Source organism: Myotis lucifugus, unplaced genomic scaffold (assembly GCF_000147115.1).
Source record: "Myotis lucifugus unplaced genomic scaffold, Myoluc2.0 scaffold_859, whole genome shotgun sequence".
Lineage (NCBI taxonomy): Eukaryota > Metazoa > Chordata > Mammalia > Chiroptera > Vespertilionidae > Myotis > Myotis lucifugus.
Genome location: NW_005871907.1, coordinates 29490 through 100419, shown reverse-complemented (window position 1 = coordinate 100419; position 70930 = coordinate 29490). Strand labels below are relative to the sequence as shown.

At 43.9% G+C, this 70930-nt stretch overlaps 3 protein-coding genes and 1 pseudogene across 9 annotated transcripts in view; 1 reads left to right on the top strand and 3 right to left on the bottom strand.

Annotated features, from left to right (window-relative positions):
• Window positions 1–10475: 10475 nt before the first annotated feature.
• On the bottom strand, window positions 10476–21544 carry LOC102429785 (leukocyte elastase inhibitor-like). 3 transcript variants are annotated; one of them, XM_014448549.2, is made up of 8 exons: window positions 21419–21439; window positions 20804–20877; window positions 20060–20234; window positions 17700–17837; window positions 17059–17176; window positions 13107–13249; window positions 12853–13020; window positions 10476–11411 (listed from the first exon to the last, which is right to left on the bottom strand). In XM_014448549.2, exons 3-8 carry the CDS (start codon window positions 20225–20227, stop codon window positions 11004–11006), a joined length of 1143 nt encoding a protein of 380 aa, XP_014304035.1. In that variant the 5' UTR covers window positions 20228–20234; window positions 20804–20877; window positions 21419–21439; the 3' UTR covers window positions 10476–11003. The 3 variants fall into 3 exon arrangements, with proteins under 3 accessions (XP_014304035.1, XP_006106648.1, XP_014304036.1); XM_006106586.3 differs by lacking the exon at window positions 20804–20877 and having other exon boundaries at window positions 21419–21544; XM_014448550.2 differs by lacking the exon at window positions 20804–20877 and having other exon boundaries at window positions 20060–20254; window positions 21419–21441.
• A 15815-nt stretch (window positions 21545–37359) lies between these two features.
• On the top strand, window positions 37360–38278 carry LOC102429476 (annotated as a pseudogene).
• A 2589-nt stretch (window positions 38279–40867) lies between these two features.
• LOC102429169 (leukocyte elastase inhibitor-like) lies at window positions 40868–51675 on the bottom strand. Of its 5 annotated transcripts, XM_014448551.2 has the most exons (8): window positions 51589–51674; window positions 51035–51108; window positions 50291–50465; window positions 48240–48377; window positions 47585–47702; window positions 43663–43805; window positions 43190–43357; window positions 40868–41371 (listed from the first exon to the last, which is right to left on the bottom strand). In XM_014448551.2, exons 3-8 carry the CDS (start codon window positions 50456–50458, stop codon window positions 40967–40969), a joined length of 1140 nt encoding a protein of 379 aa, XP_014304037.1. In that variant the 5' UTR covers window positions 50459–50465; window positions 51035–51108; window positions 51589–51674; the 3' UTR covers window positions 40868–40966. The 5 variants fall into 5 exon arrangements, with proteins under 5 accessions (XP_014304037.1, XP_014304038.1, XP_023603147.1 ...); XM_014448552.2 differs by lacking the exon at window positions 51035–51108 and having other exon boundaries at window positions 51589–51675; XM_023747379.1 differs by lacking the exon at window positions 51589–51674 and having other exon boundaries at window positions 51035–51170.
• A 14527-nt stretch (window positions 51676–66202) lies between these two features.
• The window catches only part of LOC102428568 (leukocyte elastase inhibitor-like), a 9185-nt gene continuing 4457 nt past the window's right edge, over window positions 66203–70930 (bottom strand). Inside the window, exons 5-7 of the mRNA XM_014448547.2 lie at window positions 68393–68535; window positions 68140–68307; window positions 66203–66723 (exon numbers count right to left, since the gene is read on the bottom strand). Coding sequence (XP_014304033.1) covers window positions 66316–66723; window positions 68140–68307; window positions 68393–68535 — 719 coding nt within the window. The 3' untranslated portion in view covers window positions 66203–66315. The remainder of the gene's footprint in view (window positions 66724–68139; window positions 68308–68392; window positions 68536–70930) is intronic.

Here is a 70930-nt window from a genome sequence, read left to right as displayed (position 1 = left end):
ATAAGCAGGGACCTGAGGCTGCGTGATGCTGGGCCGGGGCAGGAGAACTGAGGCTGCACCCCTGTCTTGTGGGGCTTGACAAGGGAACTCAAGCAGCAACCCCTACCCCAGCACTGGGCCAGGGGACCTCAGGCCGCACCCACAGCCTGTGGGGCTTGATGGGGAACATCAAGGCGAGCCCTCGACCCAGGCCCAGTCCAGAGGACCTCAGGCTGTGCCCACTGCCCGTGGGGCTTGATGGGGACCTCAAGGTATGCCTCCCACCCTGCCTGGGCTTGGGGACTTCAGGCTGTGCACTCCATCCTGGGCCAGGCGACCTGAGGCTATCCACCCTCCTGGTGGGGCTTCATAGGGGAACTCAAGGTGCACCCCCGGCCCTGGCACTGGGACAGGTGACCTGAGGCCTCACCCCCAACCCAGCAGGGCTTGACAGGGGTGGGCTGGCCGGGTCTGGATCTAGCCCAAATGTGGTGAGACCAGTGGGGTCTGGGTCATGCATGATTTCAAGGCTCATGTGGGTGGGCAGGGACTTGACTCTGATTCCCATAGCACACCCCAGACTCAGACAGGAGAAAGATTTTCATATACATTTTACTAATTTTCTTTCATCTCTGACACTTCTATTATAGAGAAAGGGCAAAGAGCAATATTAAAATATTTCCTCTAATTAATTCCCTTTTAATGTGCACGAATTTTGTGGACCAGGTCACTAGAATTTTTATATTTACTTCTAAAAGCTTACTGTTTTGCTTTCACAATTAAGTCTACTGTCCATCTGATTGGTTTAATGCAGAAATCAACTTTAACATTTTCCCATATGGTTCCCAAAGGTCCCAGAAAAATTTATTGAAAATTCCCTGCCTTCACTTCCAACTTTGGAGACCACATTTGTCAGAAATATGATGGCCATAGGATTTATTATTCAAATTGATTAGATTTTGAGAGTAAACAAGGGCATTGCTAATTATTGCAGTAGAACAAGAAACTTAAACAGGCTTTTGTGAGCAAACTGGGATGATGCTTATCATAAAGCAGGGTTCATATACCTGGGCTCTCTGTTTTGTTCCATTTCTAACCATCTTTGCACAAGAACCCAGTTTATCTTATTTCCACAGCTTTAGAATAAGTTGTTATTCTATTAAGTATGTCCTTTCATCTGATTCTTCACTATTGTCTTGGATATTCTTGGCCTTTTACCTTGTTATATAAGTACTAGTGGCCCCGTGCAGGAAATTTGTGCACATTAAAAGGGAATTAATTAGAGGAAATATTTTAATATTGCTCTTTGCCCTTTCTCTATAATAGAAGTGTCAGAGATGAAAGAAAATTAGCAAAATGTATATGAAAATTTCCCTCCTGTCAGAGTCTGGGGAACGCTGTGGGTCCTAGAGTCAAGTTCCTGTCCACCATCCGCACACACTTCAAAAACAGAAGAGACCCAGACTGGTGAGCCCCACCCCCATTGGATAAGACCCAGACTCAGCCACCCCACCCCCTTTCAAGCTACTCCAGGCTGAGAGCAAAACCTAAGGTCCCCCATCCTGGCACCAGGCAAGCCCCATCAGGTGGAGGGAACAGCCTCAGGTCCCCCGGCCTGGCACCAGGGCAGGGGGCACAGCCTAAGGTTGCCTGTCAAGCCCTCTCAAGCTGGGGGCATGGCCTGAGGTCCCCAGGCCTGGAACTGGGGTGGGTGTGGGGGGCACTGCCCGAGGTCCCCCCTCAAGCACCACGGGGCAGAGGGGGCGGCCTGATGTCCCTGTTGTTTGGTTGTGATGTTACAGCATCCCGGCTATTTTACATATTCCTCTATTATATAGATAGATTAGAATCACTTGCCATGTTTCACCAAATGAAAAAGAAAACCTGTTTTTTAATTGAAATTGCATTGATTATGTACATCAATTGACATTTCAATAATGAATCATGAGCATGGTATAACTTTCCATTTATTCAGAACTACTTTATTTTCTCTCAATAATGATTACAGTTTTCTGTATAGAATTTCTTAACATATTTTGATGAATTTATTCCTAGGCATTTGAACATTTTTTACATCATTATAAATGCTTTTTCAAACTTTGTAACTCATAGAAATAAAAATTAGCTGTGTAACTTGCACTTGTAACAAGCAACGCCTTACTTAACTCACTTTTAAGTTCTAATAATTTAGACTTTAGATGAAAATATTCATATAAATATTATAAGATTTGGTTTTACTTTCAAGCTTTTATATATTTGGTTTTTCTTGACTTACCATATCACATAGGTTCTTCATTCAATTTTGAGTAAGTGATGGCAACATACATTCTTATCTGGTCAAATTGCTAACTAATTTATCCTTTTATTTATAAATAATTTTGAGGGCTTACTATTAGGTGCATACAAATTTAGACTTGTTATATTTTCCTAGGGATCTGAATCTTTTACCATTTGAAGTGTCTGTCTTTATCACTAGAACAAAAAAAAACCTACTTTACTAATAATTATAGCTACATCTACTTTTATGGTTAGTATTTGCAACATAGATCTTTCCATTCTTTTTACCTAATTCTACTTTTTTATGTTATAGATATATTTTCTGTAGACACCATACAATATTTTCCAATCTATCCTAACCATTTTTGTCTTTTAACTGAAATATTTTAGTCATTTCACATTTATTTTTTAAGAATATCTTCATTGATTTCACAGAGTAAGGGAGAAGGAGAAGGAGAGAGCTAGAAACACCAATGATGAGAAAATCATTGATCAGCTGCCTCCTGCAGACCCCCTACTGGGGATCAAGCCCACAACTCAGGCAAGAGCCCTTGACTGGAATCTAACACAGGGCCTATAAGTCCACAGGCCAATACTCTATTCACTTAGCCAAACTAGATAAGGCTAGTCATTTCACATTAAATAATTACTGAAATATTTGGGATTTAATGTGACATTTTGCTATTTGTCATTCCTGTTCTATGTATCTTTTTTCTTTCCCCTTTTTGGATTGGTTGTGTAATTTTGTTTTTCTTTTCTTTTTTATTTTTGTTTATTATGGAAGTTATAAACCCTTTCACTATTTTTGTTTTGCTTACTTAGTATGAAATGCATCCTTGACTTATCAAAATCTACACTAATAAAAGAAAAAGATGCTAATTGACTGTACCTTCACTACACCCTAAGCCACACCCACCAGCCAATCAGAGCGACTCTATGCAAATTAACCCAACTAAGATGGCGGATGGCAGCCACAGAGCTGAAGCAAGTAGGGGGCTTGGTTGCCCAGGCGATGGAGGAAGCCTAGCTTCCCACCTGCCCTGAGCCGGCTATGGCCTCTGCTCATGGCAACAAAGTTTCAATTATAGAAGACAAATAAACCCCAGATACCTGCTTCCAGTGAGCCTCCACTGGGAGCTTGGGTGGCTGGGGGTTGTGGCCAGCCTGCAAACAGCCATCAACCCCTTACCCAGGCTGGCCACACCATCATGAATTGAGGGTCCCTGCTGGGGGGCTTAGCCAGCCTGAAAAAGGCACTCAGCCCCTCACCCAGACTGGCCAGGCACCCCAGCAGGACCCCCCACCCTGAAGGGGCTGTGGCCAGCCTGAAAACTGCCATCACCCCTCACCCAGGCTAGACAGGCACCGGAGCAGGGATCCCCACCCTGAAGGGGCTGTGGCCAGCTTGCAAACTGCCATCAACCACTCACCCAGACTGGCGAGGCACCCCAGCAGGACGCCCCCCCCCGACCTGAAGGTGTTGTGACACGTCTGAAAATGGCCCTCAGCCCCTCACCCAGGCTGGCCAGGCACCCCAACGGGGACCCCTACACTGAAGGGGCTGTGGCCAACCTGCAAACAGCCATCAGCCCCTCACCCAGGCTAGCCAGGTATTCCTATATAATAAAAGGGTAATATGCAAATTGACACTAACAGCAGAATGACTGTGAATGACTGGTCACTATGACACACACTGACCACCAGGGGCAGATGGTCAATGCAGGAGCTGCCCCTTGTTGGCCAGTGCACTCCCACAGGGGCAACTCAGCTCAGCCACAAACCAGCTGCCAACACAGTGGTGGTGGTGGGAGTCTCTGCTGCCTCCTCATCAGCGCTAAGGATGTCCGACAGCAGCTTAGGCCTGCTCCCCACTGGCAAGTGGACATCCCCTGAAGGCGCCCCTGCTGCCAGAGGAATATCTGACTGCCAGCTTAGGACCAATTCCACAGGGAGCAGATCTAAGCCAGCAGGTGGTCATCCCCCAAGGGGTTCCAGACTTTGAGAGCGTACAGGTCGGGCTGAGGGAACCCCCGAAGTGCACAAATTTTTGTGCCCTGGGCCTCTAGTCTATCTACACTAATAAAAGAGAAACATGGTAATTGGCGTACAACCGCTACCCTTCCCATTGGCTAATCAGCGTATCCTTATGCAAATTAACTGTCAGCCAAGATGGCGGCCGGCAGCCAGGCAGCTGGAAGCAAACAGGAGGCTTGCTTGCTGTGGACTCCAACGTTCCCCGCCTGCCTCTGAGCTTCAGTTGGAAACATAGTAACATTTATAGAAGATAAACAAAACTCCAGAAACCTCCTGTCAGTCAGCCGGGATCTCAGAGCTGGAGTCGCAACATTGTTTCAAATACAGAAAACAAAGGCCAGAAACCTGCTTTCAGCCGAGCCTCAGAGAGAAAGCCGGCTCTCAGCTCCAGTGACAGCCATAGAAGGTAAATAAATCCCAGAATAAAAAAAAAAAAGAAAAAAAGGAGAGGTTTGGAGCTTCAGTTGCCCGCCAGCCTGAAAACAGCCCTCAGCCCCTCACCCAGACTGGCCCGGCACCCCAGTGGGGACCCCCACCCTGATCCAGGACACCCTTCAGGGCAAACCAGCCGGCCCCCACCCTGAAGCAACAAGATGGCGGCTAATTTGCATACTGAAGGCAGGCGGCAGCAGGCAAGGCTGTCTGCGGTCTGGGACCCGGATCTGTGACCCTGCCAGGCGGGATCAGCCTAGCCTCAAGGCTTCCCGGCACTGGGATCAGCGTGACAAGGGGCAATGCCCAAACCCCCTGATTGCCCTGCGGCTCTGTGTGTGACAGGGGGCAGCGCCCCAACCCCCTGATCAGCCCTGCGGCTCTGTGTGTGACAGTGGCGGCACCCCAACCCCCCCACGGGCCCTGCTCTATGTGAGACGGGGTAGAGCCATACCTCCCCATCGGCCCTGCCCTGAGTGTGACAGGGTGTGGAGCCTCAACTACCCCCCCCCCACAGGCCCTGCTCTGTATGTGACAGGGGGCGGTGCCCCAGCTCCCCTATTGGCCCTACTCTGTGCGTGACAGGGGGGAGCTCCTCAACCCCCTGATTGGCCCTGCTCTGTGTGTGACAGGGGGCAGCTCCCCAATCCCCTGATCAGCCCTGCTCTGTGCATGACAGGGGGGAGCTCCCAAAACCCCTGATTGACCCTGCTCTGTGCATGACAAGGGGGAGCTCCCCAAACCCCTGATGGGCCCTGCTCTGTGTGTGACAGAGTACGGAGCCCCAAGCCCCGATGGTCCCTGCTCTGTGTGTGACAGGGGACAGTGCCCCAAGCCCCGATGGTCCCTGCTCTGTGTGTGACAGGGGACAGTGCCCCAACCCCCTGATCAGCCCTGCTCTGTGCATGGCAGGGGGCAGCGCCCCAACCCCCTGATCGGCCCTGCTCTGTGCGTGGCAGGGGGTGGCGCCGCAACTTCCCTATCGACCCTGCCTTGAGTGTGACAGAGGGCGGTGCCCAACCCCCCAATCGGCCCTACCCTGAGTGTGACTAGGGGTGGCATCACAACCTCCCCATCCGCCCTGCTCTGTGCATGACAGGGGGCGGCGCCCCAACTCCCCAATCGGCCCAGCTCTGAGCCCGACCAGGGGCTGCACCTAGGGATTGGGCCTGCCCTCTGCCACCCAGGAGCAGGCCTAAGCCAGCAGGTCATTATCTCCTGAGGGGTCCCAGACTGCGAGAGGGCACAGGATGGGCTGAGGGACCCCCTCTCCCCCCCGAGTGCACAAATTTTTGTGCACCGGGCCTCTAGTATATAAATAAAAGCTTAAGTGACCATTACTACTGGACAACTGCATGATCGGACCACTGGCCAGTAACTATGATGCGCACTGACCACCAGGGGGCAGACTGACCTGGTGGTCAGTTCACTCACACACCCAACCTTTTGTGGCTGGCCAACCTCCCACAGTCCCTCCCTGCTTCTGGTCCCAATTGGGACTGGGTGAGATGGCTCCAATTGGCCGGTAGGGACCCCACCCATGCATGAATTTATGCACTGGACATCTAGTCTAATATAATTGTACAGATATGTGATACCTACCTTTGGGATACGTTTTAAGAATCATGTTGTGCCCTATCCCGTTTGGCTCAGTGGATAGAGCATCAGCCTGTGGACTCTAGGGTCCCAGGTTCAATTCTGGTCAAGGTCATGTACCTTGGTTGCGGGCACATCCCCAGTGGGGAGTATGCAAGAGGCAGCTGATCGATGTTTCTCTCTCATCGAAGTTTCCAACTCTCTATCCCTCTCCCTTCCTCTCTGTAAAAAAAATCAATAAAATATATATTTTTTTAAAAAGAATCATGCTGTTAGGCAAGTTTGTTGTAGTGCAAACATCATAAAGTGCACTTACACAAACCTAGACAGTACAGCCTAATCTGGATTTCGGCAGTGTGGTACATCCTATTGTTTCTAAGATAAAACTCTGTACAGCATTTTATTTTAAATAACAGCATGAGATTAAGTCCAGCACAAGAGAAAATGATTCAATCAAGAAACACAATAAACACAAAATGTATGCGACTGCTGCCATTGTAACATTCCACACTGTTTCAAGCACATTGTTCTTTCATAAATAGAAAAAATTACCCAGTCTAAAATAATGATAAAAGTTATAATACAATAACTACACTTACTTCCATTATCAAATATCATGTACTGTGCATAATTGTATATCCTACACTTTTTTCTATGACTGGCAGTGCAGTAAGTTTGTTTATACCAGCGTCACCACAAACACATAAGTAATGCTTTGCACTCTAATGCTATGGTGTCTACAATCACCAGGCAATAGGAAATTTTCAGCTCCATTATGATCATGTGGGACCATCAAGATAGATGCACTCTGTTGTTGATCAAAATGTCATTAAGCAGCTAGTGACAGTAATTATACTTTTATTCTCTTCACGGAAAATGCAAGGACTCCAGAAATGTTACCTCTATTTTTCTTCCCAACATCTATGATATCCTTTATTTTAATTTTGTGTATGTTTGAAATTCTGCAGACATTATTACTATTGTTTTATATGGTCAATATTTATTTAAATTTATATTTAAATATTTTCTTGCTCTTATTCTTTTCCTATAACTCTTATGTTCCTTTTGCATAAATAATATTCTCTAGAATTTTTTTAAGTCTCTCTCAGTTTTTGTTTGACTGAATATATCTGAAGGAATATTTTTCCTGGGTATAGAATAATTCTGGATTGGCAGGAGTTTTGGGTGGTGTTTGTTCAGCATGTTAAATCAGTCTATAATCTCTGGTTCTCATAACTTCTGTTGATTTATGTATTTTCCTTCGAACTGTTGCTCCTCTGAGGGTACTTTGTCTTTTTTCTTTGGCTGTTTTTATATCTTTATTGATCATCTCTTTGGTTTTCTGTAGTTTCAGTGGAATGTGAGTAGAGATGGATTTCTTTGTAGTATCCTGCTTCGCTGGTGAGCAGGATTTCTAAAATCTGTGAATTGATGTTTTAACAAATAAGTTTTAGAATACACATTTTGAATGTTAGATCTTTAAATATTATTCTGTAGCATATTGTCTTTTGCCTTATCTTTTCCTGTTAAACATCTTCTTACTGACTATTTTAACTATTCTTATCCTTCCTTTTATATTTTCCATTATTTTGTCCTTCTTTGGTTTACTCATTATAGTTGTCTTTCTGGAAGAAATTATGGGTAATTTTTTCTGGCCTGACAATTCACTTTTTTCTATTTAAATTTTTGATAAATTTATCTATTTAGTTTTTCATGTGTTATATTTTTGAGTTTTGGGGTTCTATTTCATTTTTGATCTTTTTTAAAAAATATTTTAAAATTATTTCAGAGATAGAAGGAGAGGGAGAGAGAAATAGAAACATCAATGATGAGAGAGAATCATTGTTGGGCTACCTTCTACACAACCCCAATTGGGGGTCGGGTCCATAACCCAGGCATGTGCCCTGACTGGGAATCGAACCGTGACTTCCTGGTTCATAGGTCAGTGCTCAACCACTGAGACATGGCTGGGCTCTATTTCATTTTTACTCAAAAATGCAGTATCTTTTAAATTTTTAGTTATCTGCTGAGATGGTTAACCTTGGTTTTTATCAACCTGTTAAAAAAGTGTTGTTTTATAATTTGTGTGTGATTATTGCAATATTTAGAGCCCCTGTACTTGTTTGCATTATCTGTTTTTTCATGCTGATTTTTATTCATGTTGTCATAGCTCTTCATCCATCCTACTCATCTTTGATTATGTGTGAAATAGTGTACTTACAAAAGCTGATTATAAAAATAACTAGTTCTGGGTGCACAGATTCGTGCACATTGAAACAGCAATAATTAGAAGAAATACATTAATATTGCTATTTGTGATTTCACCTCAGGATATCATAGATGTTGGGAAGAAAAATAGAGGTATCATTTCTGGAGTCCTTGCATTTTCCGTGAAGAGAATAAAAGTATAATTACTGTCACTAGCTGCTTAATGACATTTTGATCAACAACAGAGTGCATCTATCTTGATGGTCCCACATGATCATAATGGAGCTGAAAATTTCCAATGGGAGCTGGGCAGCACCCCATTGTCCCCCACCTCAGCTGGTCACACCAGCCTCAGTTTGGTGCTGCCCACTCACTGCTCTAACCTCCCACCATGGTCCTGCTCTTTCTCTAGTCAGAGCCCATTGGGGCAGCAGCCCCTCCACTGCTGCCTGCTGCCAGCACCACATGGCTAACACCCACCATGTTCAACGCCGCCCCCTGGTGGTAAGCACACGTCATAGTGAGCAGTCAAACTCCTGGTCTCCCTGTTGAACTCCCAGTCCTGAACTACCTCTAGAGGGGACAATTTGCATATTTGACTTTCATTATGTAGGATTTGAAGTGTAAGGGTGATCTTCCCCTGGGATGATTTTTGTTTGCATCTTCTATATGCCTCTGGATAGTAGCAAACCAGAATAGATGTAATCCAATTCTAGGGACTGGAATTTGGGGGACTGTCCAAGGACTTACATCAGGGCTGCATTCTGAGCTGCTGCAGTCATACTCCCAGAGTGTAGTTCTAATGTTGCCATGGGAAAGCACAGGGTCACAATGGGGCCCCCATAATTGACAGCCCAAAATTCTGCCTGCCTGACCTTGAACATCATCAAAATCCCTGCTTCATGTCCTATTACCTCAGTTGGATTGGGAAATGCCCCTAGGGTAAAAGTGGCCCCAGTTTCCATAGTAACCAATTTACCCAGGATTGCTGAGTATTTCATAATCATGGCAGCTCCCTTGCCTTTGGGCTCATGCTTGCTTGTTTTGGTGTTTTGGTTGTGTTAAAATGTCTGAGTTACCTATTTCACATTGCAGTAAAGAATTAGATGTTCTCCACAGAAAATATTTATTGAATTCTAGTTTCTGCTCTGAAATTTACTACTTGTTTTAACCTTCAATAATTTATTTGTAGTCCATGAGCCTGCTCCCTCATATATAAAAAGGATATGAGCAGAGTTGCATGGGGCCCTGCAGTTCAGTTTCTACCTGATTAGCACAATGTACTCTAAATCACTGTGTAGATTTTAGCATAAGATCCCAAAGAGAAGGATTACAGAAGGCAGTGACTTTCTTTTCTTGTTTTTCCTATGACTATGAGAACCTTCAATATTGAAGCTGCCAGTAAGCATTTTGAAGGAAAAAAGGAAGGAAAGCTTGCCAACAGATTTGCTAAAATCTTCTTTTTCTTTCATGGAGCCACTGACTATCATCATGGATGTCAGTATTGTCAGTCCAAGAACCCCATTAGTCCTGTCTTTTCTGAGATCAGATAGAAACAAGAAGAGGACTGAGATCAGTCTGGCTAGCAGAATCTTAGGAAACGTTATTAGCCAGCCCACCAGCTTTGTGGGAGCAAGAAAATGCAGCATTTCAAGCCCCATTCCAAGGAGTGCATTTGACTAAGATTTATATTGATCACAGAGCCCCTCCCCCATCCAGCATTGCATAAAGCCATCCCATTGCTGTCACTATGTGGACTAGATGATGGAAATCAAGAGCGCTTATCAGAAAACACACAAGAAGCTGGTAACAGTGTGATCTTTGCACCCCAACCTAGCTTAACAGTCTCTCCTACTTCACTTCTCTGTTGTAGTTTCATGGCATCTTTTAAGGCAAGACACTTACTTCTTCACTCCTTGTGATCCCACACAAACTACAAACCAGGTAGATAAAGGATAATAAGCTCTTTAATCGTTTTAAGTCAGAGGTACTATAATAGAAGACTAATCTTGTAGAACAAAGGGTCAGAAACACGGGCCAAGGCAAATTTATCTTCATAATCCAACCCTTAATTGGGCTGCTCTCCTATATTTCAATTGAATATCTGTTTTTAAGCCTCCCTTCAACAATGACTGTCTCTCTGTCATAGCTTCCAGAAGTCTATCTGTGAAACGAATTACAGTTCTATAATTTTTCTCATGGCTTTCAAGAGAGTATAGCAGTTTCTTAGTTTACTACACTGTCAAGAGTCTACATATCTGATTGATGCATTCAAAAGCAATCACTCAATTTTGCAATATAAAGAAAGGAAAATAGATACCTCTGCCAAAGTTAATTGGTGTCAACAGCCAACAGAGCGGACATTACAAAGGAAGTTACAGATTTTTGGGGGGGTGATAGATTTATTGTAGAAGATATATAATTTTCATATATTTTGAAAGGGCCAGTGATACAGCTCTGAGCTCGACCTTGGGTTTCTAAGGGGAAGAAAGTCTGCCTAAGAACAGGATGTTAGTTGAGGGATTGTGTCGAATGAAAAAAATGAATGGATGGTCGGCCACAAAATTTTCAACAGTTTCTGGCATAAGCGAGCAACCCTTTAAAATTAGGGCTGTGGCAGCTGCTGCCTCTGTGCCCACCTCGTTAACTTCCACAAAAGACTTGTGGATAATTTTTGATATAAAAAGACCTCTGTCTCTTGACATGCCACACAGATCAGCCTTGCTATTAAAGAGATCCTCTATACCCAGACTGGTCAGGTGAGAGTTGAGGTTGTAGCTCTCTTCCAGCTTGAACCTGGGCAGGTGCACGTTGACTTCAAAGGATCTGAGATTCATAGGTTTGGTCCACTCATGCAGTTTTTCCAGAGTCAATTGTTCTTCGATCTGAAATGAGAAAGGGCAAAAGAAGAGGTGAGAACTATTTCACGTAAGCAAGGCTATTCACATTATTTACATGAATGGATTCATGTTATCAGTTCCTAATCAGTTTCCTTTATGTTTTTTGCCAAAATAGATTCCATTTGTAGGATTTCATTGCTTTTCAGCAATTGGTGAGAATAGATCAGAGCTGTGGTCCAAGCCATCAAGGGCCCAAGTAACAGGGACTTTGGACATCAGAGGCTTCAACTACCCATCCATCCACCCACCCAACCATCCATCCACCCAGGCTTTGCTAAACCCCTACCACACTGGATTACTGTGGTAGGCCAAGATGGCTGTTATTATTTTAACTGGTTCATTGGTGCAACGCAAAATTAAAAAGTTTTCTTCTATTTCTTCTATTCTGAACCCTACTGATCACTGTGGTTTTTTGTGTACTCACTGTGCTGAAGTAATCTCTAATAGATTTAGCTTGTGGGTAAAAAAAGAAAAGGGACTAGTTCCTCATCTAAAATTGGGAGAGGGTTAATAATAGTACCTACCTTATAGCATTGTTGTGAGCATTAAATCATTTAATGTATGCAAAGCACTTGGCACACAGTACTAGTAAGAGCCACAAGAATGTCAGCTATTATCATTACCATATTACTACTACTATTGGACTAGAATGGACCCATCATTCCCTTGTTCTACTGATGCAAATTATCTCTTTTTTGAGGCTGGAGAATTTCTCTTTAAATCAGAGAAGAGACAAATATGAAAATACAATTAAAAGAAGGAACATTCTGATTTTATTAGGTACTTTATACATGTCAATAATTAATATTGGACCTCTTCCTGATAACAAGTTTGGTTAGGGAGAGGGTAGAGAAAAACCACACAGCAGGCTAGAGACACTAAAGAAAAACCATAATCTTCACAGTTTTGCCTAGTCCTAGCCTGACAAGAAATGTCTTTGCCTTTAACTGAAATAAAATAGAAACATCATAGAAAGTTCATATGAGAACATAGGCTTAGCTTTCAAGCTAATGTGTCATATGGGTCTTTTCTACCACATAGCTGTTAGAAATTTAATTCACAATCTATATGAATTGTGATGAGAAGGAGCAGTGTAATAATGGGATCTCATTGTACAAGGTGAAGCTACCTAGTAAAATGTTTTGAGGTTTTTAATTTTAATAAATTTGTTTCAATAAAACAATTCTAGTTTTCCTGCACTTTTCCCTAAAGTTTATTTAAGAAAATTCCTGTGAGCTGCCACTGACATGTTACATTTAATATAGACTCTTATGTCCCCACCAAAATTGTTCACTGACCGTCCCTGAAAAGGTAATCTTAGGGCTTCAGAGTAGCAAACATTGATGACCTACTACCACACAACACACACACAGTCTGAACCGATCTGTTAGAAGGAAACATGAAGCATGAGAGTGGGTGCCGTTACCTTCTTCAGGCCCGTGACCTCATCCTCGATGTCATCTGGCAGCAGGATGACCATGCTGAGGTCCCAGCCTTGGTAAGGCAGCTCCAGCACCCGGCACTTAAGGTCCTTGATGTAGCCAAATGGAAATGTGCTCTTCTGATACATCATTTTCACCGTTTTTGTTTCTTTCTAAACAGTTGAAAAAACCAAGTCACTCACATTATTATCTGCATTCTCTTAGAGCAAGGAGCAATTTTATAATTACATCACCTCACCTTATTCAATCTGAACGGTGTATCGGTTGTGGCCTCTTTACGGAATATCTTCTCCCAGTTTCCTTTGAAATAGATGGCATTGACTAGCACAAGTTTGGTCATATTATCAACCACGCCTGCAGCCAACAATTCAGGAATTTTCCCTAAAGAAATAAAGTAAGTTTATTTTTTTTAAAAAAATTCACATATTAGCATCCCATTCTTGAACTGCATTGAAATGCAATTCAAATTCATACTTTTTATTTAATACCCATTAATGTGTTAAGTTAGGGAAGCCGTACCAGTGTGTTTTGACCGTAAATAAACCAACTAAAGGGTTTAAAACTAAAAATAGGACAATCTTTTCTGCATTGTATGAGAAACAGTGAGCCTTCTTTTCTGAATGGCTATTCTTTGGCAGGCATAAAAAATGTTTTTTCATGAAAACGATCTATATTAATAAAATGGTAATAATCAGACCGAATATCTTCCAGATGACCTTGAGTACATTCTTTGGGACAAAACCATAGTAGTGGGGCTGAGGCAGAGGCAGTTAGTGGTGATGAGGCAAGCAGAGGAGAGCAGTTAGGTGATCAGGACAGAAGGAGAGAGCAGTTAGTGGGCTCAGGATGGCGGGGGGGTTGGGGGAAGATAGGGGGATTAGGCCGGCAGGGGAGAGCAGTTAGGGAGCTCAGGCCAGCAGGGCACAGCAGTTATGGGAATCAGGCCAGCAGGGGAGTTCAGTTAGTTGAATCCAGCTGGCAAGGGAGAGCATTTAGTGGGATCAGGCAGGCAGGGGAGAGCAGTTAGGGAGATGAGGCGGCTGGGAACAGTAGTTAGGGCAATCAGGCCAGTAGGCAGGTGAGCAGTTAGGAGCCAGTAGTCCCAGATTGCAGGAAGCATGTCAGAATGCTGCAGGGATCTCACCTAAACCCTCAGTCAGATATCCATCGAGGGGTCCTGAATTGAAGAAGGTACAGGCCAGGCTGAGGGACCATACCCCATGCACCTATTTCATACACCGGGCTTCTTGTTGTTAAATAAGTCACTTCTTCAAAGCCTCCAAGTGGAAGCTGCTCTCATAGAAAAAAATTTAACACATATCCGAAGGCTAAGACAGTTACTCCTCTGAAACAGTAGTTCCCTTGTGACTGCGGCATGGCCATGAAGAATGCCTTGGATGGGAGACAGGTGTTGGGTAGATGCATTGATTCAGACGTACACAAGGTTAGAGAGGGTGTTGGTGGAGAAACAGATGAGATGGAGCCATCCCTGACAGCTTGGACAAGACATTTGCCAAAATACTTATGGCCACAGCAGTTTGTGTCACAAGTATGAGAATATTAGAGGCCCGATGCATGAAATTTGTGCCAGGGGCTCAGCCTCCGCCACCACGGCTTCATCCTGAAGGTCGTCTAGAAGGTGTCCAGTCTAATTACATATTATGCTTTTATTATTATAGACTAGAGTTCCAGTGCATGAAATTTGTGCGCTCGGTGGGGGGGGGGGGAAGGGGGACCCTCAGCCTGGCCTGCATCCTCTCATAGTCTGGGAGCCCTCGGGTTAAGTCTGACTGGTGGCTTAGGGACCACTGACCTTCGGTGCAGAATGGGCCTAAGTCATCAGTCAGACAACCCTATCACTGCTGAGAGGCGGGAAAGGCTCCCGCTACCACTTCTGCGCTCGCCAGCTTTGAGCCTGGCTTCTGGCTGAGTGGCATTCCCCCTGTTGGAGTGCACTGACCACCAAGGGGAAGCTCCTGGGTTGAGCAAGGTAGGGCTTAGAGTGGCTCTCTGACATTCCCTGAGTGGTCCCAGATTGTGAGAGGGTGTAGGCCAGGGCAAGGGACCCCACTGGTGCATGATTGCGGCCAGGAGTGATGTGGGAGGTTGGCCAGCCAGGAAGGGACCGTGGGAGAGTGCCAGGACATGTCCGGCCCTTATCGCTCAGTCCGGATTGGCCACACCCCAGCAGCAAGCTAACCTACTGGTTGGAGTGTCTATCCCCTGGTGGTCAGTGCACATCATAGCAACTGGTTGACTGGTTAACTGTCTTCCCCCTGGTGAACAGTGCACCTCATAGCGAGCGGTTGAGTTGCCTTAGCATATCATTAGTATATTGCCCTCTGATTGGCTGAACAGACAACCTACCAGATAACCTGACACTTAGCATATTAGGCTTTTATTATATAGGACTAGAGGCCCAGTGCACAAAAATTTGTGCACTCAGGTCTGGTCCCTCAGCCCGGCCTGTGCCCTCTCGCAGTCTGGGACCTCTCGGGGGATGACCACTTTCTGGCTTAGGCCTGCTCCCCGGGGGATTGGGCCTAATATGGCAATAAGACATCCCTCTGGTAGCCCGGCAGCCCTCGAGGGATGTTCTCTTGCCAGCAGGGAGCAGGCCTAAGCTGCAGTCAGACATCCTTAGCGCTGCTGAGGAGCCAGGAGAGGCTCCAACCACCAACGCTGTACTGGCAACCGTCAGCCTGGCTTGTGGCTGAGCAGAGCTCCCCGATGTGGGAGCACCCTGACCACCAGAGGGCAGCTCCTGAATTGAGCATCTGCCCCCTGGTGGTCAGTGTGTGTCATAGTGACCAGTCATTCCTAGTCTTTCTGCTGTTAGGGTCAGTTGCGTATTACCCTTTTACAATATAGGATAGAGGCCTAGTGTACGGGTGGGGGCCGCCTGGTTTGCCCTGAAGGGTGTCCCAGATCAGGGTGGGCATACCCTTGGGTGCCTGGCCAGCCTGGGTGAGGGGCTGATGGCTGTTTGCAGCTGGTCACACCCCCTTCAGGGTCGGGTCCCCACTGGGGTGCCTGGCCAGTCTGGGTGAGGGGCTGATGGCTGTTTTCAGGCTGGCAACACACCCTTTAGGGTGGGGGTCCCCACTGAATTGCCTGGCCAGCCTGGATGAGGGGCTGAGGGCCGTTTTCAGGCTGGCGGGCAACTGAAGCTCCTAACCTCTCCTTGTTTTCTTTTTTTTTTATTCTGGGATTTATTTACCTTCTATGGCTGTCACTGGAGCTGAGAGCCGGTTTTAGCTCTGAGGCCGGCTCCAGCTTGAGGCCTCAGCTGCTGAAAGCAGGTATCTGAGGTTTGTTTGGCTTCTATAATTGAAACACTGTTGCAGCCAAGCTCTGAGGTCTCAGCTGCTGAAAGCATGTATCTGGGGTTTGTTTAGCTTCTATAATTGCAACATTGTTTCTTAGAGTGCAGCTCAGAGCCAGGCTGCGGCAGGCGGGGAACCTTGGCTTCCTCCATCACTGGAGCAAGCAAGGGTCCTGTTCGCTTCAGCTGCCTGGCTGCAGGCCGCCATCTTGTTTGGCAGTTAATTTGCATATTGCCCTGATTAGCCAATGGGAAGCGTGTTGGAGGTACAGTTAATTACGCTATTTGTCTTTTATTAGATTAGATTCTTTTCCATAATCTGAGCCAGGATGGATTTTCCTCAAAGCTTTATCTTTTTTATCCTACATTCAATGTTACTTTTAATTTTAAAATGTGGTTTTGTGAATTTATGGGGAAAATATTTAACTGCTACTTCAGTGAAAGCCTGAACTAGCTAATATTTCCACATTTAAAACTGTTTGGGATGCCCTAACTGGTTTGGCTCAGAGGATAGAGCATCAGCCTGTGGACTGAAAGGTCCCAGGTTCGATTCCGGTCAAGGGCATGTACCTTGGTTGGGGGCACATCCCCAGTAGGAGGTAGTGCAGGAGGCAGCTGATCGATGTTTCTCTCTCATCGATGTTTCTAACTCTCTATCCCTCTCCCTTCCTCTCTGTAAAAAATCAATAAAATATATATTTTTTTAAAAAGAGCTGTCAGGCACTGGGCACTGGCAGAGTTTACCCCCAGTAAAAGGATGAGGGCAGAGGAAAAGGGCAGGGAATCATCTGCAGGCTGGAAAAGTGGAAGGAGGAAAAGAAGAGCCAGTGTGTAACGAATGCCTACATTCGGCCCACTCTCTTACCTTCAGTCTGCCCTTTGACCCACTCGTTTACCACCTTTCTTGCATCTTCAGAGACTCGCTGAAAATCTACACTGGCCAGTTCAGCACCATACATTTCCTTGGTTGAAGCTAAGAACTCCTGTTTAAGACAAAAAATGGTAAAATAAACCCAAAACACAAATAAGTCCTACTACATACAGAAATGGATTTCTAAAATCCTCAAAAGCAATAGAAATTGTCCTAAAAAACATAAATTTCATTGTAACAGAAAAATTCTAACCCTTACACTTTTTGCATTATGGTAAAAAACACAAAACACATAACACATTTTAAGTGTACAGTTCAGTAGTTTTGGTGTCACATAAAATTTACCAATTCTTTTCTGATCTTTGTCTAACATTTTCATAAATAAGTATACACTGGTTGTTCTTTGAAGTGAATTATGGAATTCACTCTTGCTTTAGTAAACAGCCAGGGTCAGTCTTTTCCTGTGAAGATTATCAAATGAAATCAGATCCTTAATGGGGATACTGCCATCTGTTTAAATTCTGTATTTTTTTCTGAATGTATATAAAAATGAAAACTGAGTTCTGTGACTTGATTGTGCTGGAAAATGTCTGCACTGTTTAGTCAGTTTTAGCATGTGAATGTAAAGTACTCACCGGGAGGAACTCATAGGTTTTCTCTCCGTATAACCTATTAGCAAGTTTGAGAACATAGGGAGCTCCACGCTTGTTGATATCAGCATTCAGACTCTGAAAACTTGAATGAATCTCTTTAACAGCATCTAAGTGAAGAGTCTAAAATAGAGGAAAAATTCCTTCTATAGCCATTTATTTTGAAACGGATTCCTTGACATTTGCTTCTATCAAATTAAATTAATGCTTTTATTATTAATTATCAATAATTCCCAGCCCAATACTTTATTAAACTTTCATTGGAGAATAAAAGAATAGAAAATCTAAAATTTATAGCTTTTTGAGACATAATGACATTAGAAGCTCTTTTTATATCATTTTTTATAATTATAGTCCCATGAATGTAAGTGGTTAATAGGTAAAATATTTATCTAAGTCTGCTTTTTCTCCAGAGAAAATCATAACTGGAATATTCATATATAAATTATGTATCAAATAGAGTTTTACTGAAAGTTCTCAGAAATAAACAGTAAAATTAAGAATCATCTTCTATGTGGGAGCACAAAGCTATTACAGAATTGAAGGGGTTTTTAAACTATACTATCAGCATCAGTAACTTATAAATAACGTCTATAAAAACAACATTCAGCAAAAGTTTAATTTTCATGTTACAAATCAAGAATCCTTTTTTGGTCTTATAAGTCCTGGGCTGAATCCTTATTTCAACACACAAAGAATAAACCTACACAATATAGAAAGTCCAGTTACACACCAAGATACGGAATGTTTGCACAGTTGCTATGATAGATCTGCTTTAATAGAAAAGCAGGAGAAAACTTAAAACGACTTTTTGCTGAGGTAATACAGTCCCCTGATAAACCTCAAAATAGAAGCTGACTTTGCCCTGCAGGAAACAACTAACTATTATTACCAGGGGATAAAATTAAAAGTTTGTTTTTGAAATATAAAAATGCTTTCATGTCTGGAGCTGTAAAGACCATTGGATTTTCATAAATTTCAATATAATAAAGAGGTAGTATGCAAATTGGCCATCATGCCCTTGCACAAGTAGGCCACACCCAAGTAGTCACAAGATTCCTACGCTCATGTGGTCACAATATGGCCTGCAAGGGAGGGTAGTTGGGGGCGTACTGGCCAGCAGGGGAGGGAAGTTGGGAATGATATGACTGGCAGCGGAGGGGAGTTAAGGGCGACCAGGTCAGCAGGGGAGGGCAGTTGCGGGGAGACCAGGCCTGAACAGGAGTGCAGTTGGGGCGATTGAGCCCACAGGGGAGGGCAGTGGGTGGTAATCAAGCTGGCTGGGAAGCAGTTAGGAATTTATCAGTCTGGGAGGCAGAAGCTGTTAGAGGAAATCAGGCAGGAAAGAAGGCTAGTGGTTGGGAGGCAGCAGTCTCCGATTGTGAGAGGGATTGTCCCTGTGGGATTGGGCCTAACTCAGGATTTGGACATTCCCTGAGGGGTCCCAGATTGGAGAGGATGCAGGCTGGGTTGAGGGACAACCCCCACCCCACAACCCCCCAGTGCACGAGTTTTGTGCACCAGGCTCTAGTGTGCAAATAAACTATTTGCAGCTAGAACAGATGGATAAACTTGAATCCAAAGCAGGACATTCCCCAGTAACTGGCACCTTGTAAACTTTCCCCTACTTCAAGGAGAGCGGGAGTTCCCCTCTCAGAATTCAGCAAAGACCACACAGCACAGTGGTGCACCCCACACCCATGAAGGCCAGGTGAAAGGCCAGGCATTACTGCTTCTTCTCCCTGTAACAGGGACCTGCCATACCACCCAGGGCTTGGCCCTGTCCCTGCAGCGGCCATACCTCATTTCTTTCCTCTGCTTCAGGCCCCCCTACCCACACAGGCACTTGTTCCAGGCACATGACTAGGTATCCATAATATAACCGCATGATCTCCTGCTCCCTCAAAAAGGCAACACTGGCAACTTCCTCCATAACCTGTGTTATTTTGTGCTGAAAGGTAACATTACATTGCAGGCATCTATTAATGAGTAGCGGGTTACATGCAAAGCAAACACTGAAAAATCTGAAGAGAGAGGAGATGCCTTCAAAGATTTGCAGACGGCAAGAGAATTAGGGCTTTCATAGCTTTCTTCACCACAGTTTCCTCAGCCAAACAAAAAACAGTGCCTGGCACATAGTATGTGCTCAGTAAAAGCTCAATCATGACTGAAAGCCTGCATATAAATGAACTGCTCTTGGGGCTTTTCTGAAAGTCTGGCCTCATCGTGTGTAGATGTGGAACACACAAGCACAGTGTTTAAAACTCCCTGTAAGAGCTCAAAGGCACAGCTTTTTAGGAGGGACTTGCAGGGAACCCAGACTCCTTTTGTTAGTTTCTGCTGACCTTGGACATCTGTGCCTCGGTTGTGCCTCTGGCCCCCAGAAAGACCATGGCCAGCGCTGAGGAAATGCTCATGGGGGAGATGAAGATGTTCCCAGAGGGGTTGTTGTCCTTCAGGGTGCGGAAGAGGTCCACTGCGAACCGGGTGTTGGCCAAGCTCAGCTGCTCCATGGTGAGGCTACAACACAGGACAGAGGCCTAGCACACCAGCAAATATGGCAACGACATCTCTCCACGTCTTCCTCGCCCTGAAACACCCAGAAACTTGTACTTCCTTTTCTTTTTCCAGGAGGGCAAGAGCACTGTCTCATGAGCACACAGGTGGGAACTGGACAAGGATCCATCAGCGACCCAGGACCAGGACCCAGAGAGCCGAGAGGGCTCTGACTTGCAGACTCAGCAGCCAGCACTGGGCCTTTCCTACTCAGCTGGGGAGCACACACATTTCCCACCCTTTACCTGAAATGATAATTTTCTATTAGAAAATCATAGCTAGCTACTCCGCATTAAAGCAAATTTCAGCACAGTGATAGATTTTCCTCATTTTCAAGATTCAGTTGCTAATGTTTAGAGAGGTGAAGTGTCCCAAGTCTTGAGGCTGCTATAGGATGTGAGAGTTTGAAAACCCAGCACAGGCGTTAGGGTCGGGGTGCAGCCCACCAGCAGCAGGGGACAAGCATCCTCTCTGACACCCACCCCTCAGGTGCAGGTGACTGGCCTTCCACCTCAGCTCAGAAGCCTGCTTACCAATCCTGACTCCTCTCAGAGCTTGTTTCCACAGAGATGGGCAAGGAAGAATAATAGTGGTGCTAGCTGCTTCCCTGTCAGTAATACATTGAATTATCACTGTTGTTATTGAAAAGTAACCTCTAGGATCACATTGGCCTCCCCTCCCTCCCTCCCTCCCTTTCTCCCTTTCTCCCTCCCTCCCTTCTTCCCTCCCTCTCTCTTCAGCATTGAAAAGCTATACCCCCCTGGGCTGCCTAAAAACTGTCACAAACTGCTTAGGGAGGCAGGAAGTTGAGAAAGGAATAAAAATATTATGATCTAAGGCTTGGTTCTGGCTTCAGACCAAAGGATTAGTCCAGTTCATCACAGGCCAGCTGGCCCTCTCGCCAACCCCCCCTCGCATTAGGGTGTTGAGTGGAGGATTTTTCCAGTGTTGCTCCCACTCAGATGAGCAGTGTAGGTAGCAATCCCAGAGGTGCAGGCAACCATCCCAGGGAAAGGGCAGGGGCTATAGGTACCCAGGCCACTAATGGCCAGGGCGGAGCCAGAAGTAGGCAGTTGGCAAATCCCAGCCCTGGGCAGCCCCACTGGTTCAGTCCCACTTCCCTAATGGGCCTGGTGCCCAGATCTCACCCTTTGCTGGCTGCTCCTGGGAGGGGCTGTGGATCTGAAGATGCTGCAGCCTCATGCACAGCCCTTATATAGTCCCTGAGATGGGTGCAGCCTGGGAGGGGCTCAGGATCTGATGATGCCTGCAGTGCAAACACATTCCTGAGGTTGGTGCAGCTATTGGCCTGCAGGAGGAGGAAAGGGGTGGGGTTTAGGGGGAGAGAAGGGTGGGGCTGGGGGCAGGGTGCTGTGGCAGAGCTGCAGAAGGAATAGGTGGGGCAGCAGGGCAGGCACAGCAGGAGTCTGGGCACTGGCAGTAGAATCCTAGATGAGGGTGGATTACTCAGGAGATGAGCACCTTTTTGAGTCTAGGTGAACTCAGATGTCTGGCAAGGACCTGATGGCCTAGTTCTTGCCTAAGTGTGAATCACTAAGTTGTCATAATGTATCACCTCTTACAGGGCAAACTAGCCCCTCTGAATCTCATTTATATACTCAAAATTGGTTTTGTTTTTCTGTGTTTTAGTTTTAGTTTTTGTTTTGTGGGGTTGGGAGGGACCTCCAGTATAAGATAAAACAGTCCTGTCAGCTGATGGTCATTGGTGCCAGTGTATTGCCACCAGGAATCCCCAATTTGGGTGCAGTGAAGAAGGAAACTTTATTCAGTGCAAACAGTTCAATTGTGATACAGCTCAGTTACTATCATGAAGCAGCAGATGGCAGGGTGGCCCTCTCTGGCTAGCCAGCTCTGCTCTGCTCTGGTCTGCTCCACCTGCTCCATTCCCATCTCCCTCTTCCTGTTTCTCCAGGAAACAATCTTGAGTGGAAAGAGAAAGTGTGCTCCCAGAGCCAGAAAGAAGCTGGCTTAAATAGAGAGAAGTCCCTACCCCTGGTCTCTGATTGGTCCATCCTCATGCAAAGGACGACTCCAAGTCCTCAAAGTTTCATTGCTCCAAAAAGCACTGTCCTGATTGGTCAGAATGGAGCTGCTCTGATTGGTTAGTGAAAATGCTGATAAGGATAGAAGTGCACAGTTCCAGTTGAATGGGGAAAGCCTCAGTCTTAAAGACTGAAATATATTCTCGGGACTCCTTTCTAAGGGCTGGCTCAGATGCAGGAACACAGTGCAGGCAGGCAGTTCAGTGCAATCTTCTCCTTGAAGTGCCCTCCTGGTGAGCCCGCACACCCCCTGCTCCCCTCCTCCTATAGAAATGGCTGCAAGGGTCTGTCCTATAAATTTGAGTCTATTTAGCCACCAAGAGTCTTCGGTAGGTATCTTCTTTCTCAGGTTCCCCAGTTCCAAACAACAACCTTGACGTCACTATTGTCAACGTAAAAAAACCATTGAAACCTGTAAAGATTTTTGTGAGTTTATTTGAGCCAAACTGTCGACATATGACGGGAAGCAGAACCTCAATGAATTGAGATAGTGCTCCGGAGAATGACAGGGTTACATCCATATTTATACATGAAATTCATTGGTGACAGATTTAAGGAGGTGGGATTAAGCGAAGCGTGGAAACTTCTGTGATAGGATAAAAAGTAAAATGATGGACACATACTTAGATGGGTGCAGGAACAATTAACATGATGATGAAGGGATTTGTGGTATCTGTCCTGGGACCCTGCACACCTGGTTGTGCCCCAGGGGCTCCATAAAAAGAGAAGTCACAAGTTACCCAGACATTTCAAGGATATGTTATCTTAGATGCAAAAAGACAGATAGGCTTAGTTACAGTAAAGGTTGACCTTATCAGTGAAGATATCAGCATAGGATGTAACTGCCCACCTTAACTGCTTTTAGTTAAGGTTTAATTTCAAACCATCCTTTGTGGTTACTTTAGGTCTCCGAGTCTGCAAAACAGCCATGCAGGCCTCTCCTGAGCTTGTCAGGTCAGCATGTGGCCCCTTTCGTCCACACTATCTTTAAAACCAAAATGAATTTAGCCCATATTCTTCTCACAGTGATGGCAACACCACTATTTCTGTGGGTCGTTTGTTTGTTTCCCACTTTAAATGTCTGGGAATGTAACTTCAAAATTTATAGTGGTTGAGGGTCTGAAATAATTCTGCATTCATTGAACTTGTCCCCTGTTTTCTTACAAATCTCAACATGAAAGAGCAACAAAGAAAAAGCCCTATTTTGTGTGTGTGTGTGTGTGTGTGTGTGTGTGTGTGTGTGTTAGTATGGATAATATAGTGTGAAAGGGATTGTAGATTTTTGTTTGTTTGTTATTTACTCTGAGAACTTGTTTATCATGAAAAGGGTCTAGGAAGGTCCAATAGTGAGTGACAAAAATTTTCTCCATAGATTTTTTTAAAAAGCAAGAAGAGTTTAATAATGAAGATTTTAGACTGATTTACAGTTTATTAAATAAAGAAACCAACACTTATTGAAAGCCACTTATTGCTAAATTCAAGTGGTTTGATCAGATCTGGTAAGCTCTGCACCATTTCTCACAGAACCAGAGCACCACTCACTGGCTTCTTCAAAGAGGTCAATGTGAGAAAGTCAGGAAAGAGAGGCTGCTCCAAGAAGTTGTTAAATTAAAATCTGAGACACAATAGTTGAAGAAAAAGTATTCTGAATTTTATTTTTTCTCCTGCCATGTTGTATTTGTGCTTACCTGGAGTTAGCAATCTGGATAAATAGAAAACAAAGCCATTTCCTAAGTCAATGTGTATACTGTATATAAGGTTCAGAGAAAATTGATCATTATACATCAATCAATCAATACATTTACTCTCTAGTGTGGAGGCAAAGTAACTGCTCTGTCAAATAACATTGGAGTGTTCTCCTTGTTAATTTAAAATATAAATGGCCAAAATCAAAGCTCAGAGATACTTACACACTCAGGAAGGTACGGTGTTTGGTATATCTACCAAATGAGCACATGCTTACCCGAGCTCCCATCCATGAATGTCCCCCCAGAGTGAAATGTGTGTGAGCACGTGCACCTGCAGACATGTACAGGAATGTGCATAGCAACGTGCTGTGTATTAGACCCACATTTGGAAACCACATAAATGCCCATCAGTAGAAGAACAGACTAATAAATACAGAAGAATAATATACAATAATAAAAATGAGCAAACTACAGCAATTCACAGCAACACAGCTGCATCTCACAGCTGCACTGTTGAATGAAAGAACAGACATAGAAAGCTGTGTGGTTTGGTTATAGAAAGTTCAAAAACAGGCAGAACTAACCTATAGGGCAGAGGTGGGCAACCTTATTGTGAGTGCGTGCCAAAACCAGTAAAATCTCTGACTCAAAATTCTTCTGTGTGCCAACCTTAATTTTTGGAGAACATGTTACGTCTACTTGATATCTCTTAAGAAATGTGAAGAACCTTGAAGAAATAATAAAATTCATTTGAACAACAAAAACACAGTATATGATGATGAAAAATACATTTATTTATTTATTTCATTTTCTTTTTTTTTAAATTAAATCTTTATTGTTCAGATTACATTTGTTCCTCTTTTTTTCCCCCCCATAACTCCCCTCCTCCCAGTTTCCGCCCCACCCTCCGTTCTCACTCCCCACCCACAGTCCTCATCCATAGGTGCACGATTTTTGTCCAGTCTCTTCCCGAATCTCCCACTCCCCTTTCCCCCCCAAGAATAGTCAGTCCATTCCCTTTCTATGTCCCTGATTCATTATAATCACCAGTTCATTCTGTACATCAGATTATTTATTCACTTGATTCTTAGATTCACTTGTTGATAGATGCATATTTGTTGTCCATAATTTGTATCTTTACCTTTTTCTTCTTCTTCCTCTTCTTAAAGGATACCTTTCAGCATTTCGTATAATACTGGTTTAGTGGTGATGAACTCCTTTAGCTTTTCCTTATCTGTGAAGCTCTTTATCTGATCTTCAATTCTGAATGATAGCTTTGCTGGATAAAGTAATCTTGGTTGTAGGTTCTTGGTATTCATCACTTTGAATATTTCTTGCCATTCCCTTCTGGCCTGCAAAGTTTCTGTTGAGAAATCAGCTAACAGTCGTATGGGTATTCCCTTGTAGGTAATTGAGTCTCTTTCTCTTGCTGCTTTTAAGATTCTCTCTTTGTCTCTTGCTCTTGGCATTTTAATTATGATGTGTCTTGGTGTGGTCCTCTTTGGATTCCTTTTGTTTGGGGTTCTCTGCGCTTCTTGGACCTGTAAGTCCATTTCTTTCACCAGGTGGGGGAAGTTTTCTGCCATTATTTCTTCAAATAGGTTTTCAATATCTTGCTGTCTCTCATCTTCTGGCACCCCTATAATTCTGATGTTGGTGCGCTTGAAGCTGTCCCAGAGGCTCCTTACACTATCTTCGTATTTTCGGATTCTTTTTTCATTTTGCTTTTCCGGTTGGGTGTTTTTTGCTTCTTCACATTTCAAATCTTTGACTTGATTCTTGTGCTCCTCTGTTTTGCTATTGGGTGTCTGTATAATATTCTTTATTTCAGTCCGTGTAAGCTTAATTTCTAGTTGGTTCTTTATCACAGCATCGAGGGTCTCATTAGATTTCGTGAGGCTCTCATCAAGTTTATTGGTAGCTTCTAGCACATTATTGCAAGCCCTCAAAATTGCGTTTTTTAGCTCTATGTCCTCCATTTCTGTCATTTTTTTTGTCTCCGCATTTTTTATGCTTTCTTGGTGCACCCCCTTGTGGTCTTTGTGGGCAGTCTTGTTCTAGTTAAGCCTTGATTGTTGTAGTTAATACTAGAGGGATTTGACCACCAGGCCGACTGGCTGTGAGAATCACCTGTATCTGCAGTGGGAAAACTTCTGTCCTCTGGAGAGGTGCTAATCTAGCCTTTGCCTGAGGCTATCCAGCAAATGGCTCTGCACAGGGCTTGGGCGGGGTGGGTCACACGGGATCAACAGGGCGGGCGGAGGGAACAGTTAGGGCTGCTCTCAGTCCCGTTCCCAGAGGCTCTGCTTCTCAGAACCCCAGCAACCACTGCAAACCTCGGAGAGAAAGCTGCCCTCACGTTCCAACTGATGCCAGACAATCCCGCCTCTCCCCTTTGAGTCTGAGTCCCTAGAGACTCGCCCAGATCTGGAGCTCAGAGTCTGAGACTCCCTCCTGATTGAAAACGACAACCGCGCCCTCAGCCACCAGCCCGCTTTGCGTGCGCACCTCCACACCTTTGTATTTTCCACACTGCGCCTCCTCTGAGCCTTGGTATGCTGTTCTCTATCCTTCTAGTTGAAGAGTCTCTCCTCAGCCAGCCTTCCTGTGGTTCTGGGTGATGCCCATTCCGTCTTTTAGTTGTATTTTTGAAGTGGTTGTTTGCGGCAGCAATCTCCGGTGTTTACCTATGCCGCCATCTTGGTCTCCCCCACCTACATTTATTTTTTAATGTATACATGTACACTGATAGTCCGACAGAAAACTTTATGACTCCGTTTGATATTATCAGTGGGACTTTTGCTGCTGCATCACTGATGACAAAGATTTTACATCAGGTTTATATTTTGTGACCTTCAGAGATATGCACGAGCTACTACTTTCATCCATCAGGCTACTTGTATTATGAGACTTAACAAAATTCATCACTAAGAACAATGATTCACAATTGTAAATGGAAGATTATAAGAGAGGGTTTCTCGTGCCAGCAAAAGTTACTGGCGTGCCATGTTTGGCATGCCTGCCAGGGGTTGCCCACCCCTGCTATAGGGTTTGAAGTCAGGGGAGAGTTCTCTTTGGAGAGCAAGAGGGATTGTACTGACTGTTTTTCTTATTTTCTGTGTTCTCCATGCTCTGGTAGTTGGGGCCTTGATCCTGGAGAGAGTGCTTCTACCAGTGCTATTTCCCGGAGATAGCGAATGGTCCCCTGATGCCCCAGTGCGTGTACCTTTGATATAAATTCAGTGACCACACTCTCAAATATCTCCTTTATCAAACTCTGACAGGCCAAGCCAATGGTCCCTCTACTCAAAACTACCCCCGCACAGTTGCCAAACCACTAGAGACTGCTTTTTAAAAAAATATATGTTTATTGATTTCAGAGAGGAAGGGAGAGGGAGAGAGAGATAGAACCATGAATGATAAGAGAGAATCATGGATCGGCTGCCTACTGGGAGTTGAGCCCACAACCTGGTCATGTGCCCTTGACCAGATCAAACCTGGGACCCTTCAGTCTGCAGGCCAATGCTCTATCCACTGAGGCAAACTGGTTAAAACCTGAGGCTGCTTTTGTAGCCAAGTCACAGCCCCCAAATTATTTAAACTGTCTAATTTAAACCTAGTGTACCTATCATGCCTTGCCCATTCCTTCTTGTAAGAATTCCAGAAGGCTTTACCTTCACCCCTGCGTGCCTCCTGGCAGACTGGGTGCTTCCCAGGTTCCATGTGGTGTGGTGTCAAATGCTTCCGATTTCTAGGGATCTGTACCAGTTAATAATGAGGATTTTGTAATCAAAGAAAACACGTTAATTTGAAGAGAAACATCAACAGTGCTTAACTCAAAGTAATGTCCATCGATAGCTACACATTTTCCCCATCTTTCAGGTAATTTGTGGATACCATCCCAATAGAACTAGTCTTGTTTTGAGGCAAACCATTCAGACACCCAATTTTCTACTTCTTCGTATGTTTTGAAGTGCTGCTCAGAAAGTGCATGTGACATTGATTAGAACAAGTGGTAATCTGAAGGAGCAAGTTCTGGTGAAAATGGCGGGTGGGTTAATACTCCCCAGGCACCATCTTTTAACGTGTCTTTAACTGGTTTTGAAGTGTGTGATGGTGCGTTATCATGAAGCAAATTACTTTGCCATGTCTTCTGGCCCATTCTGGTCGTTTCACGATCAAAGCGTGGTTCGAATTGATTATTTGTTGTTGGTAGCGATCAGTATTAATGGTTTCACCTGGTTTTAGAAGCTCATAATACACCACACCTTCCTGATCCCACCAAAGGCAGAGCATTGTCTTCTTTCCTAAGTGATTTGTCCTTGCAGTCCATGTTGACGGTTGACCTGGATCAAGCCATGATTTTGTGCATTTGGGAATCTCAAAATAAATCCACTTTTCATTGCCAGTCACAATTCGATGCAAAAAAGACTTTCTTTCGTGCCATTGAAGCAACCTTTTACTGATGACTTTTCGGTTTTCCATTTGTCTTTCGTTCAGTTGATGTGGCACCCATTTTCCTTCCTTTAAAATCTTTGCCATTGCTTGTGAACGATCAGACATTGTTTGCTGAGCAATGTTTAATCTTTTTGCAAGTTGTTTTTGAGATTGATACGCATCTTCATCCAATGATTTTTGCAATTGTTGGTCTTCAAACTTTTTTGGTTGACCTAGATGTTCTTTTCTTTCATATAGAAACCACCACTTTTAAAGCATTTAAAGCAGTGTTCACAAGTATCTTGAGATGGAACATGTTCACCATAAGCTTTCCAAAGTGTAGGATAACTTTTTCTTCAAAATAAAGTAATGAATTAAAATTTCCCGCAAATGCTCTTTTTTGGGGGTACGAAATTGGATATTTTTAACCTTAAAAATATCTATGATGTTAACACCTTCAGCAAATTTGACATATGAAGTTTTGAAGCTTGCTGTCAATACAACAAAACAGCATACATATCAAATTGCTTATATATCAACATATGTGTAACGCCATCTATTGAAAAAAATCTGCATTATCAACTGGTACACCTAGTAGGTAACCTAAGGCAGTGTTTTGGTATAAAAATTCTGAAAATATTTGGAAACCAGTTCTCCCAAACTGTGACTACACACAGTCTAGTTGCCTGCCATATGTATATTTTAGTGGTAGCCTGTGTCAACTGTCGGGCATTGGTGCCAAGACAACGCCAACAGGAATCCCTAACTTGAGTGCAGTGAAGAAGGAAGCTTTATTGTGACACAGCACTCTGTGAAGTGAGCACAGCTGCAAGGGCCAGGCAGCCCTCTCCCTGTAGGTAGACAGCTCTGCTCTGCTCCTCACTTGTTTGCTCCTTTTGTTGTTGTTTTCTAATTTGAGCCCTTTTTAGTAGGTATCTTTTGTCTCAGGTTTCACACCTGGGAAATAACAAAGTGGGAAATGCTCTAGAATGGCAGTCAAGATGGTTGTGCCCACAGCAGAGGTAGGGATTCCATAACACAAGATGGCTGCATACACAGTGGAGGCTGAGTTCCTGTAATGATCCTTAAAGAGCAATGAGCAGGGACCTGAGGCTGTGTGACACTGGGCCGGGATAGGAGACCTGAGGCTGCGCCCCTGTCTGGTGGGGCTTGACATGGGACCTCAGGCAGCAACCCCCACCCCAGCACTGGGCTGGTGGACCTCAGGCAGCCCCCCAGCCCTGGCACTGGGCCAGGGGCCTAAGGCCGTACCCCACTCCCCAGCGCCAGGTTGTGTGGAACTGAGGGCACGCTCCCCGCCTGGCGGAGCTTGACTGGGGACCTCAGGCCGGGCCCCCAGCCCATGGGGCTTGATGGGGAACCTCAAGGCGCACCCCGAACCCGGTTCAGGGCAGGGGACCTCAGGCTGTGCCCCCCGCCCGGCAGAGCTTGACGGGGACCTCAAGGTATGCCTTCTGCCCTGCCTGGGCTGGGGATCCTCAGGCTGTGCACCCCACCCTGGGCTGGGGGACCTGAGACTACGCACCCTCCTGGCAGGCATGATAGGGGACCTCAAGGTGCACCCCCCGCCCTGGCGCTGGGACAGGCGACCTGAGACTGCATCTCCCACCCAGAAGGGCTTGACAGGGGTGGGGCTGGCCCGGTCTGGATCTAGCCCAATGAGGGTGGGGCCAGCGGGGTCTGGGTCGAAAATGATTTCGAGGCTCATGTGGGTGGGCAGGGACTTGACTCTGGTTCCCGTGGCACGCCCCAGACTCTGACAGGAAGAAGATTTTCATATACATTTTACTAATTTTCTTTCATCTCTAACATTTCTATTATAGAGAAAGAGCAAAGAGCAGTATTAAAATGTTTCCTCTAATTAATTCCCTTTTAATGTGCACGAATTTCATGCACCTGGTCACTAGTATTTTTATATTTTCTTCTAAAAGCTTACTGTTTTGCTTTCACAATTAAGTCTACTGTCCATCTGATTGGTTTAATGCAAAAATCAACTTTAACATTTTTTCATATGGTTCCCAAAGGTTCCAGAACAATTTATTGAAAATTTCCTCCCTTCACTTCCAACTTTGAAGTACCACATTTGTCAGAAATATGATGGCCATAGGATTTATTATTCAAATTGATTAGATTTTGAGAGTAAAAGAGGACATTGCTAATTATTGCAGTAGAACAAGAGACTTAAACAGGCTGTTTTGAGCAAACTGGGATGATGCTTATCATAAAGCAGGGTTCATATACCTGGGCTCTCTGTTTTGTTCCATTTCTAACCATCTTTGCACAAGAACCCAGTTTATCTTATTTCCACAGCTTTAGAATAAGTTGTTATTCTATTAAGTATGTCCTTTCATCTGATTCTTCAATATTGTCTTGGATATTCTTGGCCTTTTACCTTGTTATATAAGTACTAGTGGCCCCATGCAGAAAATTTGTGCACACTAAAAGGGAATTAATTAGAGGAAATATTTTAATATTGATATTTGCCCTTTCTCTATAATAGAAGTGTCAGAGATGAAAGAAAATTAGCAAAATGTATATGAAAATCTCCCTCCTGTCAGAGTCTGGGGCATGCTGCGGGACCTAGAGTCAAATTCCCGCCCATCACCGCACGCACTTCGAAAACAGAAGAGACCCAGACCGGTGGGCCCCACCCCCCTTGGATAAGACCCAGACTCAGCCACCCCACCCCCTGTCAAGCTACTCCAGGCTGAGAGCAAAACCTCAGGTCCCCCATCCTGGCACCAGACAAGCCCCACCAGGTGGAGAGAACAGCCTCAGGTCCCCCGGCCTGGCACCAGGGCGGGGGGCACAGCCTAAGGTCCCCTGTCAAGCCCTCTCAAGCTGGGGGCATGGCCTGAGGTCCCCAGGCCTGGAACTGGGGTGGGTGTGGGGGGCACGGCCCGAGGTCCCCCATCAAGCACCACGGGGCAGGGGGGGCGGCCTGATGTCCCTGCTGTTTGCTCGTGATGTTACAGCATCCTGCTATTTTACATATTCCTCTATTATATAGATAGATTAGAGTCACTTGCCATGTTTCACCAAATGAAAAACAAAACAAAGAAAACCTGTTTTTTAATTGAAATTGCATTGATTATGTAGATCAATTGACATTTCAATAAGGAATCATGACCATGGTATAGCTTTCCATTTATTCAGAACTACTTTATTTTCCCTCAATAATGATTACAGTTTTCTGTATAGAATTTCTTAACATATTTTGATGCATTTATTCCTAGGCATTTGAACATTTTTTACATCATTATAAATGCTTTTTAAAACATTTTTAAAACTTTGTAACTCATAGAAATACAAATTAGCTGTGTAACTTGTACTTGTAACCACAAACGCCTTAATTAACTCACTTTTCAATTCTAATAATTTAGACTTTAGATGAAAATATTCATCTGAAATATTATAAGATTTGCTCTTACTTTCAAATTTTTATATATTTTGTTTTTCTTGCGTTACCATATGAGCTAGGATCTTCATTAAATTTTTAATAACGATGGCAACAAACATTCTTATCTTGTCAAATTGCTAACTAATTTCTCCTTTCATTTTTTCTTTTTTTGTATAATTTTGAGGGCTTACTATTAAGTGCATACAAATTTACAATTGTTATATTTTCCTAGAATTTTCCTGAATTCCTATATTTTCCTGAATCTTTTTATCATATGAAGTGTCTGTCATTATCACTAGAACAAGAAAACCTACTTTACCAAATAATCTCAGCATATCTACTTTTATGGTTAGTATTTGCATCATATAGCTTTCCATTCTTTTTTCCTAATTCTTTTTTTTTATGTTATAGATATATTTTCTGTAGACACAATATTTTTTTAAATCTAGCCTAACCATTTTTGTCTTTTAACTGAAATATTTAGTCATTTCACATTTATTTTTTTAAGAATATATCTTTATTGATTTAACAGAGTAAGGGTGAGGGAGAAGGAGAGAGTTAGAAACACCAATGATGAGAAAATCATTGATCAGCTGCCTCCTGCAGACCCCCTACTGGGAATCGATCCTGCAACCCAAGCAAATGCCCTTGACTAGAATCGAACCTTTAAGTCCACAGGCCAATACTCTATCCACTCAGCCAAACCAGCTAAGGCTAGTCATTTCAAATTTTAATAATTACTTAAATATTTGGGATTTAATGTGATATTTTGCTATTTGTCATTCCTGTTCTGTGTATCTATTTTCTTTCCCATTTTTGGATTGGTTGTGTAATTTTGTTTTGTTTTTTTCTTTTTTCTCTTTGGTTTATTATGGAAGTTATAAACCCTTTCACTATTCTTCTTCTGGTTACCTTAGACCCGTGGTCAGCAAACTGCGGCCCGTGAGCCACATGTGGCTCTTTGGCCTTTTGAGTGTGGCTCTTTCACAAAATACTACATGTGGGCACGCATGTACACTGTGATTGAAACTTCGTGGACCATGCACATAAGTCAGTATTTTATGGAAGAGTCACACTCAAGGGGCCAAAGAGCCGCATGTGGCTCGTGAGCCGCAGTTTGTCGACCACTGCCTTAGACAGTACGAAATGCATCCTTGACTTATCAAAATCTATATATATAAAAGTCTAAGTGACCATTACGACTGGACAACTAGATGACTTGACAGCTGGCCGGTAACTATGATGCGCACTGACCACCAGGGGGCAGACTGACCTAGCGGTCAGTTCACTCACACAGCCAACCACCTGTGGCTGGCCAACCTCCCGCAATCCTTCCCTGCTTCTGGTCCCAATTGGGACTGGGTGAGATGCTCCAATTGGCCAGGAGGGACCCCACCCACGCATGAATTCCTACACTGGGCTTCTAGTCTAATATAATTGTACAGATATGTGATACCTACCTTTGGGATATGTTTTAAAAATCATGTTGTTAGGCAAGTTTGTTGTAGTGCAAACATCATAAAGTGCACTTACACAAACCTAGACAGTACAGCCTAATCTGGATTTCGGCAGTGTGGTATATCCTATTGTTTCTAAGATAAAACTCTGTACAGCATTTTATTGTAAAAAACAGCATGAGATTAAGTCCAGCACAAGAGAAAATGATTCAATCAAGAAACACAAGAGAGCGGGTGGGTGGGTGGGGGTTGGGGGCTGGCAAAAAAAAAGAAAGAAACAAAAAAAAGAAACACAATAAACACAAAAAGTATGCAGCTGCTGCCATTGTAACATTCCACACTGTTTTAAGCACATTGTTCTTTCATAAATAGAAAAATTACCCATTCTAAAATAATGATAAAAGTTATAATATAATAACTACACTTACTTCCATTATCAAATATCATGTACTGTGCATAATTGTATATGCTACACTTTTCTATGACTGGCAGTTCAGTAAGTTTGTTTATACCAGCATCACCACAAACACATAAGTAATGCCTTGCACTGTAGTGCTATGGTGTCTACAATCACCAGGCAATAGGAAATTTTCAGCTCCATTATGATCTTGTGGGACCACCAAGGTAGATGCACTCTGTTGTTGACCAAAATGTCATTAAGCAGCTAGTGATGGTAATTGTGCTTTTATTCTCTTCACGGAAAATGCAAGGACTCCAGAAATGTACTTCTATTTTTCTTCCCCAACATCTATGGTATAATTTATTTTAATTTTGTGTATGTTTGAAATTCTGCAGACATTATTATTATTGTTTTATATGGTCAATATTTATTTATATTTATATTTAAATATTTTCTTGCTCTTGTTCTTTTCCTACAACTCTTATGTTCCTTTTGCATAAATAATATTCTCTAGAATTTTTTAAGTCTCTCTCAGTTTTTGTTAGTCTGAATATATCTTAAGGAATATTTTTCCTGGGTATAGAATAATTCTGGATTGGCAGGAGTTTTGGGTGGTGTTTGTTCAGCATGTTAAATCAGTCTATAATCTCTGGTTCTCATAATTACTGTTGATTTATGTATTGTCCTTCGAACTGTTGCTCCTCTGAGGGTACTTTGTCTTTTTTCTTTGGCTGTTTTTATATCTTTATTGATCATCTCTTTGGTTTTCTGTAGTTTCAGTGAAATGTGAGTAGAGATGGATTTCTTTGTAGTATCCTGCTTTGCGGGTGAGTAGGATTTCTAAAATCTGTGAATTGATGTTTTAACAAATAAGTTTTAGAATACACATTTTGAATGTTAGATCTTTAAATATTATTCTGCACCATATTGTCTCTTGCCTTATCTTTTCCTGTTAAACATCTTCTTACTGACTCTTTTAACTATTCTTATCCTTTCTTTTATATTTTCCATTCTATTGTCTTTCTAGGCTTCACTCATTAAAGTTGTCTTTCTGGAAGAAATTATGGGTAATTTTTTCTGGTCTGACAATTCACTTTTTTCTATTTAATTTGTTGATAAATTTATCTATTTAGTTTTTCATGTGTTATATTTTTGAGTTTTGGAGTTCTATTTCACTTCTGATCTTTTTTAAAAAATATTTTAAAATTAATTTCAGAGAGACAGGGAGAGGGAGAGAGAAATAGAAACATCAATGATGAGAGAGAATCATTGATTGGCTCCCTTTGCACACCCTCAACAGGGGGTCGAGCCCATAACCCAGACATGTGCCCTGACTGGGAATCGAACCGTGACCTCCTGGTTCATAGGTCAGCGCTCAACCACTGAGCCATACCTGGCTGGGCTCTATTTCATTTTTACTCAAAAATGCAATATCTTTTAAATTTTTAGTTATCTGCTAAGATGGTTAACCTTGGTTTTTATCAACTTGATAAAACAGTGTTGTTTTATAATTTGTGTGTGATTATTGCAATATTTAGAGCTTCTGTACTTGTTTGCATTATCAGTTTTTTCGTGCTGATTTTTTTTCATGTTGTCATAGCTACTCACCCATCCCACTTATCTTTGATTATGTGTGAAATAGGGTACTTAGAAAAGCTGACTATGAAAATAACTAGTGGCCCGGTACACAGATTCGTGCACATTGAAAGGGAAATAATTAGAAGAAATACTTTAATATTGCTATTTGGCCTTTCACCCTCAGCACTTGGGAGCTGGGTGGTGTCCCCTTCTCCCCCACCTCAGCTGGTCACACCAGCCTTGGACTGGTGCTGTCCACTCACCTGCTCCACCCTCCCACCATGGTCCTGCTCATGCTCGAGTTGGAGCCCATTGGAGCAGCAGCTCCTCCACTGCTGCCTGCTCCCAGCGCCATGTGGCCAATGCCCACCATGATCCATGCCGCCCCCTGGTGGCAAGCACACGCCATAGTGAGCGGTCAAACTCCTGGTCTCCCTGTTGAACTCCCAGTCCTGAACTACCTCTAGAGGGGACAATTTGCATATTTGACTTTTATTATGTAGGATTTGAGGTTTATGGGTAATCTTCCCCTGGGATGATTTTTGTTTGCTTCTTCCATATGCCTCTGGATAGTAGCAAACCAGAATAGATGTAATCAAATTCCAGGGATGGAATTTGGGGAACTCTCCAACGACTTACATCAGGGCTGCATTCTGAGCTGCTGCAGTCATACACCTAGAGTGTAGTTCTAACGTTGCCATGTGAAAGCACAAGGTCACAATGGGGCCCCCATAATTGAAAGGCCAAAATTGTGTCTGCCTGGCCTTGAACATCATCAAAATCCTTTCTTCATGCCCTATTATCTCAGTTGGATTGGGAAATGACCCCAGGGTAAATGTGGCCCCAGTTTCCATAGTAATCAATTTACCCAGGATTGCTGATTACTTCATAATCATGGCAGCTCCCTTGCCTTTGGGCTTGTGCTTGCTTGGTTTGTTGTTGTTGTTGTTTGTGTGTGTGTGTGTGTGTGTGTGTGTGTGTGTGTGTGTGTGTTAAAAGGTCTGAGTTACCTAGTTCACATTGCAGTAAAAAATTAGATGTTCTCCACATAAAATACTTATTGAATTCTAGTTTCTGCTCTGAAATTTACTGGTTGTTTCAACCTTCAATAATTTATTTGTAGTCCATGAGCCTGCTCCCTCATATATAAATAGGATTTGAGCAGAGTTACATGGGGCCCTGCAGTTCAGTTTCTACCTGATTAGCACAATTTACTCTAAATCACTGAGTAGATTTTAGCCTAAAATCACAAAGAGAAGGATTACAGAATGCAGTGACTTGCTTTTCTTGTTTTTCCCATACATAAGAGAACCTTCAATATTTTTTTAAATTTTGTTTTATTGCTTAAAGTATTACAAAGAGTATTACATATGTCTCCTTTTCCCCCCCTTGACATTCCCCTTGCCTCCCCTACCCTCAGTGTCTTATGTCCATTCGTTATGCTTATACGCATGTATACAAGTACTTTGGTTGATCTCGTACCTCCCGCTACTAGGCCCCAACCCTTCCCTGCCTTCCAGCTGTAGTTTGACAGTCTGTTCGATGCTTCTCTGCTTCTGTACCTATTTTTGTTCATCAGTTTATAATGGTCTTTATTATCCATGAATGAGTGAGATCATGTGGTATTTTTCCTTCATTGACTGGCTTATTTCACTTAGCATAATGCTCTCCAGTTCCATCCATGCTGTTGCAAATGGTAAGAATTCCTTCTTTTTTACAGCAGCATAGTATTCCATCGTGTAGATGTAACACATTTTTCTAATTCATTCATCTGCTGATGGGCACTTAGGCTGTTTCCAGATCTTCACTATGGAGACCCTTCAATATTGAAGGTGCGAATAAGCATTTTAAAGGAAAAAAGGAAGGAAAGCTTGCCAACAGATTTGCTAAAATCTGCTTTTTCTTTCATGGAGTCACTGACTGTCATCCTGGATGTCAGTATTGTCAGTCCAAGGACTCCATTAGTCCTCTATTTTCTGAGATCAGATAGAAACAAGTAGAGGACTGGGATCATTCTGGCTATAAGAATCTTCGGGCCGTCCAGGACGCTGCTCCGCGAGCTCGGGATGTTCCCGGAGCTCAATGACCTCCTCAATGCCTCCCCGGACCGGGCGGAGCCGGGGAAACTGACTCTACTCTGTGATGCCGAGACCGATGGCAGTTTCCTTGTGCACCACTTTCTCTCCTTCTACCTCAAAGCTAATTGTAAGGTGTGTTTTGTGGCCCTCGGTCAGTCCTTCAGTCACTACAACATTGTGGGACAGAAGCTGGGTGTCAGCCTGACCACGGCACGGGAGCGCAGGCAGCTGGTCTTCCTCGAGGGTCTCAGGTCAGCGGTGGACGTCTTCTTCCGGGCCGAGGGCGAGGCACATCCCCTGCAGTTCCTCAGGGAGGCCAAGGCCGCCAGCCTGCAGCCGCTGTATGAGTTCGTGCGGGAGGCCCTGAAGCCCGTGGATCAGAGGGAGGCTGCCTGGAAGAGCCCGGTGCTGCTGGTGGACAACCTCAGTGTGCTGCTGAGCCTGGGCGTGGGGGCGGTGGCCGTGCCGGACTTCGTCCACTACTGCAGGGCCTGCGTGTGCTGCCGGCTGCAGGGAAACATAGTGGCCCTTGTGCACGACAGTGGGGACGCCGAGGACGAGGAGAACGACGTCCCGCTGAATGGCCTCAGTCACCAGAGCCACCTGGTCCTGCGGGCCGAGGGCCTGGCCACCGGCTTCTGCAGGGACGTGCACGGGTAGCTGAGGGTCCTGTGGAGGACGCCGTCGCCGCCCGCCCGGCGGGGTCGGAGCCTCACTTTCCAGTACAAGATCCAGGACAAGAGCGTGTCCTTTTTCGCCAAAGGAATGTCTCCTGCGGTTCTGTGACCCGCGGGGCAGACGGAGCCCCCAGGCGGTTTCCTCACGGAGGGTGAAGCATCTCCACCTTCGCAGCCGTGTTCCCAGCTGGACTGCGCCCAGGGATGAGTGGACTGTGGCGTGTGCCCTTGTCCCACGTTCAGAAAACACGTCAGGAACCCGCACCCTGCCTCTGCCGAGACAGCTGGGTGAAGGGGTCCTTACAGGTCTGAGCGCCGGCAGGGACAGTCCCGCTGTGAGCACCCTCGGGGACAGAAGGGGCCGTCCTGGCTGCCATAGAGGGCGCCCCAGGTGCCCCACATCCTGGCTCCGCGGGCATCTCACAGTTTCCACCTTTGTCTTGCAAAGGTCCTTTCCCTAAACCCAGCGAAGAAGCAGTTTAGGAGGCGTGAGGCCCGAGGAGGCCACACTGGCTGACCCATCCTCCTGGGAAGGGGAGGGCTCCCACCCGTTCAGCTCGGCTCCCCCTGGCTCCCCCTGGTTCTGTGGAGAACGCGGAGGTGCTGCGGGGAACGGGGAACAGGCGGAGAGAACAGGCGACGAGCCATTAAACCAGTTCGAGTAGCAGGAAGCGCACAGGCTGCTGTCGCAGGAGAGAGCAGTGGTCCCCTCGCTGGCGTATGAGCTGCCGGAGCGGAGCTCGGGCGAGAAGGCGTGGTTTGGAAGCAGTGCCAGTGCGAGGCCTTGGAATGCTCCTGCTTTTTCTCTGAGGGCCTCTTAGCTCCTCAGGGTTCAGAAATGTCTTTTCCTTTTTCACTGCCTGGAAGGGCTGTTCCTTTTTAGCTTAAAATAACTTCTAAGTGTTCCTTCACTTTTGACTCATTTAGGATTCCTTACGGTCTTGTGCTTTGTCTCCATGCTGATCATGAAATAGCCCGGCAGTACTGACTGAAGAGAACGTACTCTGATTTATTTACATGTAAAGTTTCTAACATTGAGCCTCTGTACCGTTCACCTATCTAGGTGTTGAAAGGTTAGTGTATCTGTGCTCTCAGGAGTCTAGTTTTTTATATCGATTTTAGAGAGAGAAACATCGGCTGCTTGTTCCACTTATCCATGCATTGGTTGATTCTTGTTTGTGCTCTGACTGGGGATCGAACTCACAACCTTTGTATATCGGGACAACGTTCTAACCAACTGAACTACCTGGCCAGGGCCTCAAGAATCTTTTTTGAAAGGGTATTGTGCCCGCCCTGGCCGGTTTGGCTCAGTGGATGAAGATTTGGCCTGTGTACTGGGGGGTCCCGGGTTTGATTCCAGCCAAGAGCACATGCCAAGGTTGTGGGCTCAATCCCTCAGTGGGGGGTGTGCGGGAGGCAGCCAATCGATGATTCTCATCATTGATTTTTCTATCTCTGTCTCCCTCTCCCTCTCCCATCTGAAATCAATAAAATATATATATATATTAATATATTTTGTTGATTTTTTACAGAGAGGAAGGGGGAGGGATAGAGAGTTAGAAACATCAATGAGAGAGAGACATCGGTCGGCTGCCTCCTGCGCGCCCTCTACTGGGGATGTGCTCGCAACCGGGGTACGTGCCCTTGGCCTGGTCGAACCTGGGACCCTTGAGTCCTTAGGCCCGCACTCTATCCACTGAGCCAAACCGGCTAGGGCTAAAAAAAATTTTTAAAAAAAGGGTTATTGTGCCCACTTATCCAGATGACTTTGACCAGCACTTTATCAAGTTCTATAAAGTGTTCTTCAGAGACTTTTCCTCATTTTTTAAAACTGTGGTTGTATATTTTTTTATTAGATTTTTAAATCTTTATTGTTGCAAGTATTACATATGTCCCCTTTCCCCCCCATTAATGTCCTCTAGCCCACCCCCCGTCCCCTGGTTGTATAATTTTATTAAAACTAATGCAGAAATTGATTTAATACCCTCAAAAAAAAAAAGAATCTTAGGAAACGTTAGTAGCCAGCCCACCAGCATTGTGGGAGCAAGAAAATGCAGCATTTCAAGCCCCATTCCAAGGAGTGCATTTGACTAAGGTTTATATTGATCACAGAGCCCCTCCCCCATCCAGCATTGCATAAAGCCATCCCATTGCTATCACTATGTGGACTAGATGATGGAAATCAAGAGCCCTTATCAGAAAACACACAAGAAGCTGGTAACAGTGTGATCTTTGCATGCCGTCTTGCTTAAAAGTCTCTCCTACTTCACTTCTTTTTTTGTAGTTTCCTGGCATCTTTTAAGATAAGACAATTACTTCTTGACTCCTTGTGATCCCACAGAAACTACAAACCAAGCAGATAAAGAAAAATAAGCTCTTTAATCAATTGAAATCAGAGGGGCTATAATAAAATATTAATCTTGTAGAACAAAGGGTCAGAAGCACTGGCCAAGGCAAAATTATCGTAATAATCCAACTCTTAATTGGGTTGCTCTCCTATATTTCAATTGAATGACTGCTTTTAAGCCTCCCTTCAACAATGACTGTCTCTCTAGCATAGCTTCCAGAAGTCTATCTGTGAAACGAATTACAGTTCTATAATTTTTCTCATGGCTATCAAGAGAGTACAGCAGTTTCTTAGTTTACTACACTGTCAAGAGTCTACATATCTGCTTGGTGCATTCAAAAGCAATCACTCAATTTTTCAATATAAAGAAAGGAAAATAATACCGCTGCCAAAGTTAATGGGTGTAAACAGCCAACAGAGCTGACATTACAAAGGAAGTTACAGATTTTTGGGGGGGTGGTAGATTTATTGTAGAAGATATATAATTTTCATATATTTTTGAAAGGGCCAGTGATACAGTTCTGAGCTCGACCTCGGGTTTCCACAGTCTCTAAGGGGAAGAAAGTCTGCCTAAGAACAGGATGTTAGTTGAGGGATTGTGTCGAATGAAAAAAATGAATGGATGGTCGGCCACAAAATTTTCCTCTGGCAAAAGCCTGCCACTCTTTTTAATTAAGGTTGTGGCAGCCGCCGCTGCCTCTGTGCCCTCCTCATTAACTTCCACAAAAGACTTGTGGATAATTTCTGATATAAAAAGATCTCTGGCTCTTGACATGCCAGACAGATCAGCCGTGCTATTAAAGAGATCCTCTATACCCAGGCTTTTCAGGTGAGAGTTGAGGTTGTAGCTCTCTTCCAGCTTGAACCTGGGCAGGTGCACATTGACTTTAATGGAACGCAGATTCTCAGGGTTGGTCCACTCATGCAGTTTTTCCAGAGTCAATTGTTCTTCAATCTGAAATGAGAAAGGGCAAAAGAAGAGGTGAGAACTATTCCACATAAGCAAGGCAACATACATTATTTACATGAATGGACTCATTTTATCAGTTGCTAATTAGATTCCTTCATGTTTTGTGCCTAAATAGATTCCACTTGGAGGATTTCATTTCTTTTCAGCAATTGGTGATAACAGAAAAGAGTTGTGGACTAAGCCATCAAGGGCCCAAGTAACAGGGACTTTGGACATCAGATGCTTCAACTACCCATCCATCCACCAACCCAACCATCCATCCACCCAGGCTTTCCTAAACCCCTGCCATACAAGATACTGTGATAGGCCATGATGGCTGTTATTACTTTAACTGGTTGATTGGTGCAAGGTAAAATTCAGAAGTTTTCTTCTATTTCTTCTCTTCTGAACCCTACTGATCACTCCGTTTTTCTGTGAACTCACTGTGCTGAAGTAATGTCTAATAGATTTAGCTTGTGGGTTAAAAAGAAAAGGGACTAGTTCCTCATCTAAAATTGGAAGAGGGTTAATGTAGGGCTAAACTATAGGGTTAAGCCTCTGACAAGTCTCAGCTTAGAGGGCACAGTCCTCTTAGCATAATTAGACTTGACCTTATCACACTCCCTAGATCTTATCTGGGTAGCTAATGGACTGTGGGAGGTGCAGCAAGTGCTGCCAAAACAAGTGAAATTCACAAGAACATTGTAACTATGGTGACCACTACTTTTTTACCTCTGGCTATAAAATAAAGTCTCAGCTTGCCTCTGGATCTCTCTCTTGTGGCCTCACCCAGGCACAGGAAGATCCACCTAGACCCAGCTTATTCTCTTTGTCATTTCTTCATCCTTCACCACTCTCACTAAGGCTTGTGGAACCCTTGGCTGAGCTGGCTCGGCACAGGTTAATAATAGTACCTACCTTATAGCATTGTTGTGAGCATTAAATGATTTAATGTATGCAAAGCACTTGGCACACAGTACTTGTTAGTGCCACAAGAATGTCAGCTATTATTATTACCGTATTACTACTACTATTGGACTAGAATGCACCCATCATTCCATTTGTTCTACTGATGCGGATTATCTCTTTTATGAGGCTGGAGAATTTCTCTTTAAATCACAGAAGAGACAAATATGAAAATACAATTAAAAGAAGGAACATACTGATCTTAATACATACTTTGTACATGCCAATAATTAACATGGAAACTCTTCCTGATAACAGGTTTGGTTAGGGAGAGAGCAGAGAAAAACCACACAGCAGGCTAGAGACACTAAAGAAAAATCATAATCTTCATAGTTTTTCCTAGTTCTAGCCTGACAAGAAATGTCTTCACCTTCAACTGAAATAAAATAGAAACATCATACAAAGTTCATATGAGAAAATAGGCTTAGCTTTCAAGCTAGTGTGTCATATGGGTCGTTTCTACCACGTAGCTGTGAGAAATTTAATTCACAATCTATATGAATTGTGATGAGAAGGAGCAGTGTAATAATAGGATCTCATAGTAGAAGCTGAAGTTACCTAGTATAAATGTTTTGGGCTTTTAATTTTAATAAATTTGTTTCAATTAAACAATTCTAATTTCTCAGCACTTTCCTCTAAAGTTCACTTAAGAAAATTCCTGTGAGCTGCCACTCACATGTGAAATTTAATATAGATTCTTAGATGTCTGCCACCACAACTGTTCACTGACAGTCCCTGAAAAGTTAATCTTAGGGCTTCAGAGTAGCAAACATTGATGACCTACTACCACACAACATACACACAGACAGAACCCATCTATCAGAAGGAAACATGAAGCATGGGTGTGGGAGCCGTTACCTTCTTCAGACCTGTGGCCTCGTCCTCGATGTCATCTGGCAGCAGGATGACCATGCTGAGGTCCCTGCCTTGGTAAGGCAGCTCCAGCACCCGGCACTTAAGGTCCTCGATGTAGCCAAATGGAAATTTGCTCTTCTGATACATCATTTTCACTGTTTTTGTGTCTTTCTGAACAGTTGAAGAAACCAAGTCACTCACATTATTATCTGCATTCTCTTAGGCAATGGTTTTCAACCTTCTGGCCCTTTAAATACAGTTCCTCATGTTGTGACACAACCATTAAACTATTTTCATTGCTACTTCATAACTGTAATGTATCTACTGTTAGGAACCGTAATGTAAATAACTGATATGCAGGATGGTCTTAGACGACCCCTGTGAAAGGGTCATTCGACCACCAAAGGGGTCGTGACCCACAGGTTGAGAACCGCTGTCTTAGAGCAAAGAGCAATTTTATAATGACATCACCTCACCTTATTCAATCTGAACGGTGTATCAGTTGTGGACTTTTTACTGAATGTCTCCTGCCAGTTTCCTTTGAAATAGATGGCATTAACTAGCACAAGTTTGGTCATATTATCAACCATGCCTGCAGCCAACAATTCTGGAATTTTCCCTAGAGAAATAAAGTATTTTTTTAAAATCAGATTTTAGCACCCCATTCTTGAACTGCATTGAAATGCACTTCAAATTCATACTTTATATTTAATTCCCATTAATATGTTAAGTTAGGGAAGCCCTACCAGTATGTTTTGACTGTAAATAAACCAACTAAAAGGTTTAAAAGCTTAACACAGGACAATTTTTTCTGCATTGTATGAGAAACAATGAGCCTTCTTTTGGAATGGCTTTCCTTTGACAGGCACAAAAAATATTTTTTCATGAAAACCATCTATACTAATAAAAGGGTAATAAGCTAATTAGACCAAACATCTTCCGGGTGACCTTGCGGACGTTCTTCGAGACAAAACCACGGTGAGGGAGCCAAGGCAGAGGCAGTTAGTGGTAATCAGACCGGCAGGGCAGAACAGTTAGTTGGATCCAACCAGCAGGGGAGAGTAATTAGGGGAATCAGGCCAGCAGGCAGGTGAGCAGTTAGGAGCCAGTAGTCCCGGATTGCGAGAAGGATGTCCAACTGCTGCAGGGATCTGGCCTAAACTGGCAGTTGGACATCCCCAGAGGGATCCTAGATGGAAGAGTTTGTAGGCCGGGCTGAGAGACCCTACACCCTGTGCACGAATTTTGTATCTTGGCCCTCTAGTTTTCAATAAGTCACTCCTTCAAAGCCTCCAAGTGAAAGCTGCTCTCACAGAAAACATTTTAACAGATAACAAAAGGCTAGGACAGTTAGTCCTCTGAAACGCCAGTATCCCTGTGACCACAGCATACCCATGAAAAATGCCTTGGATGGAAGACAGGTGTTGGGTAGGTGCCTTGACTCAGACCTAGACGAGGTTAGAGAGAGTGGTGGCGGAGAAACAGCTGAGATGGAGCCACCCTTGACAGCTTAGACAAGACATTTCCCAAAATACTTATGGCCACAGCAGTTTGTGTCACAAGAATGAGAATATTAGAGGCCCAATGCAAGAAATTTGTGCCAGGGGCTCAGCCTCCTCCACCTCCGCTTCGACCTGAAGTTGTCTAGAAAGGCATCCAGTCTAATTACCATATTATGTCTTTATTATTATAGACTAGAGGTCCAGTGCATGACATTTGTGTGCTCGGTGGGGGTGGGGGGGTCCCTCAGCCCGGCCTGCACCCTCTCGTAGTCGGGAGCTCTCGGGTTATGTCTGACTGGTGGCTTAGGGACCAACGACTTTCAGTGGGAGCAGGCCTAAGTTGTCAGTGGGACATCCCTAGCACTGCTGTGGAGGCGGAAGAGGCTCCTGCTACCACTGCTGCGCTCGCCAGCTGTGAGCCCGGCTTCTGGCTGAGTGGCATTCCCCGTTGGAGTGCACTGACCACCAAGTGGAAGCTCCAGGGTTGAGCAGGCTCGTGCCAAAAGTGGCTCTCTGACATTCCCTGAGTGGTCCCAGATTGTGAGAGGGTGTAGGCCTGAAAAAGGGACCCCATGGTGCATGGTTGCAGCTGGGAGTGATGAGGGAGGTTGTCCAGCCAGGAAGCGACCGTGGGAGGGTGCCAGGACATGTCTGGCCTATCTTGCTCAGTCACGATTGGCCAGACCCCAGCAGCAAGCTAACCTACTGGTCAGAGTTTCTATCCCCTGGTGGTCAGTGCACATCATAGCGACTGATTGACCAGTTGACTTTCTGCCTCCTAGCGACCAGTTGAGTTGCCTTAGCATATCTATACTAATAAAAGAGAAACATGGTAATTAGGGTACGACCGCTACCCTTTTCATTGGCTAATCAGTGAGTATATGCAAATTAATGGTCAGCCAAGATGGCGGCCAGCAGCCAGGCAGCTGGGAGCGAACATGAGGCTTCCTTGCTGCGGACTCCAATGTTCCCTCAGCTGCAACTCTAAGCAACTATGTACTATGTTGCAAATAAGAAGCTAAACAAAACCCCAGAAACCAGCCCGACTAAAAGCCAGCCGGACCGAAACTTTGTATCGATGTTTTCAGCAGCGAGGCCTCAGAGATAAAGCTGGCCCAGAATAAAAAAAAAAAAAAAAAGAAAAGAAAACAAGGAGAGGTTGGGAGCTTCAGTCATTCGCTTCTGGAAAACAGCCCTCAGCCCCTCACACAGACTGGCCAGGCACCCCAGTGGGGACCCCCACCCTGATCCAGGACACCCTTCAGGGCAAACCAGCCAGCCCCTACCCATGCACCAGGCCTCTATCCTATATAGTAAAAGGGTAATATGCCTCCCAGCACCGGGATCAGCATGACAGGGGGCAGCGCCCAAACCCTCTGATCGCCCTGCAGCTCTGTGTGTGACAGGGGGCAGGGCCACAACCTCCCTTTCCGACCTGCTCTGTTCATGACAGGGGAAGGCGCCCCAACCCCCTGATCAGACCTGCTCTGTGCCTGATAGGGGGGAGCTCCCCAATCCCCTGATTGCCCTGCGGTTCTGTGTTTGACAGGGTGCAGCACACCAACCCCCTGATCGGCCCTGCTCTGTGTGTGACAGGGTGCGGCGCCCCAACCCCCCCCCCCCCCCCACGGGCCCTGGTTTGTGGGGGAAAAGGTAGAACCATAAACTCTGCCCTGAGTGTGAAAGGGGGGGCGGCCCAACCCCCTGATCGGACCTGGTCTGTTGGGGATAAAAGGGGGGGCCCCAACCCCCCTCACGGGCCTTGCTCTGTGTGTGACAGGGTAGAGCCATAACCTCCCCATTGGACCTGCCCTGAGTGTGACAGGGTGCAGCGCCCCCAACCACCTGATCCACCCTGCTCTGTGTGTGACCAGGGGGCGGTGCCCCAACTCCCCTATCGGCCCTACTCTGTGAGTGACAGGGGGGAGCTCCTCAACCCCCTGATCGGCCCTGCTCTGTGTGTGACAAGGTACGGAGCCCCAACCCCCCAGATGGGCCCTGCTCTGTGAGTGACAGGGGGCAGCGCCCCAACCCCCTGATTGGCCCTGCTCTGTGTGTGACAGGGGGTGGCGCCGCAACCTCCCCATCGACCCTGCCTTGAGTGTGACAGGGGGCGGTGCCCCAACCCCCCAATCGGCCCTACCCTGAGCGTGACTGAGGGTGGCATCGCAACCTCCTGATCCGCCCTGCTCTGTGCATGACAGGGGGCGGCGCCCCAACTCCCCAATTGGCCCTACTCTGAGCCTGACCAGGGGCTGCACTTAGGGATTGGACCTGCCCTCTGCCACCCGGGAGCAAGCCTAAGCCAGCAGGTCGTTATCTCCCGAGGGGTCCCAGGCTGCGAGAGGGCACAGGCCGAGCTGGGGGACCCCTCTCCCCCTGCCCCCCGAGTGCACAAATTTTTGTGCACCAGGCCTCTAGTCATTAGTATATTGACCTCTGATTGGTTGAACAGACAACCGACCAGATAATCTGACACTTAGCATATTAGGCTTTTATTATATAGCATTCTTTTCCATAATCTGGGCCAGGATGGATTTTCTTCAAAGCTTTACCCTTTTTATCTTACATTCAATGTTACTTTTAATTTTAAAATGTGGTTTTGTGAATTTATGGGGAAAATATTTAGCTGCTTCTGTCTTATAAGTACCGCGCGCTAACCGATTGTGCCACTGGAGCCCCTTTTAGCTGCTTCTGTGAAAGCATGTTGAAGTTCCCACTTTGAGGAATTTCCACATGTAAAAGCTGTCTGGCACTGGACACTGGCAGAGTTTAGCCCCAGCAAGAGGGTGAGGGCAGAGGAAAAGGCAGTGAATCATCTGCAGGCTGGAAAAGTGGAAGGAGGTAAGGAATGGCCAGTGTGTAATGAATGCCTACATTCGGCCCACTCTCTTACCTTCAGTCTGCCCTTTGACCCACTCGTTTATCACCTTTCTTGCATCTTCAGAGGCTCGCTGAAAATCTACACTGGCCAGTTCAGCACCATACATTTCCTGGGTTGAAGCTAAGAACTCCTGTTTAAAATAAAGAAAAAAAAACACACAAAACAGGAGTAACTCCTACTACATACAGAAATGGTTTTCTAAAATCCTTAAAAGCAGTAGAAATTGTCCTAAAAGAATTAAATTTCATTGTGACAAAAAAATTCTAATCGTTATACTTTTTGCATTATGGTAAAAAACACATAACACTAAATTTATCAGCTTAATCATTTTAAGTGTACAGTTCAGTAGTTTTGGTGTACAGAAAAGAAATTTACCAATTCTTTTCTGACCTTTGGCTAACATTTTCATAAATAAGTATACACTGATTATTCTTGGAAGTGAATTATGGAATTCACTCTTCCTTTAGTAACACAGCCAGGGGTAATCTTTTCCTGTAAAGACTGTCAAATGAAATTAAAACATTAATGGGGATATTGCCATCTGTTTAAATTCTGTATTTTATTTCTGAATGTTTATAAAAATAAAAACTGACATCTGTGACTTGATTGTGCTGGAAAATGTCTGCACTGTTTCTTCAGTTTTAGCATGTGAATGTAAAGTACTCACAGGGAGGAACTCATAGGTTTTCTCTCCATATAACCTATTAGCAAGTTTCAGAATATAGGGAGCTCCATGCTTGTTGATATCAGCATTCAGACTCTGAAAACTTGAATGAATCTCCTTAACTGCATCGAAGTGAAGAGTCTAAAATAGAGGAAACATTCTTTCTATAGCCATTCATTTTGAAACGATTCCTTGACATTAGCTTCTATCAAATTAAATTAATGCTTTTATTACTAATTATCAATAATTCCCAGCCCAATACTTTATTAAACTTTCATTTGAGAACAAAAGATTAAAGAATCTAAAATGTATTGGTTTGTGAGACATAATTACATCAGAAGCTCTTTTTATATCACTTTTTTATAATTATAGCCCCATAAATGTAAGTGGTTAATAGGCTTAATATTTATCTATGTCTGCTTTTTCTCCAGACGAAATTATAACCTGTATATTCATATATAAATTCTGCATCAAATATAGTTTTACTGGAAGTTCTGAGAAATAAACAGTAAAATTAAGACTCCATCCCTATGTGGGAGCACAAAGATATTAGAGAATTGAGGGTATTTTTTTTTTTTTTTTAAATATATTTTATTGATTTTTCACAGAGAGGAAGGGAGAGGGATAGAGAGTTAGAAACATCGATGAGAGAGAAACATCGACCAGCTGCCTCCTGCACATCTCCCACTGTATATTCATATATAAATTCTACATGCCCTTGACCGGAATCGAACCCGGGACCCTTCAGTCCGCAGGCCGACGCTCTATCCACTGAGCCAAACCGGTTTCGGCAAGAATTGAGGGTATTTTTAAACTACACTATCAGCATCAGTAACTTAAAAATAACATCTATAAACTTAACATTCAGTAAAAGTTTAATTTTCATGTTACAAATCAAGAACCCTTTATGGTCTTAGGAGTCCTGGGCTGGTTCCTTATTTTAACACACAAAGAAGAAACCTACACAATGTACAAAGTGCAGTTACTCACCAAGATAGGGAATGTTTGCATGCTTGCTATGATAGATCTGCTTTAATGGAAAAGAAAGGGAACTTTTAAAACTATTTTTTGCTGAAATAATACAGCCCCAGATAAACCTCAAAATAGAAGCTGACAATACCCTGCAAGAAGCAAGTAACAATTATTCCCAGGGGATAAAATAAAAAGTGGGTTTTGGGAAATATAAAAGTGCTTTCATGTCTGCAGTGGTAAAGACCACTGGTTTTTTATAAAATGCAGAAATAAAATATTTGCAGCTGAAACAAATGGAGAAACTTGAATCCAAGGCTGGACCATCTCCAGTTACTGGCACCTTGGAATCTTTCCCCTACTTCAAGGAGAGCTGGAGTTCCCCTCTCAGAATTCAACAAAGACCACACAGCACAGTGGTGCACCCCACACCCATGAAGGCCAGGTGGAAGGCCAGGCATTACTGCTTCTTCTCCCTGTAACAGGGACCTGCCATACCACCCAGGGCTTGGCCCTGTCCCTGCAGCGGCCATTACTCACTTCTTTCCTCTGCTTCAGGCTCCCCCTACCCACACAGGCACTTGTGCCAGGCACAGGGCTAGGTCTCCACAATATAACCTCATGATCTCCTGTTCCCTCAAAAAGGCAACACCGCCAACTTCTCCAGGGTGGTGCATTCCCTGTGTCATTTTGTGCTGAAATAGCAGGCATCTATTAATGAGTAGCGAGTTGCATGCAAAACAGAAAGTGAAAAATCTGAAGTGAGAGGAGATGCCTTCAAAGATTTGCCCACTGCAAGAGAAGCAGCACACCTCCCGGCCGTTGTAACTTTCTTCACCGCTGTATCCTCAGCCAAACAGAAAACAGTGCCTGGCACATAGTATGTGCTCAGTAAAAGCTCAATCATGAATGAAATCCTGCATATAAATGAACTGCTCTTGGGGCTTTTCTGAAGGCTGGCCTCATCGTGTGTAGTTGTGAACACACAATTACAGTGTTTAAAACACCCTGTAAGAGCTCAAAGGCACAACTTTTTAGCTGGGACTTGCAGGGAACCCAGACTCCTTTTGTGAGTTTCTGCTGACCTTGGACATCTGTGCCTCGGTAGTGCCTCTGGCCCCCAGAAAGACCATGGCCAGCGCTGAGGAAATGCTCATGGGGGAGATGAAGATGTTCCCAGAGGGGTTGTTGTCCTTCAGGGTGCGGAAGAGGTCCACTGCGAACCGGGTGTTGGCCAAGCTCAGCTGCTCCATGGTGAGGCTACAACACAGGACAGAGGCCTAGCACACCAGCAAATATGGCAATGACATTTCTCCACGTCTCCCTCGCCCTGAAACACCCAGAAACTTGTACTTCCTTTTCTTTTTCCAGGAGGGCAAGAGCACTGTCTCATGAGCACACAGGTGGGAACTGAACAAGGATCTATCAGCGACCCAGGGCCAGGACCCAGGGAGCCGAGAGGGCTCTGACTTGCAGACTCAGCAGCCAGCACTGGGCCTTTCCTACTCAGCTGGGGAGCACACACAGTTCCCACCCTTTACCTGAAATGATAATTTTCTATTAGAAAATCATAGCTAGCTACTCCTCATTAAAGCAAATTTCAGCAAAGTGGTAGATTTTCCTCATTTCCAAGATTCAGTTGCTAACGTTTAGAGTGGTGAAGTGACCCAAGTCCTGAGGCTGCTATAGGATGTGAGAGTTTGAAAACCCAGCACAGGCCTTAGCATTGGGGTGCAGCCCACCAGCAGCAGGGGACAAGCATCCTCTCTGACACCCACCCCTCAGGTGCAGGTGACTGGCCTTCCACCTCAGCTCAGAAGCCTGCTTACCAATCCTGACTCCTCTCAGAGCTTGTTTCCACAGAGATGGGCAAGGAAGAATAATAGTGGTGCTAGCTGCTTCCCTGTCAGTAATACATTGAATTATCACTGTTGTTATTGGAAAGTAACCTCTAGGATCACATTGGCCTCCCTTTCCTCCCTCCCTCCCTCCCTCCCTCCCTCCCTCCCTCCAAAGCAATGAAAAACTATGCCCCCTGGGCTGTCTAAAACTGTTACAAACTGCTCTGGGAAGAAGGAAGTTGAGAAAGAAATTATCTCAGGCTTGGCTCTGGCTTCCAGCCACAAGGCCGTGTCCAGTCCATCCCAGGCCAGCCTGCCCTTGCGCCAGGGACTATGGGGATTTGTGGGGGTGTTTCCAGTATCATCTCCCTCTCAGATAAGTGGTGCAGGCAGCAGTCCCAGCTAAAGGGCAGGGGCTGCAGGTACCCAGGCCAGGGTAGGCCAGGGAGGAGCCAGGAGTAGGCAGCTGGCAGATCCCAGCCCTGGGCAGCCCCTCCTTGCTCTGTCCCACTTCCCTAATGGGCCTGGTGCCAGGAACTCACCCTTTGCTTGCTGCCTGGGAGGGGCTCTGGATCTGAAGATGCCTGCAGTGCAAGCACCGCCCTTATATAGTCCCTGAGGTGGGTGCAACTCTGGGCCTGCAGAAGGAGAAACTGGGTTGGGGGTGGGGGTGGGGCTGGAAGAAGAAGGGGGTGGGAGGAGGGAGAAGGGCGGCGCTGGGGGCGGGATGTTGGGGCGGAGCTGCAGAAGGAGCAGGGTGGGGAGCAGGGCAGGCACAGCTGGAGTCCAGGCACTGCCAGTACAAGCCTAGATGAGGGTGGACTCCATGCAGTGCCCTATTCAGGAGATGAGCACCTTTTTGAGTCTGGGTGAACTCAGAGGTCTGGCAAGGACCTGATGGCCTAGTTCTTGCCTAAGTGTGAATCACTGAGATGACATAATGTATCACCTCTTACAGGGCAAACTAGCCCCTCTGAATCACATCTATATACTCCAAAATGGTTTTCTTTTCCTGTGTTTTTGTTTTTGTTTTTTGTGGTGGGGAGGGACCTCCAGTATAAGATAAAACAGTCCTGTCAGCTGATGGTCATTGGTGCCAGTGCAATGCCACCAGGAATCCCCAATTTAGGGTGCAGTGAAGAAGGAAACTTTATTCAGTGCAAACAGTTCATTGTGATACAGCTCAGTTAGTAGCATGAAGCAGCAGGTGGCAAGGTGGCCCTCTCTGGCTAGCCAGCTCTGCTCTGCTCTGGTCTGCTCCACCTGCTCCATTCCCATCTCCCTCTTACTGTTTCTCCAGGAAACAATCTTTTTTTTTTAATTTTTAGTTATTATTTTTTTTTCCGCTAAAAGTATTACAAAGGGTATTACACATGTGTCCTCCCCCCCCCCCCCCTTGACAATCCCCTGCCCTCCCTTGCCCCCCAGTGTCTTATGTCCATTAGTTATGCTTATATGCATGCATACAAGTCCTTTGGTTGATCTCTTACTCCCCTCCCTCCTGCCCCCCAACCCACTCTGGCCTTCCCACTGCAGTTTGACAATCAGTTTGAGGCAGCTCTGCCTCTGTATCTATTATTGTTCAAAAGTTTGTAATGGTCTTTATTATCCATGAATGAGTGAGATCATGTGGTATTTTTCCTTCATTGACTGGCTTATTTCACTTAGCATAATGCTCTCCAGTTCCATCCAAGCTGTTGCAAATGGTAAGAGTTCCTTCTTTTTTACAGCAGCATAGTATTCCATCGTGTAGATGTACCACAGGAAACAATCTTGAGTGGAAAGAGAAAGTGTGCTCCCAGAGCCAGAAGGAAGCTGGCTTAAATAGAGAGAAGTCCCCACCCCTGCTCTCTGATTGGTCCATCCTTATGCAAAGGAAGACTCCTAGTCCTCAAAGTTTGATTACTCTAAAAAGCAGTGTTCTGATTGGTTTAATGGAACTGCTATGATTGGTTAGTGAAAATGCTGATAAGGATAGACATGTACAGTTCCAATTAAATGGGGAAAGCCTCAGTCTTAAAGATTGAGATATATTCTAGGGCAGTGGTTCTCAACCTTGGCTGCACATTAGAATCACCTGGGAATCTTTTTATAATCCCGATTTCTGGGCCTCATCCTCCAGAAATCCTGTTTCTTTGTTGCTAATGTTGTGGCCCCACGCCATAACAAAGAAACAGAATTTCTGAGGATGAGGCACAGAAATCCGAATTTTAAAAAGATTCCCAGGTGATTCTAATGTGCAGCCAAGGTTGAGAACCATTGTTCTAGGGACTCCTTTCTAAGGGCTGGCTCAGATGCAGGAACACAGTGCAGGCAGGCAGTTCAGTGCAGTCTTCTCCTTAAAGTGCCCTCCTGGTGAGCCCCCCTTCCCTCCCCTCATCCCAAAGAAATGACTGCAAGGGTCTGTCTTATAAATTTGAGCCTAGTTAGCCAGCAGGAGTCCTTCTTGGTAGGTATCTTCTTTCTCAGGGTCCCCAGGTCCAAACAACCTTGATGTCACTATCTTTAGAAACCAAAATGAATTTACCCCATATTCTTCTCACAGTGATGGTGACACCACTATTTCTGTGGGTTGTTTGTTTGTTTCCCACTTTATATGTCTGGGAATTTAACTTTACCAAAATTTAAAGCGTTTGAAGGTCTGAAATAATTCTGCATTCATGAAACTTGTCCCCTGTTTTCTTACAAATCTCAACATGAAACAGCAACAAAGAAAAAGTCCCGTTTTGTGTGTGTGTGTGTGTGTGTGTGTGTCTGTGTTACTATGAATAATATAGCGTGAAAGGGATTGTAGATTTTTGTTTCTTTGTTTTTTACTCCAAAACTTCTTTATCATGAAAAGGGTCAAGGAAGGTCCAATAATAAGTGACAAAAATACTCTCCATAGATTTTGTTTTAAGCAAGAAGAGTTTAATAATGAAGATTTTAGACTGATTTACAGTTTATTAAATAAAGAAACCAACACTTATTGAAAGCCACTTATTGCTAAATTCAAGTGGTTTGATGAAACCTGGCAAGCTCTCCACCATTTCTCAAAAAACCAGAGCACCACTCACTGGCTTCTTCAAAGAGGTCAATGTGAGAAAGTCAGGAAAGAGAGGCTGCTCTGAGAAGTTGATAATTTAAAATCTGAGACACATTAATAGAAAAACAAGTTTTCTGAATTTTATTTTTTCTCCTGCCATGTTGTATTTGTGCTTACCTGGAGTTAGCAATCTGGGTAAATAGAAAAGAAAGCCATTTCATGAGTCAATGTGTATACTGTATATAAGGTTCAGAGAAAATTGATCATTATACATCAATCAATCAATACATTTACTCTCTAGTGTGGGGGCAAAGTAACTGTTCTATCCAACAATATTGGAGTGTTCTCCTTGTGAATTTAAAATATAAATGGCCACAATCAAAGCTCAGAGATACTTACACACTCAGGAAGGTACGGTGTTTGGTATATCTACCAAATGAGCACATGCTTACCCGAGCTCCCATCCATGAATGTCCCCCCAGAGTGAAATGTGTGTGAGCACGTGCAGCTGCAGACATGTACAAGAATGTGCATAGCAACGTGCTTTGTACTAGACCTGCATTTGGAAACCACATAAATGCCCATCAGTAGAAGAACAGACTAATAAATACAGAAGAATAATATACAGTAATAAAAATGAGCAAACTACAGCAATTCACAGCAACACGGCTGCATCTCATAGCTGCACTGTTGAATAAAAGAACAGACACAGAAAGCTGTGTGGTTTGGTTATAAAAGTTCAACAACAGGCAGAACTAACCCTTAGGGTTTGATGTCAGGGGATAGTTTTCTTTGGAGAGCAAGGGGGATTGTACTCACTGTATTTTCTTATTTTCTCTGTTCTCCATGCTCTGGTAGTTGGGGCCTTGATCAACTAATTCCTAGAGATAGCGAATGGCCCCCTGATGCCCCTGCGAGTGTACCTTTGATATAAATTCAGTGACCACACTCTCAAATATCTTCTTTATCAAACTCTTAGAGGCCAAGTCCATAGTTCCCCTACTCTAAACTATCCCCGCACAGGTACCAAACCACTAGAGACTACTTTTTATAGACAGCTCATAGCCCAAAATTATTTAAACTGTCTAATTTAAACCTAGTGAACCTATCCTGCCTTGCCCATTACTACCTGCAAGAATTCCAGAAGGCTTCGCCTTCACCCCTGCGTGCCTCCTGGCAGACTGGGTGCTTCCCAGGTCCCATGTGGTGTGGTGTCAAATGCTTCCAATTTCTAGGGATCTGTACCAGTTAATAATGCGGAGTTTATAATGAGAGAAAACACCATAATTTCAAGAGAAACATCAAAAGTGCGTCATTCAAAGTAATGACCATCACTAGCTACACATTTCCCCCATCTTTCAGGTAATTTGTGGATACTGTCCCAATAGAACTTTTCTTGTTTTGAGGCAAACCATTCAGAGACCCAATTATCTACTTCTTCGTATGTTTTGAAGTGCTGTTCAGAAAGTGAGTGTGCCAAGGATCAGAACAAGTGATAATTTGAAGGAGCAAGGTCTGGTGAATATGGCAGTGGGTTAATACTTCCCAGGCCCAATCTTTTAAAATGTCTTTAACTGGTTTTAAAGTGTGTGGTGGTACGTTATCATGAAGCAAAATTATTTTTCCGTGCCTTCTGGCCCATTCTGGTCATTTCTTAATCAAAGCATGGTTCAAATTGATTATTTTCTGTAGGTAGCGATCAGTATTAACGGTTTCTCCTGGTTTTAGAAGCTCATAATACACCACACCTTCCTGATCCCACCAAAAGCACAGCATTGTCTGCTTTCCGAAGTGATTTGGCCTTGCAGTGGATGTTGATGTTTGACCTGGATCAACCCATGATTTTGTGCATTTGTGATTCTCAAAATAAATCCACTTTTCATTGCCAGTCATAAATCAATTCAAAAAAGACTTTCTTTCGTGCCATTGAAGCAACCTTGTACTGATGACTTTTTTTCCATTTGTCTTTCGTTCAGTTGATGTAGCACCCATTTTCCTTCCTTTACAGTCTTTCCCATTGCTTGTGAATGATTGGAAATTGTTTGTTGAGCAACATTTAATTTTTCTGCAAGTTGTTTTTGAGTTTGACATGCTTTCTCACCCAATAATGTGTGCAATTGTTGGTCTTCAAACTCTTCCGGTTGACCTAGACTTTCTATGTCGTTCGAATCAAAATCATCACTTTTAAAGCATTTAAACCAGTGTTCACAAGTATCTTGAGATGGAACATGTTCACCATAAGCTTTCCAAAGTGTATGATAACTTTTTCTTCAAAATAAAGTAATGAATTAAAACTTCTTCAAATGCTCTTTTTTTGGCATGAAATTCAATATTTTTAAGCATAAAAAAAGCTATGATGTTATCACCTTCAGCAAATTTGACATATGAAGTTTTGAAGCTTGCTGTCAATACCACAAAAGAGCATACATATCAAATTACATATATATCAACATATGTGTAACTCCATCTATTGAAAAAAATGTGCATTATTCACTGGTACACCTAGTAGGTAACCTAAGGCAGTGTTTTGGTATATAAAAATTCTGAAAATATTTGGATACCAGTTCTCCCAAAGTGTGACTACACACAGTCTGGCTGCCTTCCATATGTATTTTTTAATGGTAGCCTGTGTCATCTGACCGGCATTGGTGCCAAGTCAACGGCAACAGCTATCTCCGATTTGGGTGAAGTTAAGAAGGAATCTTTATTGTGACACAGCACTCTGTGAAGTGAGCACAGCTGCAAGGGCCAGGCAGCCCTCTCCCTGTAGGTAGACAGCTCTGTTCTGCTCCTTGCTTGTTTGCTGCTTTTGTTGTTGTATTTTTTTTTAACTTGAGCCCTTTTTAGTAGGTATCTTTTGTCTCAGAAGTCACACTTTGGAAATAACCAGTGGCAAATGCTCTAGAATGGCAGTCCTGCCTTTGGGGACATTGTCTCAGGTGTCACCCTTCCTTGGGGGGCTGTTCTACCTCAACTGTCCTGAAGCTTGACTTTCCTTTCTCTTCACGATCTGTTCTGCAGAACTGAAGTTCTTACAAATTTTTTGGTTCAATTTACATAAAAACGGTCAAATGTTTACAAACAAACCTAACAAAAAGTGTGTGTGTGTGTGCCCTGCTAAGAAATCATGCTCTCCACAAGTACATGAAGATATCTTATCTAATAAAGAGGGTATATGCAAATTGACTGTCAGACCATAATGGTCAAGATGGTTGCTCCCAGAGCAAAGGCAGGGATTCTATAACACAAGATGGCTGTACCCACAGTGGAGGTCTAGTTCCTATAACGGGCCTTACTGAGCAATCATCAGGGACCTGAGTGTGCGTGGCAATGGGACGGGACAAGGGGCCTGAGGCTACACTCCCTACCTGGTGGGGCTTGACAGGAGACATCAGGCCACACCCTCCGCCTGGCAGGGCTTGACGGGAGACCTCAGGCCACACCCTGTGCCCCGGGACTGGGCCAGGGGACCTCGGGCCATGCCCCACATCCCGGCATCAGGCAGTGGGGCCTGAGTCCCCAATCTTGCCTGGCAGGACTTGACAGGGGAACTCAGGCGGGGCCCACCTCCCAGTGGGGCTTAACGGGGAACTCAGGCCATGCCCACCACCCTGTGGAGCTTGACGGGGGACCACAGCCACGCCCTTACCAGAGGGCGGGGCCAGGGAACCTTAGGACTTGCACCCGACCCTGGGCCATGGACCTTAGGATATGCACCCTCCTGGCGGGGCTTGATTGGTGACCTCAAGCTACACCCCATGTCCCAGGCCAGGGGACCTCAAGATGAAACCCCCACCTTGGTCCTTGGCCCGGTGATCTGAGGTCGCACCACTCTCTCAGCATGGCTTTATAGGGGAAGGGCTGCCCGGGTCAGGTTCTAGCCCAGTGTGTGTGGGACCGGCCAGGTCTGGATCTAGCCTAATGGGGGTGGGCCGGCCTGGTCTGGGTCTCCCATGATTTGGAGGCACATTTGGGTGGGTAGGGACTTGACTCTGATTCCCATAGCATGCCCCAAACTCAGACAGGAGGCAGGTTTTCATATACATTTTACTAATCTTCTTTCATCTCTGACACTTCTATTATAGAGAAAGGGCAAATAGAAATACTAAAATATTTCCTCTAATTAATTCCCTTAATATGTGCACGATTTTCTTGCACCAGGTCACTAGCATTTTTATATTTTCTTCTAAAAGTTTACTGTTTTGCTTTCACAATTAAGTCTACTGTCCATCTGATTGGTTTAATGCAGAAATCAACTTTAACATTTTTTCATATGGTTCCCAAAGGTTCCAGAACAATTTATTGAAAATTTCCTCACTTCACTTCCAACTTTGGAGACCACATTTGTCAGAAATATGATGGCCATTAGATTTATTATTCAAATTGATTAGATTTTGAGATTAAAAATGGGCATTGCTAATTACTGGAGTAGAACAATAGACTTAAACAGGCTGTTTTGAGCAAACTGGGATGATGCTCATCAGAAAGCAGGGTTTATATTCCTGGGATCTCTGTTTTATTCCATTTCTAACCCTCTTTGCACAAAAACCCACTTTATCTTATTTCCGCAGCTTTAGAATAAGTTGTTATTCTATTAAGTATGTCCTTTCATCTGATTCTTCAATATTTTCTTGAATATTCTTGGCCTTCTACCTTGTTATATAAGTACTAGTGGCCCCGTGCAGGAAATTTGTGCACATTAAAAGGGAATTAATTAGAGGAAATATTTTAATATTGCTCTTTGCCCTTTCTCTATAATAGAAGTGTCAGAGATGAAAGAAAATTAGCAAAATGTATATGAAAATTTCCCTCCTGTCAGAGTCTGGGGAACGCTGTGGGTCCTAGAGTCAAGTTCCTGACCACCATCTGCACACACTTCAAAAACAGAAAAGACCCAGACTGGTGAGCCCCACCCCCATTGGATAAGACCCAGACTCAGCCACCCCATCCCCTTTCAAGCTACTCCAGGCTGAGAGCAAAACCTAAGGTCCCCCATCCTGGCACCAGGCAAGCCCCATCAGGTGGAGGGAACAGCCTCAGGTCCCCCGGCCTGGCACCAGGGCAGGGGGCACAGCCTAAGGTTGCCTGTCAAGCCCTCTCAAGCTGGGGGCATGGCCTGAGGTCCCCAGGCCTGGAACTGGGGTGGGTGTGGGGGGCACTGCCCGAGGTCCCCCCTCAAGCACCACGGGGCAGAGGGGGCGGCCTGATGTCCCTGTTGTTTGGTTGTGATGTTACAGCATCCCGGCTATTTTACATATTCCTCTATTATATAGATAGATTAGAATCACTTGCCATGTTTCACCAAATGAAAAAGAAAACCTGTTTTTTAATTGAAATTGCATTGATTATGTACATCAATTGACATTTCAATAAGGAATCATGACCATGGTATAAATTTCAATTTATTCAGAACTACTTTATTTTCTCTCAATAATGATTATAGTTTTCTGTATAGAATTTCTTAACATATTTTGATGAATTTAGTCCTAGGCATTTGGACATTTTTTACATCATTATAAATGCTTTTTAAAACTTTGTAACTCATAGAAATACAAATTAGCTGTGTAACTTCACTTGTAACCAGCAACGCCTTACTAAACTCACTTTTAAGTTCTAGTAATTTAGACTTTAGATGAAAATATTCATATAAATATTATAAGATTTGGTTTTACTTTCAAATTTTTATATATTTTGTTTTTCTTGAGTTACCATATCACCTAGGATCTTCATTAAATTTTGAGTAAGTGATGGCAACATACATTCTTATCTTGTCAAATTGCTAACTAATTTATACTTTTATTTATTTTTTGTATAATTTTGAGGGCTTATTATTGGGTGCATAGAAATTTAGACTTGCTATATTTTCCTAGGGATCTGAATCTTTTTACCATATGAAGTGTCTGTCTTTATCACTAGAATAGGAAAACCTACTTTACTAATAATTATAGCTACATCTACTTTTATGGTTAGTATTTGCATCATATATCTTTCCATTCTTTTTTCCTAATTCTATTTTTTTATGTTATAGATATATTTTCTGTAGACACCATACAATATTTTTTCAATCTAGCCTAACCATTTTTTTCTTTTATCTGAAATATTTAGTCATTTCACATTTATTTTTTAAGACTATATCTTTATTGATTTAACAGAGTAAGGGAGAAGGAGAAGGAGAGAGCTAGAAACACCAATGATGAGAAAATCATTGATCAGCTGCCTCCTGCAGACCCCCTACTGGGGATCAAGCCCGCAACACAGGCAAGGTCCCTTGACTGGAATCGAACACAGGACCTTTAAGTCCACAGGCCAATACTCTATCTACTTAGCCAAACTAGATAAGGCTAGTCATTTCACATTTGAATAATTACTGAAATATTTGGGATTTAATGTGATATTTTGCTATTTGTCATTCCTGTTCTGTGTATCTTTTTTCTTTCCCCTTTTTGGATTGGTTGTGTAATTTTGTTTTTCTTTTCTTTTTTCTCTTTTGTTTATGATGGAAGTTATAAACCCTTTCACTATTCATCTTTTGGTTACTTAGTACGAAATGCATCCTTGACTTATCAAAATCTACACTAATAAAAGAAAAAGATTCTAATTAACCGTACGTTCACTATGCCATAAGCCACACCCACCAGTCAATCAGAGCGATTATATGCAAATTAACCCAACTAAGATGGCAGATGGCAGCCACAGAGCTGGAGCAAGCAGGGGGCTTGGCTGCCTAGGCAATGGAGGAAGCCAAGCTTCCCGCCTGCTTTGAGCCGGCTGTGGCCTCTGCTCATGGCAACAAAGTTTCAATTATAGAAGACAAATAAACCCCAGATACCTGCTTCCAGTCAGCCTCCACTGGGAGCTTGGGTGGCTGGGGGTTGTGGCCAGCCTGCAAACACCCATCAGCCCCTCACCCAGGATGGCCACACCATCATGGGTTGAGTGTCCCCACTGGGGGGCTTAGCCAGCCTGAAAACAGCCCTCAGTCCCTCATCCAGACTGGCCAGGCACCCCAGCAGGACCCCCCCACCCTGAAGGGTTGTGGCCAGCCTGCAAACTGCCATCAGCCCCTCACCCTGGGTGGACAGGCTCCGAAGCGTGGATCCCCACGCTGAACGGGCTGTGGCCAGCAAGCAAACAGTCGTTAGCCACTCACCCAGGCTGGCCAGGAAGCCCAGTGGGGACCCCTACCCTGAAGGGGCTGTGGCCAGCCGGCAAACTGCCATCTACCACTCACCCAGACTAGCGAGGCAGCCCAGCAGGACCTCCCCCACCTGAAGGGAGTGTGGCCAGCCTGAAATGGCCCTCAGCCTCTCACCCATGCTGGCCATGTACTCCTATATAATAAAAGGGTAATATGCAAATTGACCCATCAGCACAATGACTGGGAATGACTGGTCACTATGACACACACTGAACACCAGAGGAAGATGGTCAATACAGGAGCTGCCCCCTGGTGGTAAGTGGGCTCCCACAGAGGGAGCTCTGCTCACCCACAAGCCAGGTTGACAACTGCCAGTACAGCGGTCATGGTGGGAGCCTCTCCCGACTCCTCAGAAGCACTAAGGATGTCCGACAGCAGCTTAGGGCCAATACCCCAGGGAGTGGATCTAAGTCAGCAGGTGGTCATCCCCCGAGGCATTCCAGACTGCGAGAGGGCACAGGTCGGGCTGAGGGACCCCCCACCCCAAGTGCACAAATTTTTGTGCACTGGGCCTCTAGTCTATATATATAAAAGCTTAAGTGACCATTACTACTGGATAACTGGATGATCGGACCACTGGCTGGTAACTATGATAAACACTGACCACCAGGGGGGAGACTGACCTGGTGGTCAGTTCACTCACACAGCCAAACTTTTGTGGCTGGCTAACCTCCCACAGTACCTCCCTGCTTCTGGTCCCAATTGGGACTGGGTGAGACGGCTCCAATTGGCCAGGAGGGACCCCACCCATGCAGGAATTTATGCACTGGACATCTATCTAGTCTAATATAATTGTACAGATATGTGATACCTACCTTTGTGATATGTTTTAAGAATCATGTTGTTAGGCAAGATTGTTGTAGAGCAAACATCATAAAGAGCACTTACACACACCTAGATAGTACAGAGTACTCTGGGTTTCGGCAGTGTGATATATCCTATTTTTCCAAAGCTAAAACTCTGTATAGAATTTAACTGTAAAAAAAAAGCATGGGATTAAGTCCAGCACAAGAGAAAATGATTCAATCAAGAAACACAACTCAAAATGTATGTGGCTGCTGCCATTGTAATATTTCATACTGTTTTAAGCACATTGTTTTTTCATAAATAGAAAAGTTATCCATTCTAAAATAATGATAAAAGTTATACTATAATAACTAAATTTACTATCATTATCAAATACTATGTACTGTGCTTAATTGTATTTGCTACACTTTTTTCTATGACTGGCAGTGCAGTAAGTTTGTTTATACCAGTGTCACCACATAAGTAATGCCTTGCACTATAGTGCTATGGTGTCTACAATCACCAGACAATAGGAAATTTTCAGCTCCATTATGATCATGTGGGACCACCAAGATAGATGCACTCTGTTGTTGACCAAAATGTCATTAAGCAGGTAGTGATGGTAATTGTACTTTTATTCTCTTCACGGAAAATGCAAGGACTCCAGAAATGTTACCTCTATTTTTCTTCCCCAACATCTTTGGTATAATTTATTTTAATTTTGTGTATGTTTGAAATTCTGCAGACATTATTACTATTGTTTTATACAGTCAATATTTATTTGAATTTATATTTAAATATTTTCTTGCTCTTATTCTTTCCCTACAACTCTTATGTTCCTTTTGCATAAATAATATTCTCTAGAATTTTTTTAAGTCTCTCTCAGTTTTTGTTTCAGTGAATAAATCTTAGGGAATATTTTTCCAGGGTATAGAATAATTCTGGATTGGCTGGAGTTTTGGTCGTTGTTGTTACAGCATGTTAAATCAGTCTGTAATCTCTGGTTCACATATTTCTGTTGATTTATATACTGTCCTGCTAACTATTGCTCCTCTGAGGGTACTTTGTCTTTTTATATCTTTCATGATCATCTCTTTGGTTTTCTGAAATTTCATTGGAATGTGAGTAGAGATGGATTTCGTTGTAGTATTCTGCTTGGTGGTTGAGTAAGATTTCTAAAATCTGTGAATTGATGTTTTAACAAATAAGTTTTAGAATACACATTTTGAATATTAGATCTTTATATACTATTCTGTGCCATATTGTCTCCTTATCTTTTCCTGTTAAACATCTTCTTACTGACTATTTTAACTATTCTTATCCTTCCTTTTATATTTTCCATTCTATTGTCCTTCTTGGCTTTATTCATTATAGTTGTCTTTTCTAGAAGAAATTATGGGTAATTTTTTCTGGTCTGACAATTCACTTTTTTCTATTTAAATTTTTGATAAATTTATCTATTTAGTTTTTCCTGTATTATATTTTTGAGTTATATAGTTCGATTTTATTTCTGATCTTTTTTAAAGAAATATTTTTAAAATAATTTCAGAAAGAGTGAGAGAGGGAGAGAGAAATAGAAACATCAATGATGAGAGAGAATCATTGATTGGCTGCCTTCTGCACACCCTCAACAGGGGGTCGAGCCCATAACCCAGGCATGTGCCCTGACTGGGAATCAAACCCTGACCTCCTGGTTCATAGGTCAGTGCTCAATCACTGAGACATACCTGGCTGGGCTCTATTTCATTTTTACTCAAAAATGCAGTATATTTTAAATTTTTAGTTATCTGCTGAGATGGTTAACCTTGGTTTTTATCAACCTGTTAAAAAAGTGTTGTTTTATAATTTGTGTGTGATTATTGCAATATTTAGAGCTTCTGAACTTGTTTGCATTATCTGTTTTTTCCTGCTGATTTTTTTTCATGTTGTCATAGCTACTCACCCATCCCACTTATCTTTGATTATGTGTGAAATAGGGTACTTAGAAAAGCTGACTATGAAAATAACCAGCGGCCCCGTGCACAGATTTGTGCACATTGAAAGGGAAATAATTAGAAGAAATACTTTAATATTGCTATTTGGCCTTTCACCCTCAGCACTTGGGAGCTGGGCAGCGCCCCTTTGTCCCCCACCTCAACTGGTCACATCAGCCTTGGACTGGTGCTGCCCACTCAATGCTCTACCATCCCACCATGGTCCTGCTCTTTCTCGAGTTGGAGCCCATTGGGGCAGCAGCCCCTCCACTGCTGCCTGCTGCCAACACCACATGGCCAACGCCCACCATGTTCCATGCCGCCCCCTGGTGGTAAGCACACGCCATAGTGAGTGGTCAAACTCCTGGTCTCCCTGTTGAACTCCCAGTCCTGAACTACCTCTAGAGGGGACAATTTGCATATTTGACTTTCATTATGTAGGATTTGAGGTTTATGAGTGATCTTCCCCTGGGATGATTTTTGTTTGCTTCTTCCATATGCCTGTGGATAGTAGCAAACCAGAATAGATGGAATCCTATCCCAGTTACTGGAATTGGGGGGACTGTCCAAGGACTTACATCAGAGCTGCATTCTGAGCTGCTGCAGTCATATTCCTAGAGTGTAGTTCTAATGTTGCCATGTGAAATCACAGGGTCACAATTGGGCCCCCATAATTGACAGCACAAAATTCTGCCTGCCTGACTGTGAACATCATCATAATCCCTGCTTCATGCCCTATTACCTCAGTTGGATTGGGAAATGACCCCAGTTTCCATAGTCACCAATTTACCCAGGATTGCTGAGTACTTCATAATCATGGCAGCTCCCTTGCCTTTGGGCTCAGGGTTGCTTGGTTTGGTTTTTTGGTTGTGTTAAAAGGTCTGAGTTACCTAGTTCACATTGCAGTAAAGAATTAGATGTTCTCCAAGTAAAATATTTATTGAATTCTAGTTTCTGCTCTGAAATTTACTACTTGTTTTAACCTTCAATAATTTATTTGTAGTCCATGAGCCTGCACCCTTATATATAAAAAGGATTTGAGCAGAGTAGCATGGGGCCCTGCAGTTTGGTTTCTACCTGATTAGCACAATTTACTCTAAATCACTGTGTAGATTTTAGCATAAGATCCCTAAGAGAACTATTAAATAATGCAGTGACTTGCTTTTCTTGTTTTTCCTATACATAAGAGAACCTTCAAAATTGAAGCTGCCAGTAAGCATATTAAAGGAAAAAAGGAAAGAAAGCTTGCCAACAGATCTGCTAAAATCTTCTTTTTCTTTCATGGAGTCACTGACTATCATCATGGATGTCAGTATTGTCAGTCCAAGAACCCCATTAGTCCTGTCTTTTCTGAGATCAGATAGAAACAAGAAGAGGAATGAGATCAGTCTGGCTAGCAGAATCTTAGGAAACGTTATTAGCCAGCCCACCAGCTTTGTGGGAGCAAGAAAATGCAGCATTTCAAGCCCCATTCCAAGGAGTGCATTTGACTAAGGTTTATATTGATCACAGAGCCCCTCCCCCACCCAGCATTGCATAAAGCCATCCCATTGCTATCAGTATCTGGACTAGATGATGGAAATCAAGAGCTTTTATCAGAAAACACACAAGAAGCTGGTAACAGTGTGATCTTTGCACCCCCACCTAGCTTAACAGTCTCTCCTACTTCACTTCTCTGTTGTAGTTTCATGGCATCTTTTAAGGTAAGACACTTACTTCTTCACTCCTTGTGACCCCAAACAAACTACAAACCAGGTAGATAAAAGATAATAAGCTCTTTAATTGTTTGAAGTCAGAGGAACTATACTAGAATACTAATCCTGTGAAACAAAGGGTCAGAAACATGGGCCAAGTCAAATTTATCTTCATAATCCAACCCTTAATTGGGCTGCTCTCCTATATTTCACTTGAATGTCTGTTTTTAAGCCTCCCTTCAACAATGACTGTCTCTCTATCATAGCTTCCAGAAGTCTATCTGTGAAACAAATTACAGTACTGTAATTTTTCTCTTGGCTTTCAATATAGTACACTAGTTTCTTTGTTTACTACACTGTCAAGAGTCTACATATCTGCTTGGTGCATTCAAAAGCCATCACTCAATTTTTCCATATAAAGAAAGGAAAACAGATACCTATGCCAAAGTTAATGGGTGTAAGCAGCCAACAGAGTTGACATTAGAAAGGAAGTTACAGATTTTTTGGGGGGTGGTAGATTTATTGTAGAAGATATATAATTTTCATATATTTTTGAAAGGGCCAGTGACAGCTCTGAGCTTGACCTTGGGTTTCTAAGGGGAAGAAAGTCTGCCTAAGAACAGGATGTTAGTTGAGGGATTGTGTCGAATGAAAAAAATGAATGGATGGTCGGCCACAAAATTTTCAGTTTTTGGCATAAGCGCACAACCCACTGAAATTTCTTCTTCGGTAGCCGCCGCTGCCTCTGTGCCTTCCTCATTAACTTCCACAAATGACTTGTGGATAATTTTTGATATAAAAAGATCTCTGGCTCTTGACATGCCAGACAGATCAGCCGTGCTATCAAAGAGATCCTCTATACCCAGGCTTTTCAGGTGAGAGTTGAGGTTGTAGCTCTCTTCCACCTTGAACCTGGGCAGGTGGACGTTGACTTTAATGGAACGCAGATTCTCAGGTTTGGTCCACTCATGCAGTTTTTCCAGGGTCAATTGTTCTTCGATCTGAAATGAGAAAGGGCAAAAGAAGAAGTGAGAACTCTTCCAAGTAAGCAAGGCAATACACATTATTTACATGAATGGATTCATCTTATCAGTCCCTAACCAGTTTCCTTCATGTTTTGTGCCAAAATAGATTCCATTTGGAGGATTTCATTTCTTTCCAGCAATTGGTGAGAATAGAACAGAGCTGTGGTCCAAGCCATCTAGTGCCCAAGTAACAGGGACTTTGGATATCAGAGGCTTCAACTACCCATCCATCCACCCAACCATACACCCACCCAGGCTTTTTTAAACCCCTACCAACCTGGATTACTGTGATAGGCCATGATGGCTGTTAAAGCTTTAACTGGTTGATTGATGCAAGGTAAAATTCAAAAGTTTTCTTCTATTTCTTGTATTCTGAACCCTACTGATCACTGTGGTTATCTGTGAACTCACTGTGCTGAAGTAATCTCTAATAGATTTAGCTTGTGGGTAAAAAAAGAAAAGGGACTAGTTCCTCATCTAAAATTGGGAGAGGGTTAATAATAGTATCTACCTTATAGCATTGTTGTGAGCATTAAATGACTTAATGTATGCAAAGCACTTGGCACACAGTACTAGTAAGTGCCACAAGATTGTCAGCTATTATCATTACCCTATTACTACTACTATTGGACTAGAATGGACCCATCATTCCCCTTGTTCTACTGATGCAAATTATCTCTTTTATGAGGCTGGAGAATTTCTCTTTATAATCAGAGAAGAGACAAAAATGAAAATAAAATTAAAAGAAGGAACATACTGATTTTATTACATACTTTATACATGTCAATAATTAATATTGGACCTCTTCCTGATAACAAGTTTGGTTAGGGAGAGGGTAGAGATAAACCACACAGCAGGCTAGAGACACTAAAGAAAACAATAATCTTCACAGTTTTGCCTAGTCCTAGCATGAAAAGAAATGTCTTTGCCTTTAACCAAAGTTCCTTTGAGTAAATAGGCTTAACTTTCAAGCTAGTGTGTCATATGGGTCTTTTCTACCACGTAGCTGTGAGAAATTTAATTCACAATCTATATGAATTGTGATGAGAAGGAGCAGTGTAATAATGGGATCTCATTGTACAAGGTGAAGCTACCCAGTATAAATGTTTTGAGATTTTTAATTTTAATAAATTTGTTTCAATAAAACAATTCTAGTTTTACTGCACTTTTCCCTAAAGTTTATTTAAGAAAATTCCTGTGAGCTGCCACTGACATGTTAAATTAAATATAGACTCTTATGTACCCACCACAACTGTTCACTGACAGTCCCTGCAAAGTTAATCTTAGGGCTTCAGAGTAGCAAACATTGATGACCTACTGCCACAGAACATACACACTCTCTGAACCGATCTGTTAGAAGGAAACATGAAGCATGGGCGTGGGACCCGTTACCTTCTTCAGACCTGTAGCATCATCCTCGATGTCATCTGGCAGCAGGATGACCATGCTGAGGTCCCAGCCTTTGTAAGGCAGCTCCAGCACCAGGCACTTAAGGTCCTCGATGTAGCCAAATGGAAATGTGCTTTTCTGATACATCATATTCACTGTTTTTGTGTCTTTCTGAACAGTTGAAAAAACCAAGTCACTCACATTATTATCTGCATTCTCTTAGAGCAAAGAGAATTTTATACTTACATCACCTCACCTTATTCAATCTGAACAGTGTATTGGTTGTGGCCGTTTTACTGAATTTCTCCTGCCAGTTTCCATTGAAATAGATGGCATTAACTAGCACAAGTTTGGTCATATTATCAACCATGCCTGCAGCCAACAATTCTGGAATTTTCCCTAAAGAAATAAGGTAAGTTTTTTCTTTAAATTCACATATTTGTATCCTATTCTTGAACTGCATTTAAATGCAACACAAATTCATACTTTTTATTTAATACCCATTAATGTGTTAAGTTAGGGAAGCCCTACCAGTATGTTTTGATTGTAAATAAACCAACTAAAGGGTTTAAACGCTAAAAACAGGACAATCTTTTCTGCATTGCATGAGAAACAATGAGACTTCTTTTGTGAATGGCTATTCTTTGGCAGGCATAAAAAATTTTTTTTCATGAAAATGATCTATACTAATAAAAGGGTAATAAGCTAATTAGACCGAATATCTTCCAGATGACCTTGCGGACGTTCTTTGCTACAAAACCATGGTGGTGGGGCTGAGGCAGAGGCAGTTAGTTGTGATCAGGCAAGCAGAGGAGAGCAGTTAGGCGATCAGGAAAAAAGGGGAGAGCAGTTAGTGGGCTCAGGATGGCAGGGGAGAGAATTTAGGGGGATTTTGCCAGCAGGGGAGAAGAGTTATGGGGATCAGGCCAGCAGGGGAGAGCAGTTAGGGGGATGAGGTGGCAGGGAACAGTAGTTAGGGCGATCAGGTCAGCAGGCAGGTCAGCAGTTAGGAGCCAGTAGTCCCGGATTTCAAGAAGGATATCCGAATGCTGCAGGGATCTGGCCTAAATCAGCAGTTGGATATCCCCCGAGGGGTCCTGGATTGAAGATGGTACAGGCCAGGCTGAGGGACCCTACCCCATGCACCTATTTCATACACCGGGCTTCTTGTTGTTAAATAAGTCACTTCTTCAAAGCCTACAAGTGGAAGCTGCTCTCATAGAAAATATTTTAACAGATATCTGAAGGCTAGGACAGTTAGTTTTCTGAAACAGTAGTTCCCTTGTGACTGCGGCATGGCCATGAAGAATGCCTTGGATGGGAGACAGGTGTTGGGTAGGTGCCTTGTTTCAGACCTAGACAAGGTTAGAGAGAGTGGTGGTGGAGAAACAGATGAGATGGAGCCATCCCTGACAGCTTGGACAAGACATTTGCCAAAATACTTATGGCCACAGCAGTTTGTGTCACAAGTATGAGAATATTAGAGGCCCGATGCATGAACTTTGTGCCAGGGGCTCAGCCTCCGCCACCACGGCTTCATCCTGAAGGTCGTCTAGAAGGTGTCCAGTCTAATTACATATTATGCTTTTATAATTATAGACTAGAGGTCCAGTGCATGAAATTTGTGCACTTGGTGGGGGGTGGGGAGCCCTCAGCCTAGCCTGCACCATCTGGTAGTCTGAGAGCCCTCAGGTTATGTCTGACTGGTGGCTTAGAGACCACTGACCTTCGGTGGGGAACAGGCCTAAGTCATCATTGGGACATCCCTAGCACTGCTGATGAGGCGGGAAAGGCTCCCACTACCACTGCTGTGCTTGCCAGCTGTGAGCGCGGATTCTGGCTGAGTGGCATTCCCCCTGTTGGAGTGCACTGGACACTAAGGGGAAGCTGCTGGGTTGAGCAACGTCGGGCCTAAAGTGGCTCTCCGACATTCTCTGAGTGGTCCCAGATTGTAAGAGCATGTAGGCCAGGGGAAGGGCCCCCACAGGTGCATGATTGTGGCCAGGAGTGATGTGGGAGGTTGGCCAGCTGGGAAGGGACTGTGAGAGGGTGCAAGGACATGTCTGGCCCATCTCACTCTGTCCCGATTGGCCAGACCCCAGGAGCAAGCTAACCTACTGGTCGGAGTGTCTATCCCCTGATGGGCAGTGCACATCATAGCGACTGGTTGACCCGTTGACAGTCTTCCCCCTGGTGAACAGTGCACGTCATAGCAAGCGGTTGAGTTGCCTTAGCATATCATTAGTATATTGCCCTCAGATTGTTTGAACAGACAAACGACCAGATTACCTGACACTTAGCATATTAGACTTTTATTATATAGGATTCTTTTCCATAATCTGGGCCAGGATGGATTTTCCTCAAAACTTTATCTTTTTTATCCTACATTCAATGTTACTTTTAATTTTAAAATGTGGCTTTGTGAATTTATGGGGCAGATATTCAGCTACTTCAGTGAAAGCCTTTTGAAGTGTCCACTTTGAGGAATTTCACATTTAAAAGCTGTCTGGGATGCCCTAACTGGTTTGGCTCAGTGGATAGAGCATCTGCCTGCAGACTGAAAGGTCCCAGGTTCGATTCCCGTCAAGGATATGTACCTTGGTTGGGGGCACATCCCCAGTAGGAGGTAGTGCAGGAGGCAGCTGATCGATGTTTCTGTCTCATCAATGTTTCTACCTCTCTATCCCTCTCCCTTCCTCTCTGTAAAAAATCAATAAAATATATTCTAAAAAGAAAAGAGCTGTCTGGCACTGGGCACTGGCAGAGTTTAGCCCCAGTAAGAGGGTGAGGGCAG

Coding starts and splice junctions, on each gene's coding strand:
- LOC102429785 (XM_006106586.3), bottom strand. CDS start 20,227: ATGGAGCAGCTGAGCTTGGCCAACACCCGGTTCGCAGTGGACCTCTTC. Junction 13,250..17,058: donor GGTCAAAGGGCAGACTGAAG/GTAAGAGAGTGG, acceptor TTATTTCTTTAG/GGAAAATTCCTGAATTGTTG. Junction 13,021..13,106: donor CACCGTTCAGATTGAATAAG/GTGAGGTGATGT, acceptor TCAACTGTTTAG/AAAGAAACAAAAACGGTGAA.
- LOC102429169 (XM_014448552.2), bottom strand. CDS start 50,458: ATGGAGCAGCTGAGCTTGGCCAACACCCGGTTCGCAGTGGACCTCTTC. Junction 47,703..48,239: donor AAACCTATGAGTTCCTCCCT/GTGAGTACTTTA, acceptor TATTTTAAACAG/GAGTTCTTAGCTTCAACCCA. Junction 43,806..47,584: donor GGTCAAAGGGCAGACTGAAG/GTAAGAGAGTGG, acceptor TTATTTCTCTAG/GGAAAATTCCAGAATTGTTG.